The following is a 60948-nucleotide window of genomic DNA, read 5'->3' on the forward strand; positions in this document are numbered from 1 at the left end:
TTCCATTTCAATCATGATACAATGAGAGCTTTACTGCAAAATTGTCAGTGCATTTATTTCATAGTATTCATATTATAAAAGATATACATGTTGAAAACATGATAAGTATATCTCTGAAACTCTGTATTACACTAATATTCCATAGAAAAGGTAGTTTATCTCATATACTAGTGACGGTGTTAATTTTAGTGAGAGGGTAGTTAGAGTCACAAATCAAGGGACAGCTGTCCTGGAGAGGCCTCAATCCAGATACCAAAAGTCTATGAGGACAGAAAGTCAAACTGTGAACTCAATGAAGAAGCCTTATATTTGTTATTCTTCCTTTACTTAGGATATCATTTGTTCCTCTGGATACAAGCCACATGAGCATAGTGAAGTGAAGAAATATAACATACCTCTCTCTTAGAACAAATAGAAGATATATAGCAGTCCCCATGTTGAGTATACTTGTTGAATTTGATGTACAGGTATACAAGTCATTGTTTTCCTAGTCTCATTGTTAATATATCAACAAGCTCACATTTCAGAAAAGCGCCATGAGTACTAGTACTATGTAAAAACTTCTGTTTGTCCTAGTAGACTTAGCAAATGTAATTTCACTCACATTATAGGAAACATTATGAATGCAATAAGAGTAGTAAAGCTCTGAGTTTTTTCAGTTCTCTTCAAATACATGAAAATTCTCATACAGAAAAAAAGATTCTGGAAATGTAAATCATGTAATAAAGGCTGTTATCAGTTATCCTCAAAGATGAAAAAGCAAGCCTTAATGAAGGGGAAAAACAAGGTTGTATATATGGTGATAAAACTTTAACATATAATTCTTCTTTAAAATTGACTAAATTGTAAAATTAATATATACAGATATAAATATTCAACAATGTATTAAATGTAGTAATGCTTTCACATGTACCATTATCATTGTAGGGATGAAAAAAGTCAAAATTTCTGCATATACTCAATGTCTTAAAACCTTTGCATGTCGTCTTCACAGGCATGAAAAAACACACACTAGATTGAAACCTTATGAAGAAAATGAGTATGGTAAAGCCTTTTCATATCACACTCATCTTCAAATGCATAAAAGATCATACACCGGAGAGAAACCCTATGAATGTAACAAGTGTTGCAAAACCTTTACACGTCACCATACTCTTCAAATGCATAAAAGAACACATACTGGAGAGAAGCCCTATGAATGTAATCAGTGCGGTAAAGCCTTCGCACGGCAAGACCATCTTCAAACTCATGAAAGAAGCCATACTGGAGAGAAACCTTATGAATGTAATCAGTGGGGTAAAGCCTTTGCAGATCACAGTAATCTCCAAAAGCATAAAATAACCCATACTGGAGAGAAACCCTATAAATGTAATCAGTGTGACAAAGCCTTTGTACATCTGAATACTCTCCGAAAGCATAAAAGAACCCATACTGGAGAAAAACTGTATGAATGTAATCAGTGTGGTAAAGCCTTCACAAGGCAAGACCATCTTCAAACTCATGAAAGAACCCATACTGGAGAGAAACCCTATGAGTGTAATCACTGTGGTAAAGCCTTTGCTGATCAAAGTAGTCTCCAAAGACATAAAAGAAGCCATACTGGAGAGAAACCCTATGAATGTAATCAGTGTGGTAAAGCTTTCGCATATTCCAATAGTCTCCAATATCATGAAAGAAGCCATACTGGAACGAAACCCTATGAATGTAATCAGTGTGGTAAAGCCTTCGCACAGCACAGTTATCTTCAAACTCATGAAAGAAGCCATACTGGAGAGAAACCCTATGAATGTAATCAGTGTGGTAAAGCCTTTGCAGATCACAGTACTCTCCGAAAGCATAAAAGAAGCCATACTGGAGAGAAACCTTATGAATGTAATCAGTGTGGTAAAGCTTTCGCAAGATCCCGTAGTCTCCAGGATCATGAAAGAAGCCATACTGGAGAGAAACCCTATGAATGTAATCAGTGTGGGAAAGCTTTCGCATATTCCAGTAGTCTCCATGATCATGAAAAAACCCATACTGGACAGAAACCCTATGAATGTAATCAGTGTGGCAAAGCCTTTGCATATCCCAGTATTCTCCGAAAGCATAAAAGAACCCATACTGGAGAAAAACTGTATGAACGTAATCAGTGTGGCAAAGCCTTTGTATATCCCAGTAGTTTCCAAAAACATAAACGAACCCATAATGTAAAGAAACCCTATGAATGTAATCAGTGTGTTGAAGCCTTTGCACAGCACATTCATCTACAAAGTCATGAAAGTAGCCATGTTGGTGAGAAAACCCTATAAAAGTAATCAGTGTGGTAAAGCCTTTGTTTGTCACAGTAGTCTCCAAGCACATGAAAGAACACATACTGGAGAGAAACCCTATGAATATAATCAATGTTGTAAAGCCTTTGCATGTATAGTGATCTCTGAAAACAAAAGAACCCATACAGGGTAGAAACATTACATATGTAATTATTGTGCTAAAGGCTTTGCTTATCATAGTCATCTTCAAAGACATGAACTAACACATGCTGGAGAGAAATCCTATGAATGTAATGAGTGTGGTAAAGCCTTTGCACTTCACAGGACTCTTCAAATGCATAAAAGATCACACACTGGAGATTAAGTCTGTGAATATCATCAGTATGGTAAAGCATTTGAATATATGAATAATCTAAGTCACGAGAAAAATCATACTGCATAGAAAGCCTTTGAATATATTCAGTATGATAAAGTTTTGTACTTTATATAGGAATACAACTTTTTGTGTGCAATAATCTGTTAAAATCTCTGTATATTACAATAGACAATGACTACGTGAAAAAGATACTGAGGACTTCTTATTATAAAGTATTTGGTAAGATCTTCAGTCAAAACACTTATAATCACCTACACAGTGATTTGAGTTTCCCTTCTGTATGCTGTGAATATATTTTGTTACCATTGTTAATAAAGAAGCTGCTTTGGTCCCTTCGCAGGGCAGAATAGAGCAAGGCAGGAATTCCACGCAGAGATAGAGGAGAAAAGAAAGTGGAGTCAGACTCCATGTATCTGCTGAAGGAGACAGATGCCCTGAACCTTACTGGTAAATCACAAGTCTTGTGATAAAATACAAAATACTAGGAATGGGGTAATTTAAGATGTCAGTATTAGTTAATAAGATAGGCCAAGCACTGTTAATTAGTATAGTTTCTGTGTGATTATTTTGAGTCTGTACAGCCAGGAATGAACAAGAATCTTCTCCTACAACACAAGACTATTTCTTCTGTAGAAATAAATTTGACAGTGTTAACAATCTTTTCTAGCATTATGATGTCCTTTTTATACTGTTTGTACTTAAAACCTCATGGGAAAATGAATTTATGAATTTATCAAGCCCTATGTGTAGGGTAAATGGGCCAGCCAAAGAAAGACATCCTGACCCTGACACCAGAGCCAGTGAAATATATAATTTTGACTCTGAAACTGGAGCCAAAGTAATACATCCTGACACTAAGACCAAGACATAGAAACACACTTTGTTCCTGAATCCAGAGCCAATAAAAGAAACATCTGACTCTGAAACCAGTCTCAAAAGGTTATAAGGGGCCCGTGAAAGAACACACTTTGGCCCTGAAACAAGATCCAAATATAATTCTACCCTTGACCACCTGAGCACAAAACCATCTAATTCCTAAGCTTCAGATCTACCAACACCCGAGCATGAAATCCAGCAATCTCTGCTTTGTTCAAGGTCAGGGATTGACATCTAAACAATTCCCGCCCTGAGAATCTTCTCCCTCAGAAAACTCGGCCACTTATGCCCTGAAATAACAACACACAAACTGTATTCTTTTAATCACTGCTTGGCCCATTTCTATCTAGCCGCTTCTAGGCTAACTCTCGCACCTGGACTAGCCCATTTCTAATAATCTGCTGTAGCCCACGAGGTGACTTACCAGGGAGATTCTAGCCTATGTCCATCCTGGGTCGGAGCTTCATCTCGTGTGTCTCAGAGAGCAGAGCTATAGCATCCGCCCAGGAGAGGGGAGCATGGCGTCTCTGCTCCAGAGAATAGAGCTGTCAAGTCTGAGCTCACTTCCTCTTCCTCCCAGCATTCTGTTCTGTTTAATCCTCCCACCTATGTTTTAACCTATGAGAGCCAAGCAGTTTCTTTATTATAATTAACCAATGACCTTCCTCCATCATTTCCCCTTTTCTGTTTAAACAAAAAAAAAAAGAAAGGCTTTAACTTTAACATAGCAAAATTACATATGACAAAACAGTTATTAAGCAAGAATGACAGTTACAATATTTATATCTACCTTATCTTTTATCATAACAATGGTAAACTATAACTATAACTAACCATTCTTCAAGTTTATCAAAGACTTCAGAAGAATATAATATTACCTAAGTAAACAAGGAATCCGAAACTCTAGAAATGACAGAGACATCTTGCTGCCTGTACAGTCACCCAAATTTCCTCTGTACTGTTGGGGCATCCATCTTCGGCCTACAGTCCCATGGTATCCAGAAACATTTCCATGAAGTAGGACATTTCAAAGTCAGTTCATTCACTATCTGTCGTGTCCTGCAGAATGTCTCACAGACTCTTTCATGAATCAGGAACCCCGAAAGATCATCTCACCTTTCAGCAAGTTCAGTAGTCCTCTCTCTGTGGGTTCTCTGTGTCCAGTTTATGCAGTAGTCCAGGGAAGAGCAGTTTCTTGCCCAAATGGCTATCAAACTCCATAAGGATCCTCTTCAATGCCCATCTTCCTCTTGAAGTAGATTGGTGCTGCCAGGAGCAGAGTGTCTCATTGTCATGAAAAGTCCTAAGTTATTAAAGCATTAAATGCCATATTCTGCAGTCTTTGAAAGATATGAAGAATGTCTATCTAACTGAAATGTATCTCTATATATCTAGAAAATCTAACTAACATGACTACAAGCTTGACTATAGGTGATGATTATCCATTAACCTATATTTCTTAATTATACATTACATTTTTTAATGAACTACACAATCACAATATCTTAATCAATAGCAGAAGTATGCATATACATATAACAAAATTGACCTTAAATCTCTATCAATAAAGCAAAATCTATACTAATACAAATTATTTGTATCTATATCATATCCCCCTTTAAATGTTTTAAAGAACATTTATAAACCATTTTTGGGAACATGGGCACAGTTTTTTCTCTCCAAACTGCTTCCTGCTGAATGGGGGCATTGTTAATTAGGTCTTTCATGGTATTACCTGTGTGCTAGTTTCATCTCAGTTGGAGTTGAGTGAAGCAATTTTATGAAGATGTTCACAGCAACCCTTCAGGAGGGCGAGGTCCATCATACCATATCGGAATAGAAGAAATGAACGGGGTCTCATCCTCTGTGAAAACAAAATAGGAAACTCCTTTCCAAAGCATCATGTCCTTAGATCCAAATTTCAAAGTCAAGACATTTTCAAAATATCTATGTTGGATTAGTTCAGCTGCATTTATAAATAAATATCTTTTAGCAGCTGTTGTTCTTTCCTCAGCATTCAAATAATTCAAAGAGAGCATAATAGCATACAGTATCAAAATTCTCTGTGTATTTTCCATCTTTGTTTTAACCTCTATTTCATTTATTTTTACTTTTAACTTTTAACTTTTTGAGACAGGTTCTCTGTATCTTTGACCTGGAATAACTCTGTAGACCAGGCTGTCCTTGAACTCTCAGAGATCCACCCATCTCTGCCTCGTAGGCATTGGGATTAAAGGTGTACGCTACTACCTGTGTACTCACAGAGATCTGTTTGTCTCTGCCTTCTAGGCACTGGGATTAAAGGCCTGTGCTACCACACCTTGAAGTCACAGAGGTCAATCTCCCTCTGCCTCCCAAGTGTTGGGATTAACGGTGTGTACTACCACACACAACAACTCTTTTCTTTTTTTTATTGTTTTTTACTTTAAGAACTTCAACTTTTAGCCTGCATATATTTTTAACACGCTGTAAATCATTTAAACATTTTCTTTGTCTTTGACGCTCTCTTTACTGTATCTCTCTCTGTTTTTCTGACCACATGAGTCTTTAATTTACCACGCAGTCTCAGTAGGACTAAAGCCGTGGCTTTGCCAGCTAGATCCAGTCCATTCCTTAGCTTTCCAGCCTCATGGCTGAGGTACTGGCTGTAGCCATGTTTACTGCCACAACTCTATGGCATTTCAAGGTTCCTGCCAGCAAGTAAGTTGCAGCATTATGTCCAAGCCCTCTCTCTGTAGTTGGCCCTCCTGCCTCAAACAGTCAGAGTTTGCCCTGGCAGGACGGTCCAGAAAGCCGGCATTTTAAAACAACACAGGTTTTTTTTCCTGCTGCTGAGTCAGGAAAATTTCAAAATGGAGGACATACCATTTTGTGGTAGCTCTGGGGCCGCCAGGTAGGAGCGGCACTCAGCACTTTAATTCTGAGACTGAGCGCGCAGCACAGAAATTCTTTTCATCCAAGTTACATCCAAATCTGACACGCAGAGCACTGTGCAGTCTAAAAACACGTCTCTGTATGGTGGCAGGAATCGCCATGCTCTCCCGCCTGCCTAAGCCTGATTCTGCCATCTGCTCAGGTGCAGGCGGGGAGCACTGAGCCATCAGCATAGTCTCAGAGCACTCTCCTTCTGATCCCAAGTGGGAACACAAACATCCAATCCCATAAAAGCCATTGAAATGCTTTAAAGCCAGAGTTTGCACTGGCAGCACAGTCCTAGGAAGCTGCACTTTAAAATGATGCAGCTTTTTTTTCTGCTGCTGTTGTTGAATTAGGAAATCTCTCTACAGCAGGCCACCAACAAACAGCAAAAATCTGTGTGAAATTCTCTCTCCCTTATTTTTTAAGCCTTTTCAGGCTTTTAAGTGGATTTAGCCACACATTGGGCACCACTCTGTTGTAATAGGAGCAGTGGGGCTGCGTCCCCAGCACCCCGGCTGCCTGACTAGCTTATGCCCCGAAATAACAACACACAAACTGTATTCTTTTAATCACTGCTTGGCCCATTTCTATCTAGCCTCTTCTAGGCTAACTCTCGCACCTGGACTAGCCCATTTCTAATAATCTGCTGTAGCCCATGAGGTGGCTTACCAGGGAGATTCTAGCCTATGTCCATCCTGGGTCGGAGCTTCATCACGTGTGTCCCAGAGAGCAGAGCTATCGCATCCACCTAGGATAGGGGAGCATGGCGTCTCTGCTCCAGAGAACAGAGTTGTCAAGTCTGAGCTCACTTCCTCTTCCTCCCAGCATTCTGTTCTGTTTAATTCTCCCACCTATGTTTTAACCTATGAGAGCCAAGCAGTTTCTTTATTATAATTAACCAATGACCTTCCTCCATCAGAGATCCACCTCTGTTTTCCAAGTGCTGGGATTAAAGGCATGTGCCACCACTGCCAAACTTACCTGCATTACTTTACAAGCCTAGGGAGGGATCTGGTATGGTGTGGGAACTTTTGGAAGATCCTGGTCATAGAAATAATGCAAAGGTCATGTAGACTGTTAACTACCTCTGGTCCTGCTTGAGAAAACTTTGTATGGTCTGGATCTATAGATAATGCAGATCACCAGACCATTAGTCACTTCCATGCCCAGCCTGGGTGTAAACTCAGGTTCTATATTTATTCTCTTAAAAAGAGTCCTCTGTGTTTATCATTCCTGGTTTTTGTGAATGTGCTCCCAACATGTCTATCCTGTGTGTGTACTGTAAAAGTTGTCAAAAACTCAAAATGAAGGGTTGGAGAGATGGCTCAGTGGTTAAGAGCATTGCCTGCTCTTCCAAAGGTCCTGAGTTCAATTCCCGGCAACCACATGGTGGCTCACAACCATCTGTAATGAGGTATGGTGCCATCTTCTGGCCTGCAGGCATACACACAGACAGAATATTGTATAACATAACGTAATAAATAAATAAATAAATATTTAAAAAAAACTCAAAATGAAGTTGTTTAGATCAATCCAAGCAAAATAATTAAGTTGAGAGCTTATGAAGGAAGAGTCCTGATGCATATTTACCTTGTAGATACTGTCACAAAACACTACCAGGTCCAAAAGCTTGCAGAATGGCTGCTGTATAGTTGTATAAACAGTCCATCTGTCCAGCAACTGTCTGGTCAACTCTGGCTGACATTGTGGTCAAGAATCAGTCTTTCAAAAGATTTGATGTAATTCTTATTTTGTATTTATAAATATCCTCTGCTGGAAATATAGCTCAATGTAAAACCATTGTCTGGCTGTGTGGGGTTGCAAGCTGACTTCCAGCACTATTATTAAGAATGTCCCCTGCCTCCTCCTCACTGAATGCTCCCGCAGTTTCTATAGTACATGTGTTCCCATTGCAATGATCTGCTCTTACCACTACAATACTGTTCCTCCCAGAAGTTGATTTAGTTTTTCAGTTTTAATCCTTTTATTTCAGTCAACACCAGGTACTCACTGGCATTTGCCATTTTATAGTATAGGTAATGTTCAGTATTTGGTTGTCAGCTGACATCTGAGTGTTAAAAGATAGAGTCCTCGGTATCTTGGGGAAATTTAGGAATGATGGGTAGAATCAAAGTTGAGCACCACAGAGAACAGAGCATCATTCTGATAGCACATGGCTCATTTAACTCAATCATACAGTTGAAACTCTATCAGAAGGTTATTATGTGGACTGACTGTAATGCATGGAATACTTAAACAGTGCCTGGCCCTTAGCAGGGATCTTTAACTGAGCAGTAAACAATGTTAGCTTTGCCCTCAAGACCTGGAAGTGCAGTCAATGGTGAGGGGGCTAGTGGGTAGGGTCACTTTCTGCTAATCCTGATGATCTGAGTTTCGTACCCAGAGTCTAAATGGTAGCAGGAAAGAAGCAACATGGCACATATTCCCTCACCCTCAAGAAAGTAAAAATAACAAAAAAGAGGTAAACATTTAATGATCGTTCAGCTGGTGCTTATAGTAGTTGATAATTTATGAAATAAAAACATTCATCAACATTTTGATTATTATATATCTATGTAATAGAATATTATGCAGACATTAAAATTATATACACAACAAGTCTAATAATGGAAAGGTTGATACTGACTTGTATAGTGGGGAAAAAAGCATGATAGGTTGTTGTTATGACATAAATTAACATATTTATAAATAAATGCACAATAAATAGGTGTCCATTGCCCCAAACTTAAGAAAATATGTGAAGGATTAATATCAGTTAACCTACATATTGTTTGTTTGTTTCTTTGTTTTTAAAACTATACTTGGGCTGGCAAGATGGCTCAGAGATTAAGATTGCTTGTGGATCTTATAGAAGACTCAGGTTCCATTCCCAGTACCTACATGGTAGTTCACAACCACCTGTAATTACAGTTCTGGCACATAAATACAGGCACTTTCTCCCCACCACCCAACACAATACCTTAAAACTGTTTAATTTGTTACTAGGGATGATGGTGCAAACCTTTAATACTCAGGAAGCTGAGGCTGGTGGATTTCTTTGGTTAGTATGGTCTACACAGTGAATTCCAGGACAGCTGGGACTACATGGTGAGACCCTGTTTCAACAAAACGCACTGTCTCACTCTTTCCAAATTCTCCTCAAAGACTCTGTTAGGTTTCATAATCAAGAAAACTGTGTTTGGTAATAAAATTTTCTCTCCCAAAGTTCCTCTCTAGTCATAAGCTCCAAAAATCTTAAGGTCACAGAACATCTAGAAAGTGATATCAGAACTGTGCACTTTCATTTATCATGATATAAATGTATTCAGTTTTTTATTAATGAAATATGTATGGACAAGGGTGAAAACTAAAGCAATGTTAAATGAAATTATAGAGCAAAGGGCCAGTGAGGTAGTCTAGTGGGTAAAGGAGCTTGCTTGAGAATTCACTGCCTGGACACACATCATGGACATACCCAATTACCGCAATTCCACATTGAATACTATGGCACTCTCCCTCCTTAAATAAGACAGATAAAAGTTAAAGAAATTATAAAACTCATCATAATGCAGAAAGATGTCATGATCAGAATGGAAAACTCAGTATTGTTAACATAACATGTATTCCACAAATTAACTTTTAGATTCAGAGGCATTTTGTATTTAAATGAACAAGCTAATCTAAAATTTGTGTGGAAATGCAAAAGCCTGAGAATAACCAAAGCGTATTTCTAAAAATAAATGGAAAATCTTACACTAAAGAATTTTAGAGCTTACACTAATAAGCAGTTCGGTGTGGCCCCACATGCCACATTCCAAGCACTCAAGTGGTACAGGCTGGAAGATTGAGTCCAGGTCAGTCTAGAGGATGTAGTGCAGCCCTGTCTCAAAAGAACCAAACAAGTATACTAATAAGAAATATCATTGACATGAATAAAAGATCAGTAAAACATAGTCTTGAATTCATATACATTGTTGTATGTAGGGGGAGACTGCTCATGTATTTCCTGGGCACCCAGATCTGAATAATGACACAGAAACTATATTATTTACAGCACTGTTTGGCCAATAGCTTAGGCATACTCCTAGCTAACTCTTACATCTTAAATTAACCCATTTCTGTTAATCTGTGTACCACCATGTGGCTACTTGTAAGGTTCTGGCTGGTGACTGGTGTCTTTCTCCTTTGGCAGCTACAAGGTGACTCTCTGATTCCACCTTTCTTTCTCCTCTATCTCTGCTTGGAACTCCCACCTTGCTCTATTCTCCCCTGCTATAGGCCCAAGCAGCTTCTTTATTCATTAACCAATAAAAGCACACCAGCTGCATTTTGAACGAAGTTCCTGAATCAATGTGGGGAAAATGTTTTTAGTGGATATCGCTGTAACAACTGAGTATTTGAGGATGGTTAGGATTGGGGTTTTAGCTTGGTGGCAGGTTTGCACCTCTCCCTCAGGGACTGATGGAGTGACAGGGAGAGTCTTCACTGACGACAAAGCCTCAGCAGCTAGAGAGGAGATGGGCCAGTGCCTGCCATCTTTCATGGGATGTGGGAAAGGCCTTGGCTCCACTTATTTCCCCAGAGGCTGACCAGCTAGGGTCCCTGTGGCCAGACAGGGACAGGAGTCAACTTTCCTCCATTTCCCATCCTGGGATGGGGAATGCTCTGGGCTGAACCAAGGTCACTTGTGTTTTACCTCAGGTGTACCTGGAGGTAAAGCCGCTGAGAGGTCCTTCACTCACCCCCAGGGAGCTCTTGTTTCTCAGGGGTTCAGCAGTACATTTTTTTGTAAGTTTGTAGCATTAAGTTGTTATAAAAGATGAAGTTGGCTCTGCCAGGTAACTTCTAACTATCTGACTGGCATTCGAAGTTGGTAAATTGGACTCATATGTACTGATGCACATTTGGGGTGATTTGTCTTATCCTAAGCTCAAGTTCCTGCCCCGACAACTGACACTGCCTTTTCACCCCTCCTCCTGCCTCCTCTCCTTTCCCTGCCTCTTCTTCTATACCCTTCCTCCGTTTCTCCACTTTTTTCCTAGCCCTTCCTCCCTCTGGCTCCTTGCCATCTGCCTGCCTCCTTCTCCTCTCCTGTGCCCTTTCCTTCCCAGTCCTCTGCTCAGGTGCATTTGGTCACGGAGCATGGAGCACAGAGCTGCATGTGTGCTGTCTTCCTCAGACACGTGCATGCTAGTGGAACAACAGCAACTGCACAACTTGTAAAGTCAGTCACAACTTCCAAGAGGGGCTCACCCTTCTGCCTGTGCATTCGGTTTCTGTTTGTGTTTGGTTTCATTATTTCATTTTATTTTTGTTTATAAAACACTTTCTGAGGTAGTGAGGGAGGAAAACATCTAACTTGTGAGTGTGTAAGTGGAAGACCAAGCCAGCAGCAGGTGGATGCTGGACAAGCACAATGCCCTGAACCCTTCATCCTTAGAGACCTTTTTGAAGAGGCCTTAAAGGGGAGAAGCAATGCCAAGTAGGTGAGGCAAGCCACATGGAATTTGGACGTTGAGAATCATAAGCCAAAGGGAAAGAGGTACAAGTGGTAGGAAGTAGAAGGGGTTTAAGACAGTGCTTTAGGCATAGGGGTTATGGTTCAGAGATAGGGTTTAAATGGTTAAGGATAGAGCAAGGGACCAATACAGCAGTAGTGGGGAACTGATTTATGAGGGGAGGGAGAGGCCCTAGGTTCCACCTTCTCAGTACTGCACAACTGGTTGTGCTGCCCCATTCCTGTAACTGCAGCACTCAGCAGCTGGAAAGGGGGATCAGCCCCACTCCCACTCTGTGGATTGGAATTTTTCTTGATTTTTTTCAGCAGCATTGGGGCTAATAAAATGTTCTTGCAAACTGTGGTTAAATATGTTTCTCTGTTTATTAGATGTGTCCTCAGTGTCTTTCATGATCTTTAAACTCAGTTTAGGAATGCATACTCCTGTACTCAGACATACATACATACAGACAGACAGACACACACACACACAGAAAGAGAGAGAGAGAGAGAGAGAGAGAGAGAGAGAGACAGACAGACAGAGAGAGAGAGAGAGAGAGAGAGAGAGAAAGAGAGAGAGAGGCAGACGGAAAGGAGTAACAGTTCCTCTTTTAGAAATTGATTGCTTTATTCAGCCTCCAATAATCGTGATTTTTCAAGCAGCATACTCTGGCAAATTGTGGGTCAATTGAACTCTCTGCTCATTACACAAGGAGCCTGCAGGGCCCTGTCTCTGACTTCATATTCACTGAACTCTCTTAGGACTTGGTGGGTTGCAGAAAATGCCCAATTTTGTGTGGAAATTACAGGTCACTGCCTTCTGATTTGTTTGATTCTTTAATGTTAAAAAAGATTTATGTAGGCTGAGTGTGGCGATGCATTCCTTTAATCCCAGCACTCAGTAGGCAGAGGCAGGTGGATCTCTGTGAGTTGGAGGCCTGCTCCGTCTACAAAATGAGTTCCAAGAATGCCAGAGCTGCTACACAGGGAAACCATGTATTGAAAACAACAACAACAACAAAAGAGATTTAAGCTTTTATTTTATGTACGAGTGCTCTATCTGCATGTATACCGCTTTACCAGAAGAGGGCACCAGATACTACCATGTGCTTTCTGGAAACTAAAGAGCAATGAGTCCATCTCTCCAGGCCAGATTCTTTGTTTTTCTTGCATGCCTGCATTAGTGGAAGAGTGGGCACCTGTATATTTGTGTACAATACTGCAGGCATGTGGTGGGGGCAGGTGGCATCCAAACCCTGTGTGAGTGTGGGTCCAGCAACAGAAGCTCTGTACCATTCAGGCTCCCCACTTTAAAAAAAATTTAAATTATTTTTTTACGATTTATTTTTTAATTACATTTAATGTAGTGGCATTTCAATCATATTTTAATAAATGAAACTTGCCTGAAGATATGAAAATACAGTGGCATTTGATGATATTTTAATAAAATTTTACTCATTAAAAAAGAGAAGAAGATTTGCTTTGAGCATTCAGGCTTCTTCTCCTGCCACCCCAAGTCCCAGTGACCACCAGAACTTGCTTTGTTCTGTGTAATGTAGTGTACCCAGTGTCCATATGCACTGCTGAGATCAGAGCCCTAAACTAGCTCAGCTTTCCAATCCAACATCTGAAGCTTCATCCCATCCCCAGCCCAGGTTCCCTCTGTTTTTTTATTCATTTCTTTTTTTCTTTATTAATACCAAGTAAATTATCTTAATTTTAATTATTTTTAGTTGTGTAGGGAGGCCAGAGGCTTTGGATTCTCTGGAGTTGGCAGACAATATAGGAAAGGAAAAAAAGAAAGAACGAAAGAAAGAAAAGAAAGAAAGTAAAATTAACAGGCAGTGGTGATGTACACTTTAATCTTTAATCCCAGCATTGGGGAGGCTGCTGGGCACCAACCTCAGCAGAGAATGTGTCTCGAATCTGGGATCTGGAAGGTGAAGTGAGGATACAAACACAGGGTTCTGATGCAAGACGACAGGCTATCAGCTGCAGGGCAGGTTCTTTTTCTACCCCAAGCTTCAAATCTCAATCTTTTATTGTAAATTTTACACAAGGAAGTTGATTCTATTTTCTTGTCACAGGCTAGTCATTACATGGGCAAAGCAGTTCACAAGAAATACAAAGATTCTTTGAAATCAGAAAATCATCATCCATCATCACACTTTTCAGGTTCCCAAGCCCATACCAGCCACTATATTCTTGGCTGAGTTAGTCACAAAATAACTTGTGAGGCTTTCACCTCAGAGGCTAACTACTTGTGGTTTACAGAAGCGTATTTCAGTGGGTTGTCCTCCACTGTTGTACCTTTCCCATTGTTCTTCCTCACAATTCCAATACATATCATTTTGACTTATAAGGCCGCTAGGCAGTTAGCCCCCAAACCCTAGGTTCTTCAGAAATGCTATTCATCATAGCCAAGTTCCTTTCTGTTTCAGTACAATTCTTTTGCCAAATTTCATAATCAGGCAAAGAACAATTTCTGCATTTCCCCCAAATTTCCTCAAAGTCAGCTTTTCCCCCACGACCTGCTTTACAGTTTTCAGTGCCTTCCTGATCTATCAGATCAGGAAGATTCATATTATTGTACAGCACATCCATATTTTCAGATGTCACTGGTGTGGCAGGAAAAAGAACACCAGTAGAATTGCTATAACCAGAATCATCTATAACATTGCCAAATGTGTACACAGACACTGTAGAAGCAGTCCTCAGGGCACATAGGTGTTTTCTCCTTGGTCCTGAAGCAACATGCTTAGTGAGCTGCCACTGGGTTGCCTAGAGGGAATTGCTTCCTGCATCTCAGGCAGTGTGAGTGGAAGGGGGTATGCTTTGTTGTCTCTGGCAGGAGGCAGAGGCAGAGGCCGAGGCAGGCTGATCTCTGTGAATTGAAGATCTAAAGAGCTAGTACAAGGACAGCCAGGATGACACAGAGAGACCCTGTCTTGAAAAACTAATACCCAAACAAACATCTAAGCAATTAACTAACTAGTAAAACAAAGGAAATCAGGGCTGGGGTTGTTATGAGGCTTCCAGACTCGCTTCTATTCTCAGCAGTGCAAAAACATATATCCAATGCAAGGGTCATTTTCCAACTCACAAGGGTGGGGACTTTTCCTCCACTTTCCAGATCCTGAGTGTTGGAATGACAGGCACAGACCAGCGTTCCCAATTTATGCAGTACTGGGGACAGAGCCCAGGGTTCCAGGCACCTTAGGCCATTATCCAGATCCACAGCACTGCTTTCCCTTGTTTTTTTTTTTTTGTTGTTGTTTTATTTCAAATTCCAAGTCAATTATATTTGTTTTTTATTTTTTACATTTATTTATTTTTATGTCCATGGCTGTTTTGCCTGCATATATAATCTATCTGTGTGAGAGTGTCAGGTCCCCTGGAACTGGTGTTATACATAGGTGTGAGATCCCATGTGGGTACTGGGAATTTAATATGGGTCCTCTGGAGAGCAGTCAGTGCTCTTAACCTCTGAGTCATCTCTCCAGCCTCTATACTCGTGTCTATATTTATTTGTTTGTTTATCTATTTATTTGTATCACTTTTATGATTTGTTTTATTCATTTAGTTATTTGTTCAGGATCTCTCTGTATAGTACTGGAAATAACTGCCTAGACCAGTATGGCCTCCAATTTACATAAATCTGTCTGTCTCTGCTACTATTAAAAGAGTGCACCAGGACAACTGGCTTCCATTTGTTTGTTTGAGTATTCATCTACTTGTTTATAATTTATTTATTTACATGCTAAGTTTTTTGAGATTGCTGTAGACAGTGAGTGGTCTTGCCTGGAACCACAGATATCTGAAACTAGGACTCTTGAATGTTTCTGATAACATTCCCATAGTTAAAGAAATGAAAGAAAGCTAGGCATGTTTACTGAGTAATTAGGAAGTGCAATCAAACAACTTCCAAAACATGCAACAAATCACAGAGACAACTGGCTACGTAGGCAATCATCCAAAGTTTTGTTTGCAGTGTTGAAGCAACCAACTTTGACTAAGGCCTAGAATAACTGACAGATTATTTTTCAAAACCATCTTACCCTGTCTTGGCAAGATTTGACAGTTCTGCTTATTCATTTCCGGATACTATGTATTTTGTCAGAAGTTGAGGTATTGGCAGTTCCTTGCCCAGAGGCCGGTTTTGCCAAGAACACAAGCTCCAGGTTGTGTGTCTTCGGTGCTCAACAATCTCTTGGGAATAGATCAGTATTGCCAGAAGCGATTGTGTCTCACTACTACAGAACTCTAAGTTAGAGTAAATGCCATTTTATACAGCTCTTTGAAGAGATTGAAGATTATATATACAGAATATTATCTCTATGTATCTAAAGAACCTAATTAGTCTAACTATAAACATGACAAACATATATGACTATTGATTTACAATTCTTAATACCTATCTAACTTAAAGACTAAGAGAATAAACAGCTGTGCAATAAATGAGGACAGTGACCTCCAAATGTAAACAATGTACAGGTATACATTGCAATATGGTAACTATATATATATATATCAATACATAAACAATATAAAAATATCTTTATCAGAGGTAGAAATGTACACTGCAATATGGTAAGTATATATATATATATATCAATACAATATATATCGATACATAAAAATGTTTTATTTATTTATATTTTTTTTGGTTTTTCGAGACAGGGTTTCTCTGTGGTTTTGGAGCCTGTCCTGGAACTAGCTCTTGTAGACCAGGCTGGTCTTGAACTCTGTCTCTGCCTCCCAAGTGCTGGGATTAAAGGTGTGCACCACCATTGCCCAGCTTCAGCCATGTTTTTTATTTGAGGACAAAGATTATATAAAGGCTCCAGATAGGGAAATTGAACTCTGGGAGGAAGAAGGCAGTGAGGCAGATGCAATGAAGCTCTGGCCCAAGATGGACATAGGTTAGAATCTTCCTGGTAAGCCACCACCTCGTGGTGCTACACAGATTATTAGAAATGGGTTAATCAAGATGTGAGAGTTAGCCAGTAAGAGGATAGAGCTAATGGGCCAGGCAGGGTTCAAATGAATACAATTTGTGTGTTGTTATTTCAGGTGTAAAGGTAGCCGTGCGGGAACCGGGCGCTCACCTCATCATTTGACATTTTGATTTTTTCTTCAAACCTCTGAAAATCATCTCTTCTATACAAGCATTATCATGGTCAAGAGATTCAATATTGATTGTATCTCAGATCTACTCCTCCAAAGGTGCTGATCTTGCCTTTTTATCCCTTTTCATTGAGAATTAGCATTTTCAAAAGCTAGAGATTTAATTATTATTTTTCTAGCTGCTGAATTTTGTATCATTTTATTTATTGCTGATGTCAATCTTTGTAATAAATCAGTGAAGGGTTGGGCCTGTATGACTTTAGTAAATGACTCAATCTTCTTTCCTACTTCTTCGGTTCTATCTCAAGCAATGAAGGCTGCTGCACATCATAAAGTCAGGGTTTGGCCATCTTATAAGAATTTGCCTTTTCTATTAGCATGATCTCCTTCTTCAAGAAGTTGATCTTGGGATATTTCCATGCCTCTAGCTCTACTACATTGTACAATTGTCTTAGCCTCTTCTTTTCACCCAGGTCCTCCATTGTGGACCAGTCTCCAAGACTTCTGGAACCAAGTCTTTCCAGTCTTGAGCAATAATTCTATTTTATTACAAGTTGACCACAAGTTTAACACTTACGTTACAAGTAGTGAAGGCATGCCACACGAGACTATCTCTTCCTTGAATCTCCTTAAATTTAACATTGCTGCAGGAGTCTATCTGCTCTTCTAGAGCCTTGGGAATATCTATCACTTGGCAATTCCTGTAAGTTTAGCAGATATATTAAGGTGGGTTGTTTGAAAACCTTAGGCTATTTTTCACTAGCCTTATAATGCAATGCTGAAATTGGTTCTCCTTTAAATTCCTCTGTCTGGATTTGAATATCCCTATGATCTGTTTTATTAACTTTTTCTAAGGCCTGTATCTTGGCACACATACCAAACAACTTTTTAAGAGGTAAACCAAGAATTATCAAACTGATAACAAGGATTATTGCAATGATAATTATAGCACATCAATTCTAGTTATGTTGATTATCCCTTTATTTAATTGTTCCATTTTCAAATCATACCTTGCATAATCATACAGAGACCTATTGTAATTGTGTTTTACATTTTTAATGTGGGAAAAACTATCTCGTTTAAGTAACTCCTCCCTTTAAGAATTTCAATTTTCTCACCAAATCTGCTGACAATGATGATGAAGATGTGAAGCTGACTGCTAATGTGTAGAACAGTAAAAGTTTTTTTTTCAAGTCAGCTACCTATTCTGGCAGGTAGTCCAAGAAGGGGGTCCTGGGAAAGCCCACCGGGAGAAAGGAAAGGACAACCTAGCTGGTAGTTTGGTGACTCTGGCCACGTGTGTCTCTGGCCTATGATGGTGGCTGCAAACTGCTAGCAAATGGCTTTTGGGAGAAATCAGACCCCAAAAGTTGGGTGCCAAATGTAGCATAAATTTTAAGTGATCTTGATAATAAAAACTCAGAGTCAGCTATCAGGGTGAAAGCTGAAGGATCAGAGAAGATGAGCAATCAGTCACTGGATAGACTGGATGTTGCTGAACATGACTGTCAAATGATACTCTGACCTTGTGTAAGCTGTAACATTTTCTTTCAACAAAAAGCTTTTAATCTAGTTCAACTTGTTCTGAGATGAAAATGAACTAATTGTGTTTAGTTAGCAAGGCAGGCTTTTAGGAGTCTGTAGTCCTTGTGAGACAATAGATCTAGTTATGAAGGGTGTTCAAGCATATATTCTTTTTAAAAATTATTTTTATTGAGTTATATATATTTCTCCACTTCCCTCCCTTCTTCTCCCCTCCCCTTCAACCTTCTCCCATTGTCCCCATGCTACCAATTTACTCAGAAGATCTTGTTTTTTTCTACCTCCCCCATAGATTAGATCTATGTATGTCTATCTTAGGGTCCTCTTTGTTGTCTAGGTTCTCTGGGATTGTAAATTGTAGCCCACCATACATTCTATAAATCAAAACTATATACCTAAATAAAAAGTCATCTATGGATATGTGTGACCATCTATTGAAATGCAATCATAAGATTACATGTATACATTGTATGAAAATGCATGCTAATAGGGAGATATCAAAGCGCTTATTACACAAGTGAAATTACTGATGAAAGCAAGTTTTCAGAGTAAACTATAATTGTGCATGGCCTGCATTAACTTGTGATAAATGCTCTTGACAGATGGCAGTGACATATACATGTATATGGCTTAGTTTAAGGTTTAGCTTTTCAAATAACACTGTTCTTAAAGACATGGAATTGATAGGATATTATAATAGAAAGTATGTTGTAAAATAGCAATGGAGTTTAAGGCTACAGTTGTTTTTTAAAACAAAATAAATGTAGACATTTTAGCCTGCCTTTTGTTTATTTGTTTTAATAATAGTACAGGATCAGCCACTCTGGTTCCCTGCCCAGGGTTTTCTGAGACAGGGTTTCTTCATGTAGCCTTGGCTATTCTAGAACTAGTTCTGTGTACCAGGATGGACTGGAAGTCAGAGATCTGCTTGCTGGGGTTAAAAGGTGTGTGCACCACCATCGCCTGGCTATACTTTTCTATTAATGTTTCAATTGCTTTTGTTCTTGTCATCCTAGTTGCTCAGGTTTCTGAGTTTGTCATGAATGTTCTCTTGGTATGATAAAGTTTGATCTCACATTCTGCATGCAGAAGGGAAACAAAATATAATATCTGCAATATCATGTTCATTTTGGTTGCCAAGTACTGAAAATCATATTTTGGAACAGGTTTCTTTCATGTGTTTTTATTCTGGTGCTATTTATGTGGACCAGGATGTCCTTCTCCCTGATAGCTGCCTTCCTCTGTCCTCCTCCTCAAGTTCTCCAATTAAAAGTAGGCACCACCATGGCAGGCAGTTTCCTCTTGGTGTCCTACAATCATAAATGATGACAATCCTATTAGTTCAGGATTTTGACTGTGAGATTCAGGATTATGACTAAATTTCTAACATGACATCTGACATGGCTTGTCAGAACTTTTAGCTGACTGTTTGGAGAGCAGTTTCCCATTGGACTAGACAGAAGACACTAGCCTGAGCTATCCAATGATATTCAGTGACCTGGGTTCCCTAGCATATTCATTGGTCTGAAGCCCCCTTTGATCTTTTGCCATGTAGAGGGGTGAGCATGAATCTCACTAGAGAACAAGTGTTCCTTTCCATTCTGACTAGGATTGGGTTTCTTTTTTTTTTAAATTATTTATTATGTATACAATATTCTGTCTGTGTGTATGCCCGAAGGCCAGAAGAGGGTACCAGACCCCATTACAGATGGTTGTGAGCCACCATGTGGTTGCTAGGAATTGAAATCAGGACCTTTGGAAGAGCAGGCAATGCTCTTAACCTCTGAGCCATCTCTCCAGCCCCAGATTGGGTTTCTTTTTGAGAGAAGAAACATGCTTGTAGATCAAGGCAACTATGGGAGAAGACACTGCTCAGATGCACTAAAGTCACCCCACACCTGGTGTGCACACTCTTATTTTTGCAGGACAAGCACATGAGGGCATGGGTGCAGCAACACCACTTCTCTGTTTCCTTGTATGTATTTCGATCATATTCTCCCACTCCCCCAACCAATAGTCTAGGAACCTTTGGAAAACAAAATAATACTGGTCTAAAAGAAAAAAGAAACATATTGATTAAATGACTCCTAATGATATTCTGATATACTCAATGACCAATTCCTTGATCAACCATCATCAGAGAAGCTTCCTCCTTCAGCAAATGGGAACAAATACAGAGACCCACATCCAGACACTGCACAGAGAGTGAAAGCCCTTGGAACACTCAGCCCCCAAAATGGGGTATCTCCATGAAATCCAAGCCCTCAGAGCTCAGGGAATCCCGTGAAAGAGAAGTTGGAAAATAGTTTATGAGCCTGAGGAAATGTTGGATGCTAAGAAAACAAAGCCCGATAAATAAGCATGAACAAAGCTTTTATGGATTCACAGAGACTAAAGCAGAATGGACAGGCCTACAGGCGGCTACTAGGTCCTCAAAGTATATATTATGGGTTCCAGTTTAGTATTCTTATGGGATTCCAAAATGTGTGGATGAGTGTGCCTCTGATTCGTGTGCCTTCTCTTGGAATCTTTGGCTAATATTAATTTGGTTTTTTTCCAACTTTGATGTGATAGTTTTTGCTTTATCTTCTCATATTTTATCTTGTTATATTTTAAAATTTAATGAATGAATGATTTAACAAAATGAAAATCTAGACACTACTATAAAGACTAAAAACTAAACTGTCACTTATACCTGCTGTGAGAGGGATAATCACTCTTCTCCAATCAATTTCTCTTGGATACTGAATATACAGGATAGGCCTCATTTTTAGGTGTAAATAATCAACATATAATGGACTCTACATTTTAGGTGTGTGTGTTTTTATTTGGTTACAATATTGTGGTTTTATTTGGGGGCATTGGTTTTTATTTATTTCCTTGGTTTTGGAGGGTTTCATTATTTTATTGTATTTTTGTTTGATTTTTGATAAAGAACTTGAAGTTGGGTGGGTATGGAGAGGGGAATGATTTGGAAATACTTCCTGAAAGGGAAGAATATGCTATATTATATTTAAATCATACAAATGTAATAAAAGAGAGAAATAAAAATGTGGGTAAGTTGTTAAATTAGATATCATTCTTAAAAGGCAGAAAGAGGCATTCAAAATGTGATATGGCTTTTTTTCCAATTTCCTTAATGTTAGCTATTAAGATGTTTGATAAAGGTGTATTATTTTAGGCTTCATATATATTGAGTATATACACACACACATGCACATGTGCACATACACCCCAGAAGTATTTTCAAATTTAAATCTCATTGCCATTACATTCATTACATTATTTAGCATCTCTGCTTAATTACTTCAGAATGCAATACTTCAGGATGAAGTGCAAAGTGGATGACTAATGGGGAAATGAAGACACACTTAACATCAAATAATTTAAACATATCCATAGAACTTCCAGCAATGTGTTTGGAGACTACTGTCACGTGCAAAGGCCTTACCACATTGATTACATTCATAGGGTTTCTCTCCAGTATGTGTTCTTTTATGCATTAGAAGAGCACTGCTATATCCATAGGCTTTACCACACTGGTCACATCCACAGGGTTTCTCGCCCATGTGTGTTCTTTTACGTGTTTTGAGATAACTGTGAAATGAAAAGGCTTCACCACATTGATTTCATTCATAGGGTTTCTCAACAGTATGTTTTCGTCTATGCATTAGAAGATGATTGTGTTGTGCAAAGGCTTTACCACACTGAGCACATCCATAGGGTTTCTCACCAGTATGTGTTCTTTTATGTATTCAGAGATAACTGTGAAATGCAAAGGCTTTGCCACATTGGTTACATTTAAAGTGTTTTTCTCCAGTATGTGTTCTTCTATGCATTAGAAGATGACTGTGCTGTGCAAAGGCTTTACCACATTGATTTCATTCATAAGGTTTCACACCCATATGTATTCTTTTATGTGTTGTGAGATAACTGTGAAATGAAAAGGCTTTGCCACATTGATTACATTCATAGGGTTTCTCTCCAGTATGTATTCTTTTATGTACTTGGAGAATACTGTCACATAAAAGGGCCTTACCACATTTATTACATTCAGATGGTTTCTCTTCAGTATGTATTATTTTATGCATTTGGAGACTATTATCATGTGAAAAGGCCTTACCACATTGATTACATTTATAGGGTTTTCTCCAGTATGTGTTATTTTATGCCTTAGAAGATTTCTGTTGCATACATAAATTTTACCACACTGATTAAATTCATAGCGTTTCTCTCTAGTGTGGATTCTTTCATGCCTTTGAAGCTGATTATCATAAGCATAAGGTTCAACAATTTGAGCATATTCAGAAGGCTTCTCTCCAGTATGACTTCTTTCATTCCTGCAACAGTAATTGGCACATGTAAAAGCTTTACCATATTCATTACACTACTGAATATATTGCATGAATTATTTTATAATTTGGTCTAATTGTAAATAAGATCCAGATCTTAAGGTTTTATCACTGTGATTACATTAATATTGTTCTCTTACATTAAGGAATGTTTTGCATCTTTGAAGATACCTATGATGGTAAGAGCCTTTATCACATGGTTCACATTTATAACATCTTTTTTCTATTTAAGATTTTACACATATTTGAAGAGAACCGGAAAAACTCAGAGCTTTACCATATATATTGCATTCATAAATTTTTCTATAATGTGAGTAATACTACATTTGCAAAGTAAACAAGGACAAACAAGTATTTACACATTCCTACTACTCACAGGGCTTTTCTGCAGTGTGAGTTTGTTGCTGAATTTTCAAAAAAGAAGGAAAAACATTTACTTGTAAACTTGAAACCTACTGAAGAAGTTCTGATTCTAATTGTTCTGAGAAGATGGGTATGTTGCTTCTTTTGATATCCCTGTGTTTATATGACTTGTATCCAGAGTGACATAGGATATACCTATTAAAGGAAGAATGACCAATAAAAGGTGTTCATGTTCAATTCACAAAGGTTGACTTTCTGTTCCTCATAGACATATGATATACGGATTAAGGTAATGCACAACAACTGCCCCTTGGCTCTTGACTCTATCTACCCCTCCTCACACCAAACATAGCAAAGTCACAACAAGTTTAGGAGGAACATGAGCTTTATTCATTTACTCATTTACTGTTTGCTCATTAGAAGGTTTTGACATATTCATATCACCTATTCAATGTGCATATCTTCTGTACTCTGACTGGCATGAAACTAAATGGATTGGCAGTTCCACAGGACAGCTCTCATGAGGCTATAATTGAAATGGTGATATCTGTGAAGGCACTGTTTCCTTATCTTCTTTCTTAACATAATGATTTGCAAACAAAATTCACCTATTTGACATCAAGGTATGTGGTTTTGTGAGAATTTAATAATCATCAGTGTACTTTAAGTTGTCCTTATTTACACTGTTGTTTCTTTTAAAATTTCCAGAAATCTTACAATTTCTTGAGGCCTATTTATATTAGCTTACACATGAAAATTACCTTTGATGTCTTCAAGAACTTTGACAATGTTCTTCAAAATTATGATCTTCCCATTTGCATCCTAAAATATAGTATTGGAAAGTGAATAATGTATTATTGGCAAATGTACAAAATTTAAGTTATTATCCTCAGTGAAACTTAGAACCATGGCACACTTATTCACATCATCCTTCCTTAGTCTCAATTACAATTACAATTACAAAAGATCATCTATAAACAAGAAACAGTCATCCCTTATTTTAAAATGTGAGGGAAAATTCACAGTCTTACCTATAGCAGTGAGGTTCCTGTAGGTCTCCAGCATCACATCTCTGTAGAGACTCTTCTGGGAAGGATCCAGTAAAGACCACTCTTCCCAAGTGAAGTCAACATGCACATCATCATAGGTCACTGCATCCTAAAATACACATGTGTACAAAACAAAGTGACAACCCTGCAAATGTATACTTCTTTGAAAATATAGTCATATAATTCTGGTGTTTCTCAACATATTTCATGACACAGAAGTTCTAATGTAATCACCAAGTCATTTTAGAAGGAAACTGAACAGGAGGGACAATTCTGTTATTTCTGCACCTTTGAATGGGATTTTGCCTTGTTAGAGAAATGCCTATTAACAGACTCAGAGAGACAAGCAAAGAGATCAATAGTACTGACTACACATCAGAGAAATTGTATGAACAACTACCAACTACAAAAAGATGATGGGCAAGCTGGACCCATGTCTGTAATCCTAGCACTCAGAATGAGGAGGCAGGTGTGTTTGCCTCTGAGTTGAATACTGGCCCCATTTATGCAATCAGTTCCAACACAGACAGAAGTACATTGTAAGATCCTGTCTCCCATGCAAAATCAAATGAACAGAAAAGATAGAAAGAACTCAGAGGTTTCTTACTGAAGTTCCTACAAAGAGTATGTATGCATTCTAGTTCTGCATTCATATTCGAGAAACACGAAGTGCCTGTCTAAACTGTAATATAAATAAGATCTTACTAAAAGGAACTGCATGTTTAAACAGGTACAAATGGACAGATAAAAACAAGCAATGTAAATGTTGATCATAAATAATCAACATAGGGCAAGAGAGATGGCTCGGTAGAAAAGAACATTTGCTGATCTTTCATATAGGTGAGATCAATTGCTAGTACTTACAGGGGGAAATCATAATTATCTATTGTCTCAAGTTCAGAGGTTCTAAGACAATCTTTTACTACTGTGAGGACCAGGCACCCATGGGGTGTATGTCCAGGGAAACAGACAAAGACTCATATTAACTTTAAAAAATTCAAAGCAAATACAACAGGCAGGAAGAATGTCACAAATTTGCAATTCAATGATTCAGAATGCTCAGAGAGCATTAGTGTCATGAGCTTTTATTTATTGCAAGCTTGAGCTTAAACTCTCCATCTGTTCTGAAACAGAGGTTGGTTCAGGGAGAGCCCCAAGTTCAGCTGTGGCAGAGTTTTCAATGATTAAAGTATAGGAGACAGAGGTAGGGTAACTCCTCATTGGGGAGGGGAGAGGCAACAGGAGTCTTGTCAAACAGGGATTGGTGCTAGCACTGCTGCAAGGAAATTGAAACCTATATGCAAGTTATGAAAGCTATTTTTAACTTTCTGGAATGTCTGGTACTTGTTTGTCTCAATTCTGACTGGTGGCTGAACTCAGGACCAATGTAAGGGTGAGGCCTAGTACCAGTATTCCTAGCCTGTAGTCTTTCATGACTGCACTAATGTTAAGTTAGTCCTTCTTAGTATGACATCAATGATTCCACCAAATTTGGCTTCTAAGTTGGGATGGAAACTGCCATACTTCAAACAGAGTTGCTTAAGATTTTTATAGGAAATTCCTTCCTGGGAATAGGAATCAGTTTTCCTAATCCTTCCATTAACTGAGGGCATAGAAAGATGGATTCTTAACCTTGCTCCAATGTAGAACAAGGGCCATGACTTTAATTGTGATAATCTCCCTGAAAATTCCTGCCTCTGTTTCAGCATCTGGCTGACATGTGAAACTACCTAGGGCTGTTTTTCCCTACAACCCACAGATTTTCATTTATTTGTGCCCAATTTGTTGTTTTTGTCCCCCACTGGAATCCTAAATGAGCCATCATTAATAGCCATCTAGGAGATTCGATATTTCATCTAAGAAATCAGCCCACCATTTTTCAATTTTCTGCCTTATTCAATTTCTCAGGGCACATCCTCAATTGATGCTCCATTAGATGACTGTATGTAAACAGAGACTGTTCTATTTCTTGGCTGCCCAGACCTGAATAATCACACAGAGACTGTATTAATTACAACACTGCTTGGTCAATACCTTAGGTGTATTCCTATCTAGCTCTTACATCTTAAATTAAGCCATTTCTATGATTTAATATTTTACCATGAGGCTCATGGTTTTTAGGTAAGGTCCCAGTGTCTTCCTCTTTGGCAGCTACATGACATCTCTCTGACTCTGCCTACTCTGTATATATATCTCTGCTTGGATTTCTTGCCTGACTTTAATCTGCTAAGCCATTGGCCAAAACAACTTTATTAATTAACCAATAGAAGCAACAATACAGAAGGACATCCCACATAATCTCCCCTTTTTTGTTTAAGTAAGAAGGAAGGTTTTAACTTTAATGTAGTAAAATTACATATAACAAAACTGGTATCAAGAATGAATTACAGTTATAATATTTCTTTTTGAGTCTAAAGTTTAATATCTAATTTATCTTTTATCATAACTAAGAAAAGCTATAACTGTCTACAACTCTTCAAAGACCCCAGAAGGGTATAATACCTAAGTAAACAGGAAGTACATTGCAAACAACTTCCAAAACTCTAGAATTGACATCTCACTGCCAGTACAGTCAAACAAAGTTCTTCTGTAATGTAGGGGCATCCATCTTCAGCCTATAGGCCCATAATATCTGAAAGACTTTTCAGTGAAGCAAGAAATTTGTTTTGTTATGGACTGGCAAAGTTTCTCAGTTGCTTTCTTCTGCATCCTGTAGAATGTTTGACAGTTTCTTCTGTGAAGATGGAACCCTGAAGGACCATTCTATCCTTTGGAAAATTCAGCAGTTATTTTTCTAAGGGTCCTGCATGTCCAGTTCATATAGCATAACATCATGTAGTCCAGGCAAGAGCATTTTCTTGCCCAAATGGCTAACAAACTTCATAAAGAGCCTCCTTGATTCCCATCTTGCTCTTGAAGTAGATTGTTGTTACCAGGAGATGTGTCTCATTGTAATGGAAAGTCCTAAGTTAGCAAAACATTTTAAATACCATATTCTGCAGGTCTTTGAAAGGTTTGAATATTTCCTAAATATCTGAAATATATCTATATACATCTACAAAACCTAACATGACTACATTATAGATGACTATCTGTATTTCTTAACTATACATTACACATTTAAATGATCTGCATAAACATTAATACCTTAAGCAAGAGTAGAAATATACACATAACAAAATTTATCTTAAATTAGTAACAAAATTCTATACCAATATAATCATTTTTATATCATATCTACCTTGTTTTTCTTTTTTTTCAAAAGTCAAGAGAATGTTTGAAACTCTTAAAGAGGAAAGGAGAAATTCCCTTAAAGAAATGGAGGAAAAGACAAAAAAAATTAGAAGACATCAGGAAATCCTTTAAAGAAAACCAAGAAAAAAAAAGAAATCAAACATATGAAAAGAAATTATTCAAGGCTTGAAAACTGAAATACAGACAATAAAGAAAACACAAGCCAAGGGAATTACAGAAACAGAAATCATGAGAAAATGATCAGAAATCAAAAATGCAAGCATGAACGGCAGAATACAAGAGATGGAAGAGAGAATCTCAAGTGCTGAAGATACAATAGAGGAAATAGACTCATCAGTTAAAGAAAACATTAAATCTAACAAAAGCTTAACCAAAAATACCCAGAAAATATGGGACACCATGAAAAGGCCAAACCTAAGAATAATAGGTATAGAAACAGAAGAAGTTCAACTCAAAAGCACAGAAAATATATTTAGCAAAATCTTAGAAGAAAACTTCCCAACATAAAGAAAGATATGCCTATGAAGATACAAGAAGCTTACCGAACACCAAATAGACTGGATCCCAAAAAAAGTCCTCTTCCCAGATAATAATCAAAGCACTAACCATACAGAGTAAAGAAAGAATATTAAGAGCTGCAAAGGAAAAAGGCCTAGTAACATATAAAGGTAGACCTATGAGAATTACACCTGACTTCTCAGTGGAGACAATGAAAGCCAGAAGGTCATGGTCAAGCATTATACAGACATTAAGAGACCATAGATGCCAGCCCAGACTACTATACCCAGAAAAATTTTCAATCACCATAGAAGAACAAAACAAGATATTCCATGACTAAACTAAATTTCACCAATACCTAGCCATAAACTCAGACATACACAAAATAGTAGAAGGAAAACTTCAACCCAAGGAAGTTGGCTACACCAACAAAAACACAGACAATTGATGGTCTCATAGGCAAGTGCCAAAGAAGAAAAAATGCACAAATTAACATAGCTAACAATGAAAACTAAGTTAACAGGAGATAATTAATATCTCATTAATATCTTATTAATATGGTCATTACTATCCCTTAATATAAATGGATTCAACTCACCTATAAAAAGACACAGGCTAGGGGCTGGAGAGATGGCTCAGTGGTTAAGAGCATTGCCTGCTCTTCCAAAGGTCCTGAGTTCAATTCCCAGCAACCACATGGTGGCTCACAACCATCTGTAATGAGGTCTGGTGCCTGCTTCTGGCCTGCAGGCATACATGTAGAAATTGTATACGTAATAAATAAATAAATAAAAAAAAGACACAGGCTAACAGATTGGATATGAAAACAGAATCCATCTTTCTTCTGCATACAAGAAACACTCCTCAATCTCAAATACAGACATCATCTCAGAGTAAAGGGTTGAGAAAAAAAATATTCCAATCAAATGGACTTAAGAAACAAGCTGGTGTAGCTATCCTAATATCTAACAAAATAGACTTCAAACTAAAATCAATCAAAAGAGACAAAGAAGGTCATTTCATATTAGTCACAGAAAAAAAAATCCATTAAGGGGAACCTTCTCAAAAACTGATCACATACTCAGTAACAAAACAAACCTCAACAGATACTAAAACAATTTGAATAACCCAATGTATCTTCTCAGATCACCATGGTTTGAAACTAGAAGTCAACAGCAATACTAATTCAAAAAACCCCACAAACACATGGACATTAAACAATGCTCACCTGAATCATCAATGGGTCAAGGAAGAAATAAAGGGAGAAATTAAAGACTTCCTAAAATTCAATGAAAGTGACCACACAACACACCCAAATTTATAGGACAAAATGAAAGCAGAGTTAAGAGGAAGGTTCATAGCAGTCAATGCCTATATAAAGAAACTGAAAAAATCCCACAATAGTGAATTAATGGAATATTTGAAAACTTTAGAACAAAAAGAAGCAAATTCACCTAAAAGAACTAGATGGCAGGAAATAATCAAATTGAGAGCTGAAATCAACAAAATAGAAACAAAGTAAACAATACAAAGAATCGATGACACAAATAGTTGGTTCTTCATGAAAATCAACAAAATAGACAAACCTTTCTCCAAACTAACCAAAAGGTAGAGAGAGAATATCCAAATTAACAAAATCAGAAATGAAGAGGGGGACATAACAACAGACATGGAGGAAATACAGAGGATCATCACGTCATATTTCGAAAACCTGTACTCCACAAAATTGGAAAACTTAAAGGAAATGGACAACTTTCTGAATAAATATCACTTACCAAAATTTAAATCAAGACCAGATAAGCAAATTAAAGAGACCTATAACTGCTGAAGAAATAGAAACAGTCATCAAAATTCTCCCAACCAAAAAAAGCCCAGGACCAGATGGTTTCAGCTCAGAATTTTAGAAGACTTTCAAAGAAGAACTAATACCAATACTCCTCAAATTATTCCACACAATAGAAACAGAAGGAACATTGCCAAACTCTTTTTAAGAGGCTACAATTACCCTGATACCCAAACCATAGAAAGACAATACTAAGAAAGAGAATTACAGACCACTCTCACTCATGAACATTGATGCAAAAATACTAAATAAAACACTGGCAAATCAAATCCAAGAACATATCGGAACCATCATCCACCATGATCAAGTCGGCTTCACCCCAGAGATGCAGAGATGGCTCGAACTACAAAAATCTGTCAATGTAGTCCACCGTATAAACAAGCTGAAAATAAAAACCACATGATCATCTCATTAGATGCCGAAAAAGCTTTTGACAAAATACAACATCCTTTCATGAGAAATGTCTTGGAGGTAGCAGGGATATAAAGAACATACCTAAACATAATAAAGGCAATATACAGAAAGCCAACAGCCAACATCAAACTAATTGGAGAGAAACTCCCAGCGACTCCACTGAAATCAGGAACAAGAAAAAATGTTGTCCACTCTTTCCATATCTATTCAATATAGTTCTTGAGGTCCTAGCTAGAGCAATAAGACACCAAAAGGAGATCAAGAAAATGCAAATCAGAAAAGAAGTCAAACTCTGTTTGCTGATGATATGATAGTTTACATAAGCGATCCAAAAATTCTACCAAGGGACTTCTTTGACTCATAAAAACTTTCAGTAATGTAGCAGGATACAAGATTAACTTAAAAAAATCAGTAGCTCTACTGTATACAGATGATATAAAGGTTGGGAAAGAAATCAGAGACACAACAAATATGTTTCACAATAGCCACAAATAGCATAAAATATCTCTGAGTAACTCTAACGAAACAAGTGGAAGACTTGTATGACAAAAACTTTAAATCTCTGAAGAAAGAAATTGAAGAAGACACCAGAAAATGGAAAGATCTCCCAGGCTCTTGGGTAGGCAGAATTAACATAGTAAAAATAGCAGCCTTTCCAAAAGCAATCTACAGATTCAATGCAACGCCTATCAAAATCCCAGCAAAATTCTTCACAGACCTTGAAAGAACAGGACACAACTTCATATGGAAAAGCAAAAAACCAAGGAAGCAGAAACAATCCTGTACTATAAAAGGACTTCTGGAGGCATCACAATCCCTGACTTCAAACTCTGCTCCAGAGCCTCAGTACTGAAAACAGCCTGGTATTGGCATGAGAACAGACAGGAGGACCAATGGAACTGAATAGAAGAACCAGATATTAATCCACACTCCTTTGAACACTTGATTTTTGACAAAGAAGCAAAAAAAATATCAAATGGATAAAAAAAGCATATTTAACAAATGTTGCTGGCATAACTGGATATCAACATATAGAAGAATGAAAATAGACCCATATCTATCACCATGCACAAAACTCAAGCCCAAATGGATCAAAGACCTCAACATAAAGCCAGCCACACTAAACATTATTGAATAGAAAGTGGGAAATACACTTGAACACATTGGCACAGGGAACCACTTCCCAAATATAACCCCAGCAACACAGACCCTGAGAGAAACAATTCATAAATGGGACCTCCTGAAACTGAAAAGCTTCTGTAAAGCAAAGGACACAGTCAACAAGACAAAATGACAGCCTACAGAATGGGAAAAAAAATCTTCACTAACACCACATGAGACAGAGGTCTGATCTCCAAAATATACAAAGAACTCAAGAAGTTAGACACCAAAAGAACACATAATACAATAAAAAATGGAGTACAGACCTAAAAAGAGAACTCTCAATGAAGAAATCTAAAATGGCTGAAAGACACTTAAGGAAATGTTCAACATCCATAGTCACCAGAGAAATGCAAATCAAAACAACTCTGAGATTCCATCTTACATCTGTAAGAATGGCCAAGATCAAAAACACTGATGACAACATGCTGGAGAGGTTGTGGGGAAAAGGGAACACTTCTGCATTGCTGGTGGGAATGCAAGGTGGTACAGCCTTTTTGGATGTAAGTGTGGCGATTTCTCAAAAAATTAGGAAACAACCTTTCTCAAGACCCAGTAATACCATTTTGGGTCTATATCCAAAGGATGCTCAATTGTGCCACAAGGACATGTGCTCAACTATGTTCACAGCAGCTTTGTTTGTCATAGCCAGAATCTAGAAACAACCTAAATGCCCCTCAATCGAAGAATGAATAAGGAAAATGTGGTACATTTACCCAATGGAGTACTACACAGAAGAACAAAATAGCGACTTCTTGATTTTTTTCAGGAAAATGGAAAACATTATTTTGAGTGAGGTAACCGACACAGAAAGACAATTATCACATGTGCTCACTCATAGGTGGCCTTTAAACATAAAGCAAAGAAAGCAAACCTACAAACCACAATCCCAGAGAACTTCGACAACAATGAGGACACTAAGAGAGACTTACATAGATCTAATCTACATGGGAAGTAGAAAGTAGAAAAAAGACAATATCTCCTGAGTAAATTGGGAGCATAGGTACCTTGGTGGAGGGTTGAGGTGGGGAGGGGAGAGTCAGGGAGGGGAGTAGAGAAAAATGTAAAACTCTATAAATATCAATAAAAAATAATAAGCCTGAAGCTAAGAGGCCAAACAGTTTATAGTTAATATAAACCTCTGTGTGTTTCTTTGGGACTGAATAGCTGCAGGAACATGCAGGATAGAAATTTCCTTCTATAAATGGCACTCATGTTTGGCAATAATTTCCACATAAAGCCTGAGAAAGGTATAGAAAAAGAATTCTAAACATATGAAAACAAAGTCAAGCCCAGCTTCTTGGTAATTGCCTTTTCTCCAGTATGCTCTGCTCCTTTGAGAAGCTTCTTGACTCAGCATTAATTACAAAAACCTCCACAGCTCTTTTAAGAGACTCTGCCACCGAACACTTAAATGGTGCTTATGAGCAGCCAGCATCAGGCTTCTTGGTGGAGATATGGAACTAAGAACTCCACAGAGTTGTGACATTAAATGTGGCTCCCACTTGTACCTGTGCCATGAAGCCAGATTCTCAGGAAGCTAAGAAATGTGGAGGAGCCAGTTGTCAAAGCCACAGCTTTAATCCCAGCCATTTTCACTTAGTAGATTGAAGACTCACGTGTTCAGAAATACAGAAATATACAGTAAAGACAGATTCAGAGGAAAAAGAATCCTCTAATGATTTACAGTGTGTTTAAAAATATATGTTGGCTTGGGAGAGAAAAGAAAAAAGATAAAGTACTTACACAGAAATAGAGTAGTCGGGTGTGGTGACACAGGCCTTTAATCCCAGAACTTGGGAGGCTGAGCCAGGTAGATCTCTGAATTCAAGGTCATCCTGATTTACAGAGTGTGTAACCAGCACAGCCAAAGATACACACAGAAATCTTGTCTCAAAAACCAAACATTTAAAAATAAAAATAAAAGAAATAAAGAAAAATTGCTACATAAACATGGAAAATACACAAAAAATCTGGATCCTGTATGTTACTGTGTTGTCTTTGAAATGTTGTCTTGGAGTTGACTGCTGAGGAAGGAGCAACAGCTGCTAAAACACATTTGATTATAAATGCTGCTGAGCAAAGAGGTCAAGACCATGATGGAGAGACCCACTGAAACAGCTTACCTGAGCTAATGGGAGCCCATGAACTGCAGTCCAGCATAGGACCAAAATAGGCCCACTCAATGTTGGTGACAGTTGCAAGACTAGGGCAGACTACGGGGACATTGGCCGTGCAACCAGAATTTATCTCTACTGCTTGTACTGGCCAAACAGTTTATAATTAATGTAACCTCTGTTTGTTTCTTTGGGACTGAATGGCTGTGGAACTGGTTGGGACAGAAACTTCTGTCTACACAGCTACTTATGATTCTATGTGTGTACAGAAATTAATAAAGATAGATTTCACAACTTCATCATAATATTTCAAAATGACACTTAAACTATTCATGTTTTGAAACTCCAGCTACTGATATTTCTTCCAGAGAGGCCCCATGCTCTGGAGCCCTCCCTGCAAATGGAGGTGCTCTCCTGTAGAGCCTACCATGGCTGTACACCTCCTCATGCCCCCTTGTGATTTCAGGCAAACCAAGCCCCAATGATGCCCAATCACAAAATGGTGAAGAATAATTTCATGTCTGCTTCCTGCCACATCGATGATATCACAAGCTGTGGCATCTGTGATATTCACCTGTCCAACACCATGCAAACCCAAGATACCTCTACGGATCAGCAACTCATCTTGTCCCTTGGAACTGAGCTTCACTGAATCACACCATGGTGGCTGGCAGTAGCAGAAAGTTGAGAACATTCTTATCATGTATTGCTGAAGGATGATGCCCATCACCTCCTTTCTACCGGTTTCTAAACTATCTGACACACGTGTTAAACAAGCCTGTAAGTTGAATGGAACATTGAGAAGTTCTACGACCCAGATCTTCGGTTTTCCAATCTGTCTTCTTACGGCACAACAAGAGCAATGCTTCCGTGTGGACACTGGACAGTGACATTACAAGCTCACAGTCTCCTGGGCCAGGATGGCAATCCACACTCAAGGAAGCTCAGAGGTCCCGAGCCACTGCTCATGTCATCACAGAGATTAACAGAACCTCAGCCTGGCTTATGGGGTATCTGAGTCCATGCAGCCCTGATTCTGATAGCTCAGGCAACCTATTTTTTCTGGTCTGAGGACAGTGGCCCCCACATTCACCATGGACTGGCCTATGGACTTCAGCCCCTGCCCCCAGGAGAACAAGAGGAGAATCATAAAAAGAAGCTGTAAGCAACCTCCCACTAGTGCTCCTAATGGCCAAGCCTCCCCAAATTTCCTCATTACTTAGGACCACCCAGCTGGGCTTCAGGACAATAGCAGCAATGCCACTGGGGGAGTAGAGACCAAATGAGTCAGACCACACAGTCCTTCCAATCCTTGCCCTTCCACACTGTAGTCAGAAAAGGCCCTAATCACTGATTTTGTTCCAGACATAATTTTCTGCCTTTCCAGCATCTTGCGAGGTCCAAGCTGTCAGCCAGCCAGTTCCTCAGAGCCCAGAAAATACAACAGCAATCAGCCACCCCAGGATATGGTCAAGCATCTAAACTCCTCAAAACCGACAAAGTCAGCATGAAGCAGTCATGAGAGACTGAAAGACCCTCTGGACACCCCCCCCCCTCAGAACCTGCAGCTAGCCAGCTCTCATGAGAACATCCCGTTTGCTTAGGGAAACAGGATGCCTATAGTCAGCACATGTGCCAAACTTAGAATATCAGCAGTTCACAAAAGAAACAATTCCCCCTATGAAAGATCCCAGCTTAGCTGCTGCAACGTCATTTCACAAGGCTTTTGACGAAAAAATGTAAGTGCAGAGTGAGGTCAGGGTCCCTGGCTGCAAAGGAGGATATCTATAAAATAGGACAATCTGTAAAGCAGGATATCTATAAGATAGGACATCTATACAACAGGATGTCTGTGGCCATACATCTGTGCTGGGAAAGGAAAATCCAAAAGTGGAACAGGATATCTATTCCCATACATCTGTGCTGGGAAAGGAAAAACCACTTATGCCTCTTGCCCCATTCCACCCGACCACTAACCATGCATCTGCTTCTGTAATCTGCTTCTGCTGCCCTCTTTCCTATAAAAAGACCTTCCCCCAGTCTGCAGTCGCGCAAGTCCTCTGAAAGACTTTGCCGCCCGCAGGTACCTGTGTTTACTCAATAAACCTCTTGCTAATTGCATCCTGTGGTTTGGTCTCAGAGTGTCCTGGTACTGGGGTCTTCATCAGAGAGGAAAGGTCCTCTCTGAGGGTCTTTCAAGACCTTATGGCACCACATTACCATCCATTAAGACTCCCCAAACTCCCCAAATTTTAGTAATAAACTTAAGGGTGGAATGTAATTATTCAGCCATGGGTAAGACTGTACTTCCATGTTCTAAAGGCAGGCATGTGAAGACAGGCCCTCAGGCACAAAGGGCCCCGTGTGACCCATATGTGCGCATGCGTGGTTACATCCACGTATGACTCAGCTAAACCCTTGCACACACGTGTGAGTCATCCACCATCTGCGTCATCAGTGTGATGTTGTCCCGCCAACCCCCTGTGCGCATGTGCAAGGCAGCTTTTAAAAACTGGATGCACCATGCTCTCTGTCTGCACCTCGATCTCCAGGCCTGTGCACACTGCCCTCTAATAAACCCCTAAGTGGATTTGTTGGCATTCTATGTCTCCTTCTCACTCGCACTAGGTAATTTTATCCTGTCTCCAAAAACAAAACAAAAAACAAACCACACCACACCGACAAGAAAAAGAATTAGGAAAAGTCAAGCAGTGGTGACATAATACTAGTAATCCTAGCACTTGGGATGCTGATGCAGGAGAATATCAGTGAGTTCAAGGCCTGTCTCATCTACTAAGCAAGTTCCAAGACTGTTACCCAGAGCAACCCTGCCTCAAAAAACAAAACAAAACAAGACACAAGAAACAAAAGAATTAGGAAAGTGCTCATGAAACACCAAGAAACAACTAGATGGCACTTAATAGCAATCAAAGATGAAATATAAAATGGAGAGAAATTCTCTGATGAAATACAACCTGTTTTCATGGTCAAAGCTGTACAGCTAATAGAACTACAGGGAACATGTGTCCCTCTATCAAATTAAAAAAAAAAACTAGACTCTCACATGATCATAAAAGATGAAAATCTTATGGCTGACACCATCCAGCCTCAAGTGAGAAAAACTGGACACAATGCAGCAGGAACTATTGCTATTCTCCAGTACACCATATAAGGGGAAATTTTGTCCCTGCAGATTTTGGAACAACTAAAACTGTCTTATCTTCTTTTCTTTTCTGTCATCCATTCATCCCCCTCAGAGGACATCTGGACATTTGAAAGGATTTGGTTTTCTTTCATTTAAGTAGAAGGTTCCTCAGACAATACTCTGAAAATACTAAAATTGTTTCTACTCCTTTCAGTTCAGTTTAGTTTTCTACCAAAAACTCCCGTCTGGCGTGTCTCTGTCTTAGGTGAGTTACTTTCTGACCATCCTCACAGCAGCCAAGAGAGAGCTGGCAGCCATCCATAACTCTAATTGCAGCAGAACCCCCCTCCATCTTCTGTCTTCTGAAGGTACCAGGCACTCTCACAGGGTTCACAGAGGCAGGCAGCCACATAGGCAGTGTATGTGTGTGATATCAAGCATGCGTGTACATGCCCTATCATCCTTTATGATAGGGCAATAGCACTATTAAGTTGGGGTAGGTCTCAGGAGCACACAAACCCAAATCTTTGTGGGGGAGTGAGCACAGGAAACCAGACTCCTAGCTGTAGCCTTGGAACCAGTTCTGGAGCTCCCAAGTGCTGATATTAAAGGACTGTGCCACCACCACACCACCCAGCAGGATCTCTCCTCTTCTCTGCAGGTGGGAATCAGCTTGACTGACTGACAGGGCACAACCCAAGACAGGAACAAATGTGCAAATACCACTGTGGGCTTCCCAGCTCCTCTGTGCCCACCACATAGGTGCCCTCCCTCCACCTCTCTGCTTTACAACAAGGTGCTAGGCCTCCATTGAGAATCCCAGGATGTGTCCCATTTTCTACCTCACTGTGTCTGATGGCTCTCTGAACCTTGGTAAGACCAAAGAAGTTTTCCTGTGCAGCCTGTGAAGGACAAGACTTTCCATTTTAATCCCATGAACCCCTCCTGTATAAGTCATGTACACCTCCCCCCACCAGCCAGCACTGTCCTTCCACGTTTCTCAGTTTGTATATTGACACGAGGCATCTCTTTACATAGCCCTGCCGGGAAAACATGACTTCTAGAGTTCACAGAGCTCACTCTGCCTCCTGAGTGATGAGATGATGATAGTAAAGGTGTTTGCTTCCTTTTATTGTATATTTAGTTTAATTTTAAATTTTATTCAAGTGTTTCTGTGTGTGTGTGTATGAGAGAGGGAGACAGACAGACAGATAGAACAAACAGACAGAGAAAGAAGAGAGAGGTAGTTGAGTATAAAGTTATTCTCCACACACTTTCTAGGTCACATGTCAAAAGTTTTCATTATGAAAACAAAAGCCAATTAACAACTCTGTACTTTTTCTTTATTTGCTTGTTTGTTGGTTTGTTCGTCCATTCGATCATACTTCTGAACACATATTTGCTTACTTTATTTATTTACAGTGGAAGAGTTCAGTTAGAATTAAGAATCAGTACAGAACGAGAATGGTAGGTACGAAGGTATCCTGGGAAAAGAGTAAGACCTTATGACCTTCCCTTTTGGAAGAAAACATTCTTCTGGGAACAGGTCCAGAATAAGACAAGACACCTTAGTTTCAAGCCTGCTTCCCACAAGTCCTTTCCCCAAAGTCAGGCATTTAGACGTGCAAGGGTCTCCCTTCCTTCCCTTTTGAGGAACTTCAGGCCAGGACATTAACATTTGACTGGGGCCTATTTGCAAGGTCAATGCTAGCTACACTCCTCCTCCACCTGAAGCCACACCCAAGTTCACTGCTGCTGGCAGCCATTGGAATTCTTTCTCAGATCCTGCAGCCTCTTCAGGACACAGACCATTGCTTGAAAAACAAGAAAACAAAATACCACCACCACCACCACCAAAAAAAAAATTTAGAAAAAGCCAAGCAGTGGTGGCATAATACTTGTAATCCTAGCACTTGGGATGCTGAGGCAGGAGGATATCAGTGAGCTCAAGGCCTGCCTCATTTATCAAGCAAGTTCCAGGGATGTTACATAGAGAAACCCTGCCTCAAAAAAACAAAATAAAACAAGACCCCAAAAACAAAAGAGTTAGAAAAGTGCTCATGAAACACCATGAACCAACTAGATGGCACTTAATAGCAATCAAAGGTGAAATAAAAAGGCAGAAAATTTCTTTGATAAAATCCAACCTGCTTCCATTGTCAAAGCTGTACAGCCAGTAGAACTAGAAGGAACATGTGCCCATTTATCAAATTAAAAAAAAAAGCTAGACTCTCACATGATCATAAAAGATGAAAATCTTACGAGAAGAACTTGACAAAATGTAGCAGGAACTCTTGCTATTCTCCATGACTTTCAGAGTTCACAGAGTTCACTCTGCCTTCTAAGTGACGGTGAAAGACCCCAGTGGTGGGCAGTCTTTCAGGCTGAGGAGACCCTCCCAAGGAACAGAGAGTCACTCTTCGGATGCAAATAGCAAGAGGCTTTATTCAGTACACAGGTACCTGGGGCGACTTAGTCTCTCGGGAGACAAGTGCGCCTGCAGACTGGGGGAAGGTCTTTTTATAGGAAAGAGGGCAGCAGAAGCAGATTACAGAAGCAAATGCATCGTTAGTGGTCAGTTGGAATGGGGCAAGGGGCACAGGTGGTTTTTCCTCTCCCAGCACAGATGTATGGGAACAGATATCCTGTTAATTGATGTCCTGCCCGAATCTATGGATATAAATATCCTGTTTTGCAGCCAGGGACCCTGACCTTACTCTGCACTTACAGTCGTTCATCAAAAGCTTTGTGAAATGACGTTACAGCAGCCAAGCTGGGATCTTTCATAGGGGGAGTTGTCTCTTCTGTGAATTACTGATATTCTAAGTTGGGCACATGTGCTGACTATAGGCATCCTGTTTCCTTAAGCAAACGGGAGGTTCTCATTAGAGCAGGCCAGCTGCGGGTTCCTTATCGCTTGAGGCCAGATGGCTGACCGGCTGACCGCAGATATCTTGCCTGGCTTCTCCGCCCTTGTTCTCAAGTCGAACTTCCCTGCTCTAATGTTACTTGCGTTGCTCCAAAGTTTAAGCCTGGGATTGCTGCTGCTTAGCTGTTTGTCTATACTGTGGGGGTCTTTCAACGGGATGATGACAGTAAAGGTGTTTGCTTCCTTTTATTGTATATTTAGTTTAATTTTAAATTTATTCAAGTGTTTCTGTGTGTGAGAGAGAGACACAGAGAGAGAGAGACAGACAGACACACACACACACACACACACACACAGAGAGAGAGAGAGAGAGAGAGAAGGAGAGAGAGTTCAGTATAAAGTTAGGCTCCAGACACTTTCTAGGTCACATATCAAAAGTTTTCATTATGAAAACAAAAGTCAATAAACAACTCTGAACTTTTTCTTTATTTGCTTGTTTGTTGATTTGTTTGTCCGTTCGTTCATTCTTCTGTTCACATATTTGCTTACTTTATTTATTTACAGTGGAAGAGTTCTGTTAGGGTTAGGAATCAGTACAGAATGATCCATCAGACAGGCTCCAAAACCACAGAGAAACCCTGTCTCGAAAAACCAAAAAAAAAAAAAAAAAAAAAAAAAAAAAAGATCCATCAGAATGGTAGGAAAGAGTAAGATGTCCGCCATGACCTTCCCTTTTGAAAGGGAGCATTCTGAGGGAAACAGGTCCCGAAGGCAAGACTAAGAGGAGAAACCTGAGTTTCAAGTGCTGCCTGCCTCCCACAAGTCCTTTCCCCAAAGTCAGGCATTTAGATAAACAAGGATCTCCTTTCAGTCCCTTTTGAGGAACTTCAGGCCCTGACCTGAACACTTGAGGCCTATGGCAAGGTCAATGCTAGCTACCCTCCTCCTCCCCCAAAGACCTGAAGCCACGCCCCAGTTCACTGCTGCTGGAATTCATTCTCAGATCCTGCAGCCAGGGCACAGACCATTTCTTTTAGAAATCCCTTCCCCACCACCCACATATGTCAGATAAATAAATACTCCCCAGCAGAAGTTCAAAAGCAGATTCTCAAAAATTTGCTTGATTTTTTTTTTCTCGAGACAGGGTTTCTCTGTGTAGCATTGCTAGCTGTCTGGCCTTCAACACACAGAGACCTGCCTCCCTTCTTGTGGAGTTTTGGGGTTACAGCCTTGTGCCTCCACCAACCAGTTCATTTATTATTTTTAATGCCAGGTTCTTTAGTTTAATTTTAGTTAATTTTCTGAAATTGTATGCTTCCTTTTAAAAACCGAACCCACTGATTTACATTAGCAAGAGACTTGTTGTTGAATTTGGCGTAAATTTCCAGCCAATCTGGAACAGGTCTGTCTTTAGATTAGAAGCCAGTCCTGGACCACGGTGCTGAGTCCCTTCTGCTAACCTGGTCCCGTCACTCAGAACTCACCAGCCAATCAGAGCCTCCAGTTGACTCTCAAGTCAGATGGGAGGGTTCATCCGGGAGCCAGACTTCCGTTCCGGTTCAGCCCCCTCAAGCACTGCGTCTGGGGCTCTCCGGTGGGCAGAGAGTTTTTCAGCTTGGCGGCTGCACCATGGTGAGTGAGGGGTTGCCCTACACAGACGGGAGGAGTAGCCGGGCTTGGCGAGGGAGGGGTCGCTGTCCGGAAGCTAGGCAGAGCGGCCGCTGAGGCTCCAGGCTGGTGTGGTAGCAGGGTGGGAGTCTGCAGACAGACACAGAGTTTAGCGTCTTCTTCCATCAGTAGTCCTAACCTTGCAGCTCTCTGCTGGCAGCCTCTAAATCCCTTCACTGCCCGGGTTTGTGTCTGCACAGAGCAGAGCATCGGGAGCCGCAGATGGTGGTGTCTGTCGTGTTTATATCGTTACATGTGGAGTGAGATCACCACATTCGCCAAACGCGGAGACTCCTGGTCTCTCCTGGGTCTTCAGAAGTTCTGCACTTTTAACATTTAGGTTTGGGATCCGTCTGTAGTCAATTTCCTGTGGCTTGTAAACGGATTCTCCTGTGTAGAGCAGCGCTCCACTACTAAACTGTGTTGTAGACGAGTATAGCTGATGATAGAATTACTGGTATAAGGATTTACTGGTTCTTAGGAGACATAAAGTCACACAAAGTAAATTTAAGTGACGGTGGGCTGCATCCCAAATATCCAAAGATGAGTAGCATGCACACCATGCCTGTTAGAGATTAGTATCATGAGGTGCAAATGTTCAGGAGGATTAATCAGCCATTAAGCTACATTCCTATAACAAATGAGACAACCATGATTTACAACCAGCCAGAAGACCCACTTCTCCATCAAAGGCCTCTGACCTGCTGCTCTGGGGCCATTACGGGGTCACAACCTTGTGTGCCAGGAGAGTATAACAATTCTAGAACAGCTGCATTTTTCAGCTCTTAGGAAAGCAGTTTTGACCCAGTGTCTCCTTTGCTGATTGAGGTGGACTTGAATATTGTCTGCAGCCCCACAGGGCATTGCCCTTGCTATCCTCCTGGCTAACCATCGTACATCCTTGATTACAAGTATGCTGCACCACCAAGCTCTAAAATTACCAGTTTGAGTCATACACTGGGCCTGTCCATTGCAGTAACAATAAAAGGATTTGCATGTGGAGCATGCCTTCCCGCTTCAGACCAGAAAAGGAGGAATGGTGTACTGTGTACACTGGAGGGGGTAAACACACTGGACAATAGCTAGATCTTAGACTTAAATTTAAAGCCATGGGCTGCAGGGGTGTCCATTACAAAGAAGGACACAGTGATAGGGCACAGTTAGTGACTTTCTGTGTAAGTCCCATCATACATTAATTCATTCCTTGTGAATGAAGACAAACACTTGTGGGTGTATAGTTTAGGGAGGAGAGCTTGAACTCCTAAGTATTTAGTTTCCAATTAGTGAACTCTCCCATGCAGATATGTCCAATCCTGGTTGACATAGTGAAGTCAGCTCCGATGTTTGTGACACAGGCAATTGGCTCTAACTCCATGTGTCAGCTTACAGCACTCAGCAGCTAACATTTTACATGGGACAAAGTCATGCATCCTCTTATTAATGGCATTCTCCCTACCAGGGAAGTGCCTACTCTATTTCAAAGTCAGTGTAACTGAGTGTTCAATTATTTTTTATCATTTTCAGAAATCTATTACTGGGGCTGGAGAGGTGGCTCAGGGGTTAAGAGCATTGCCTACTCTTCCAAAGGTCCTGAGTTCAATTCCCAGCAATCTCATGATGGCTCACAATCATCTGTAATGAGATCTGATGTCCTCTTCTGGCCCACAGGCAGACACACAGACAGAGTATTGTATACATAATAAAATAAATAAATATTAAAAATAAGTCATTTTTTGGTTATCATTTTTTAGATTTCATTTTCTCCAAGGCATGACTGCTATAATCTGTTTCTATTTTCCAATGTTTCCCAGTTTTTGAATTTCATTCCATTTTTTAGTGCTGTTTATTTATTCATCTATTTCTTTATAGCAGTGATTCTCAACCTGGTGGGCCATGACTCCTTTTGGGTGATCAAATGAACCTATCACAGGACTGGCCTAAGACCATTAGAAAGTATGAATATTTATATTATAATTCATAACGGTAGCGAAAATATAGTATTTTGTAGCATGAAAATAATTTTATAGGTGGGGAGATCACTACATCATGAGTAACTATTAAAGAGTCTCAGCACTAGGAAGAATGAGAACAGCTGCTTTAGATTAATGTCTCCTGTAGCTCAGGCTTGCATCCTGCTATGTAACTGAGAACTGCTGTGAACACCCAATCCTGTCTCTGCTACCTAGTGCTGGAAAGACAGTCCTGCAACTCCTACCAGGCTGGACCTTGACTGGTCGGTGTGAAGGAGAAATAGATCAGTGAATGAGTATCCTCCAATTTCTGTAGATTTTATTGTGAATTTAGGAGTGAAGTGGGAGCCGTGTAAGAATTGAGTTCACTGACCAAGTGTAAATCCAGTGTAGTCACAACAGACAAAGGATGGGCAAGAAGGAGGGTAAAAGCTTTCCTGTTGTGACTGTAGTTGTCATTAGCTGTGAGTAGTGAGTTGATCAATTTTAGATGTTCCATAAATGTCCTGTATGGACATTTCATGGGTCCACAGATCACACACAGGACCTGATGCCTTGGAAGAGGAACAGGAAGTGTTTTGGGAGAATGGAAGATTTTATTAAACTACAAATTTCCCAGATTAGGTTCTTGTCTGCCTATAGTGTGTAAGGACAAACCTGGAGGATGTTTGCTTTCTGAGACATTCCATCTCTGCTCGCCCAGTGGGGTAACTGCTAATGTCTTGAAGCCCAGCTGGGTGGTCCTAGAGGGATTCTGGTTGGCAATTAGGAGCACCAGAGGTAGTTTACAGGTTCTTTCCAGGATTCTCTTGTTCTGCTGTATGGAGCTATAAGGAGGGCCAGAAGCCATGTCATGGTGAATGTAGAAGCAACTGTCCTCAGACCAGGAAGAGCAGTTTGGCTGAGTTGTCAGAGCTGCTTGGACAGGGATGAACCTTGAGCCAGACAGTTTCTGTTGTTCTTTGTGGTGACCTGGGTTGGTGCCCTTGACCTCTGACCTTTTTTGAGAGTGGGGGAGACTATGAGCTTGTAATATTGTTGCCTCACACTATGTAATTGAAAATTGCTTTGAAAACCTATTCCTGTCTCTATTGCCCAGTGCTGGGTAGATAGTCCTTCAACTTCTTCAGGACTGGATCTTGACTGGTCAGTGGGAAGGAAAAATAAAGCAGCTAATGAGAGACCTCCAGTCTCTCTGACTTTCAGTGTATTATTGTAGATGAAGAGGGTGAGTACATAGGTCAGGCTTGAAGCTGGTAGATTCACAGTGCAGAAAGGGAGAGACAGGACAGTGGCTGAGAACTTTAGTACATCAACAGTAGTTGAGATTAGCAATGCAGAACCAGGAAATCAATTTTAGGTGCTTCACCAATGTCCTGATGCTCATTTCTTGATGTCCACAGGCCAGGCAATCAAGAATCTGGATAAAGAACCAAACTTATCATGAAACCAAATTGCTATAGTTACAATAGTTCAACGAAAATAGATCTGAGTAAAATGTGGCCCTGCCTAACAGGAATGTTATTTTACTGGTTTTAGATATATATCCTGAGACAAAAGGGTTTGAGAAATCTTTGATATGCTCTAATATAAATCCCTTGTTTCTGAAGAACATGGCCATAAATCCTGTTTCAACTTTTCAAAATAATTTTTTGAGATTATAACTATATCATATCCACATTCTCTTTCCTGTCCGCAAGCCTTACCATGGCCCCTTAATATCTTCTAATTCATGGTCCATTTGTCTTTAACAACAGTTGTGAATGTGACCTGTGTTTGGCCGTGGGAATTCCCAGGTATGATGCGATGGGTTGGCTGCACTGCACATTGAGTGTGTAATGGAATGTGCAAACAAAGGACCCTGTGCTTTGGATGAGGAAAACTGTATGCTTTAGAAAAGTGGATGAATGTGTACTGAAATACAGACTTTCTGGACTTAGGCCCTGTCTTCTGGGCTCAGAGGACAGAGCAGGAATTACTGTGTTTTCTGAGTCATTTGATCTCTGATCACCCATTAGGGGAGATGATAATATTCTGAGGCCCAGCAGGGTGGCCTTAGCCAATGAGGGACTCTGGAAAGTCTTAGCAATCAGGAATAATAGTGGCAGGTAGCTTGCAGGTTCTTTCCAGGATTCTTCTCTACTTTTATTGTAATGAGTTGTAAGGAAGACCATAAGCTATGCCAGTGTGAGTGTAGGGTATTCAGAGAAGGTCTATTGAGCTGTCGTTTCTGCTGGGATTTGGATGGACCATGAGCCATGCTCTGGTTCTGTTGCTCTATGATTTGGGCAGTGTTCCTTGTCCTCTGAGCCTCGCTCTGTATGGATTTCCTGGGGAGAGGGAGACTCTGTAGCCCTGGCATGGTAGCACATTATGCTTGTAATCTGACTGTCCACTGTACACACAGAGTCATGCTTTTGGTCTACAATCGAAAGACAGATTTGAAAACTGATAATCTGCTTTCTAGAAGTTCTGAATATTGCTGTCTACTTTCAAGTTTGTCTTATGTTTCAAGTAGTTTTAAAGCTGGTAGAACTACAGTGATGTTGATTTAGCAATGCATGATTTAAATGTTTCTAACTTTCTGCTACCACCAGCTGCAATGGTGTGATTCATTGATGATTAGTTCCAGGGGACAAAGAGAGTTTCTGAGCTGTAGAGGTTTCTTAGGCATGTATGGTGTTGCACAGGTAGAAAGAGCAGAATCTATATCTTTGCTATAATCCATGTGACAGGAAGTAGAAATTATTCTATATTGCTTTGGGATTGGGCATCAGTATGGCTGGGTTTACCTGAAAACACAAGGAGGTCTAAGGGGCTGCAGAACCATAGCTGATGGAGGAGGGTCATCTGTCATGTGTTACTTTCATTGCTTAATAAAGAAACTGCCTTGGCCCTTTGATAGGACAGAAAATTAGGTAGGCAGAGCAAACAGAACTAAATGCTGGCAGGAAGAAGGCAGTGAGGCAGATGCCATAGCCCTCCTCTCCAAGATGGATGCATGTTAGGATCTTCCCGGTAAACCACCACCTTGTGATGCTACACACATTAATAGAAATGGGTTAATCAAGATATGAGAGCTAGCCAATAAGAGGCTGAAACTAATGGACCAGGCAATGTTTAAAAGAATACAATTTGTGTGTTGTTATTTCGGGTATTAATCTAGCTGTGCGGGAGCCAGGTGGGAATGCAGCCTACAGCTCCATCTACACATAGCAGTAAATCATCTCTTTTTGCAGAGACGGATCTAGAGCATGGGCTCTCTCCAGAAGAAATACTAGTTCTGGAGGGTCAGAAACAACAGTTTAAGGGTCACTTTGAGGTAATTTTGTGAAAATTGTGAAGTCTTTAATTTCTATACACATAGAATCATAGGTAGCTGGATAACATTGGTCAAGATCACACGTTTCCTGAATAAGTTTCCTTTGGTCTTTTGATTAATAGCTGACTATATTTTCTGCCTTAGTTCTTGGCTTTTTCTCTCCATTCTCTTTATTCTTTCCCAAATATCATACACTTCTTGATTGATCAGCTTTGTGGTAATTTTTTCCCCCGAGATAGGGTTTCTTTGTAGCTTTGGAGCATGTCCTGCTACTCGCTCTGTAGACCAGGCTGGCTTCAGACTCACAGAGATCCTCCTGTCTCTGCCTCCTGAATGCTAGGATTAAAGGCGTGTGCCACCACCACCCAGAAAGAAGTCATATTATGTCAATCTGTGTACTATTTTTTCATAACCCCATTGATTACTCTGTGTGCTTTCAATACGAATGTAGCTTTGTAATCAGCTTTTCTGTTATAAATTGCTGGGAATTGTCATTGTTCTGTATTTATTTATGGTGCAAATTTATATACACATCATCTTAACATTGATGCATCATGTTTCCAAGGATCATTTATTTACTTCTTTATTTATTTAGGTTTTATTGCTCTTGTTGTTAATCTATGAGAGACTTTTGGTTTATTGGATAAAAGGTATTATGGATGTTGACAGGTGGCTCAGCACATATTCATTTTGGAGGTGATCTGAGTTCAGATACCTACACTCAAGTTGTGAGGCTCATAACTCTACCATTTCAGATCCAGGGCCTCTGAATCCCTCTTTTTTTCTGTTACTTAAATACATATGGAAGACATTCTCACTCTTGCACAAACATATGCAAAAAATAGCAATAAACTGGTTTTCAAAAGTGCTTGTGACTTATAAGGCAATTAGAGTGAAACAGGTTGTTTGGCCTATTAGCTCAGGCTTCTTATTAACTAGCTCTTTCATCTTAACCCATGCCTATTAATCTCTGTATAACCATGAGGCTGTAGCCTACTGATAACGTTCTGGGGTGTCTTTCTGATTTGACAGTTACATGGCATCTCTTAGACTCTGCCTACTCTTTCTCTATTTCTCTTCCAGCCTGGCTATATTATGCCTTGCCATAGGCCAAAGCAGCTTTATTCAGTAACCAGTAAAAGCAACACTTGTACAGAAGGACATCACACATCACTTTTCCTATAATCTATCCCAACTGCAGTTTCCCCTCCCTCCATTCCTTTCAGTCCTCTCTACTATGCCCTTCTCCACCAGATCCACTCAATCTTCATTTCCCTTCAGAATAGAGCAGATATCCCAGAGATATCAATAAAGCCATACATAGCAAATTGATGTGATAGGCACATATCAAAGACTGGATGAATCAACCTAGTAGGAGGAAAAGGCTTCCAAGAGCAGGCAAAAGATTCAGAGATATCGCCACTCCCACTGTTAGGAGTTGCACAAAAACACCAAGCTACACAGTGATAACATATATGCAGAGGACCTAATGCAAACTCCTGCAGGCTCCGTGATTACTATTTCAGTCTCTGTGAGCTCCTATGAACCCTACTTAGTTGATTCTGTGGCCTGCATTCTCCTGTGTCATTTTAGTTAGGAAAGATTTTGTCTATGATTTTTTTTGAAATTTCTATGCCTTTGGGGTGAGTTTCTTCTCCATTTCCTGTTATTCTTAGGATTGGTCTTTTCCTAGTATTTCAAATTTTCTGGATGTTATATTTCAGGAAATTTTAGGTTTACCATTTTCTTTGATCAATATATCTATTTCTTTTATCATGCTTTTAAAGTCTGAAATTCTATGTTTCATATTTTGTATTCTTTTGGTGAAGCAAGCCTCTGTAGGTCTCATTTGATTATTTAGATTTTCATTTTTATAATTTCTTCAGTTCACATTTTTTAATGGCTCCTATTTCTATTTTAAGATAGTGAACAGATTCATTCATTTCTGTCAACTGTTTCTTTGTTTATGTTTTGGCTTTCGTTAAGGGATTAATTTTCTCCAATACTTCATTTATCCTTTTTCTGCTTAAGGGATTCTGTTATCTCTATAAAGTTTGTTTTAACTTAATTGTGCTTCAACTGTGTTAGAATGTTCAGGGCTTGCAATAATAGTAGGATACCTGGAATCTGGTAGTGACTTATTGCTCTTGCTGTTGTTGATTGTATTTTTATGCTGGTGTCCAGGTATCTTGGTTTGACATATTTGTGGGTCTAGGTACCAATTTCTCAGTTTGTCTTTGTTGCATGGCTGTTTTGTTCCTTGGTTTCTCTTTGCTGTCTAGTTTTCTGCTTTATGTGGCTTGAACAGAGGCTCTCATCCCAAGTTAGGGCTGGAAATCTTACAGATGGTGTGGCCTTTGCTCCCGGAGGGAGTGTCTGCCCATGTTTGGGAGAGGGTAGGGAACTTGGGGATAGTGTTGAGGGGGACTGAGAGAATGAGGAAGGTCAGTTGGAAGGTGGCCTAAATAGACTTCTTGCAGATAGTGTGTGGGTCTCCACCCAAGTTTTAGGCTACAACACAGAGAAAAGGAGTGAAGTGGGATTGGGGATAGTGTTGTGGGACTATCAAAAGAATGGAGGAGGTACACAGACAAGAAACCTATGTGAATTTCTGGTGACTGGCATAGGTTCTGGTCCAGCAGAGAGTCTTCGCCTCAGTTTTCCTACCTGTTTTTTTTGGCTGATGTGGCCTGCACTTGAGCAGAGGCTATGCATCTGATATAGGGGTGGGTACATGGTTTTGGGGCATAGCAGCTGTAGGGTTGCATAGCAGCTGTAGGGTTGCTGGAGGATTGTGTCTGTGGGAATGTAGGGAGTGTGGAAATTTTATGGGCTTGTGGTCTATCTGTTCTTCTGAGTGGTGTGACGTACACATGAGTCTGCCTAAGTTGGGAGCTGTAACACAGTCATATTCCTAATTTTTATGAATGGGAATATGTGCTGTGCCATTATATGTTGTAAATATTTTTTTTTACAACATGTGACAGTCAGGAGATTGTCTTAAGTGTCAGAAGAGACTTTGGACATTTGCGATGTTTGGGCTGCTACAGAGTATAAGGATCATTGGACTTAGACTAAATATATTTTTATTTTTATTTGTATCTATTCTTATCTCATACTATATATCCTGATTGGATTCCTCCTTTACTCATTCCAGTCCCTCCCCCACCTAATTCCCATTGTCCCAGCTTTACTGCTTCCTTTCCCTTCAAAAAAGAGCAGACCTCCCAGGTATATCACCAAATAAGTCATACCAAGGTGCAATAGGGCTAGGCACAAACTCTTCAAGGCTAGACCATGTAATGCAATAGAAGGAAAAGGATCCAAGAACAGACAAAAAAGTCAGACACACCATGACTCCTACAGTTAGGAGATTTCACAAACATCCCAAACTAAACAACCATAGCATGTATGCAGCCATGAAGACTCTGTGATTGCTACATCAGTTTCTTTGAGCCACTATATGCCCTACTTAGTTGCTTGTGTGGGCCATATTCTCCTGATTTCTTCAACCACTGAATGCTACAATACTCACACCCTCCTTCTACAAGATTCCTAGAGCTCAAGCTGTTTGGGTAGGGATCTCTGCATGGGATTCCATCAGCCCCACTCATTGTCTAAGCTGCTTTTGGTTAGAGGATTTAATCAGAAAAACAGAAATATAAGTTAGAACAAAAAATGGAAAACCAAAAGTAACATTGATGCTAGGCAGAACCTGGAATGATGTCTCTTGAAAGAGTATAGAAGATATCTAGACTTTAGGTGGCAAAATACATAGAAAGTAGTACACAGAACTAAATTGGCTGTTCTTGTAGGACCAGGAAGATGGAAATGTTAGGAGGAATGCCAGAAAGTAGAGATTGAGATCATAGGATTTCAGTTGGAAATGATAGACTCCATAACAGATTAAGTTAGAGGTCATTTGTGTGATATTTTTTGCTCCAGAATCTTTCTTTTTCTGCCTGTGACCTGGAAATTTAGTAAAGCACAATTAAAAAATGATGGGCTAATTCCTTAAATGAAATATTAGATCAGTTGGAAGGTTATTCTTGATGACTCATTTAGGTCTGCAGTAAAAAGAAAACATTTGGGGCTGAAATAAATGAAAATGAAAAGATAGTTTCAGGTGGCACCCAATTACTGAAACAAGTAGGGATTTTCAAGGAGTTTCTTACTATTATGGAAAAGGCCCTTGCCATGGAATGGAAGTCTAGCAAGGTGCTCCAGGAGTAAGACTATCCACATAAACCTTCTATTTATGTAATGAGTAAGCAAAGTGATTCCTAGTCCTAGCAAGCAACTTCTTACAAAATCTGCTACACATGTGGTCCAAGTGTGTTAGTGTCTGTCAACTAAGAAGTTAAACTTTTCAGGATCACTCATCATGTACTGGTCCTGGAAGCAAGAAAGAATCACCATTTAACGTAAGGGGTTCTTAGTTTGTGATTACAACTCAGCATTGTTACTGGCATCCATGTTTGGCAGAGTCAGAAACCCAGTGACGAGATTGTGAGAGTCCATTTCATGAAGCTGTGAGGATGAAACCTGTTGTTGTTGTTGTTGTTTTTAGTCTTTGGGGGCCTTTACCCAGCTCTCAAAAAATGACATACACTGGGCTTTTTATTTCTTATAAATTCCTGGTTTGAGGTTGTCTTATTTCTAGTCAACTTTTCTTAACTAATTGTCATATCTACCTTTTGTCTGTGGGCTTTTATCTTTCTCTGTATACATTTTTTTACTTCTTACTCTATGGCTTGCTGAATGGCTGGCCCATGCCTTCCTCTCCTTTTCTTGGTCATCCTTCCTTTTTCCCTCCAAGATTTCCCCTCCCATTTATTCTCTCTGCCTGCCAGCCCGTCTCATTCTTTCCTACCAAGCTATTGACTGTTCATTAGGCCAAACAGGTACTTTAGACCAGCCCAGTATCAGAGCTTCACAGAATTAAAGAATGCAACATATATTTGCATCATTGAAACAATTGTTTCACAACATAAATAAATATAACACATCTTACAATATTATTCCACAACAGCAAGGGTTGTATTTTGATATAGCCTAGGTTGCATTTTTGATACCACAAAATATTGAGATTTCTAAACTAAAAGACATCTTTTATGGAGAACTAACTGAATATAGGGAGTGGAAGTAACCAAAGAGATCAATGTATGAGAAAATGCAGGGATAGGGCCATCTAAATCCTTTGACACTGAAGCCCTGTGCATCTGAGACAGAGCTACAGGATTTGATGTTTGTCCTGCTATGCTTCAGTCCTGCCTTGGTTCAGTCTTCCCTCACTATGTCTCCATTTCTCTACTTTATAGTGTGAATGGTATTCTGTCCCATTGTATGTTGGAAAGATGTAACTTGTTTTCTGATTTTTACAAGATGTTACTTGCTGTGGGACAATGGTCTTGTACCTTGTAAAGATTTGTCACTTCTATTGGTTTAATAAAATGCTGATTGACCAGTAACCAGGCAGGAAGGATAGGTGGGGTGACCAGACCAGGAGAATTCTGGGAAGAGGAAAGGCTCAGTCTGCAGTTGTCACCCAGACACAGAGGAAACAAAGAGGAGAATGCTTCACTGATAAAAGGTACCAAGCCATGTGGCTAACACAGACAAGAATTATGTACTAATCTAAGATGTAAGAATTAGTTAATAAGAAGCCTGAGCTAATAGGGCAACCAGTTTATAATTAATGTAGACATCTGTGTGTTTCTTTGGGACCGAATGACTATGGGACAAGGCAGGACAGAAACCTCTGTCAACAAATCCCTGTCAAGTGATTGTCTTGAACATCAGAAGAGACTTTGAACATTTGAACAGTGTAGGGCCTATTGCAGACTGCGAGTATCATTGAAGTGACTAAATTAATTTTCTTCATGGTTGACCATGAGCATATAGTGACCCAGGTCAGAATATAATTGATTGAATGAAAAACTTCCCAGATAAGAAGATATATTTTAACATGTGCCTCTTCTTGGTAACTTTCATTTGATTGCTTGTGAAACCATTAGTAGGAGGAGTTTTTCTGAATGAAATTTCTCATTGGGATGTGATATCATATAGTAAGGAGGGGTGCTTGTTTGTTCCTAGCTTCTCAGTCCCAAAATAATCACACAGAAACTGTATTAATTAAATCATGGTTTGTCCCATTAGCTCTAGCTTCTTATTGGCTAACTCTTACATTTTAATTTAACCCATTTCTATTAATCTGTGTATCACTACATGGCTGTGGCTTACCAGATAAAGTTTCCAGCATCTGTCTCTGGGTGGGCTACCTAACTTCTCTCTGACTCAGCCTTCTTCCTCCCAGCATTCAGTTTAGTTTTCCCCCACCTACCTAAGTTCTGCCCTATAGCTCTGCTATAGGCCCAAAGCAGTGTGTTTATTAAACAATGATAATCACAGCATACAGAAGGGAATCACACATCACCTTCCCTTTTCTGTTTAAATGGAAAGGAAGGTTTCAATTTTAACATAGTAAAATTACAAATAACAAAACAGGTATCGTGCAAGAATTACAGTTACAGTATTTATATCTACTTTATCTTTTATCATAACTAAAGAAAACTATAACTATAAATTCTTCAACTCCATCAAAGACTCCAGAAGGATATACTATTACCTAAGTAATCAGGAAGTATATTGTAAGTAACTTCCAAAACTCTAGAAATGACAGAGACATCTCATTGCCCAGACAGTAACCCAAAGTTCTTGTGTGTTGTTGGGGCATCCAGTCCTCAGCCCACAGGCCCATAGTATCTGGCAGACTTTTCCATGAAGCAGGAAATTTGAAGACCTGTTCTGCCTTGCAATGGAAAAGTCCATCAGTTGCTGTCTTCTGTGCCCTGCAGAATGTCTGGCAGACTCTTTCATGAATCAGGAACCCCCAAGAATCATCTCACCTTTAGGCAAGTTCAGCAGTCATTTCTCTGTGGATCCTGCATGTCCAGTTCATCAAACAGTCCAGGCAAGATCAGTTTCTTGCCCAAATGGCTAACAAACTCCATAAGGAGCCTCTTCGATATCCATCATCCTCTCAAAGTAGATTGGTGTCACCAGGAGCAGATGTGTTTCATTGTCCTGAAAAGCCTTAAGCTCTTAAAACATTTTAAATGCCATATTCTGAAAGATTTGGAGAATCGCTATTTATCTGAAATACAACTCTGTACATCTAGAAAATCTAACTAACATGAGTACAAACTTGACTATTACTATTATAGATGACTATTTACATATAATTTAATTATGCATACATTTTTAAATGAGTTGCACAAATGCAATACCTTAATCAAGAGGAGAAATACCTAAAATACAATTGACCTTAAATTTGTATCAACAAACCAAGATCCATACCAATGCAAATCTCTATAGCATATCCCCCTTTAAATGTAAACAAACATTCATGAACAGTATTTGGGAATATGGGTATAGTTCTCTCCAAACTGCTTCCTGCTTTTTATTTGGTGAAGTAATTTTTGGGGACATTCACAGTGACCTTTAGGGTGGCCTTGAGTCATCAAGCCACATTAGTCTGGAAGGATTCCACAGGTTCTCATCCTCTGTGGAAACCAAAGAAGAACCTCTTTTCTAAAGCAACAAATCCTTAGACCCAAATTCTGAAGATATGATACCTTTAAAGCATATATGTTGGTTTCTTAGCTCCTTTACAGTCAAAAAATGCAAAGAAAACACAATAATAGACATAATCCAGACACTCTGTATATAGTACATCTTTATGTGGCTCATTTGTTTTTATTCTATTACTTTTCGATATTTATTTTATTATCTTTACTCCTTTAAGACTGTCTGTACTGTCTCTTTAAAGACTTTATTTCATTTTTTTTTTTTTGGTTTTTTTCAAGACAGGGTTTCTCTGTGGCTTTGGAGCCTGTCCTGGAACTAGCTCTAGTAGGCCAGGCTGGTCTCGAACTCACAGAGATCCACCTGCCTCTGCCTCCCGAGTGCTGGGATTAAAGGCGTGCGCCACCATTGCCCGGCTTTATTTCATTTTTTTATAAACCATTTACTTCTTTTTATAACTCTCTATATTATTTTTCTTTTCTCTCCCAGTTCTATGTACATTTTTTAAACATACTGTGTCTCATTTAGAGGTCTTTTATGTGTGAATATGTCTTATTGTATATCTGTAATCCTTTACTGTTCAGGAGTGCTTCTTAAAATGCTAAGCACTTCTTATGAACTTAAGCTGGGTCATTGGTAGAGCAAATATGTCCTGCCTTCTTGATTCACAAAGTCCAACATGGCAGAGGCACATTGCTTCCTCCGAGAGCCATGTACATTACCCCATTTACAGGCACACAGGGGGTCTAAGTTGCCATTAGCAATCTTCTCACAGACCCCATAACTGGTCCTCCAGAAAGAGAGTTCACACTGGCAGCACAGCCCAGAAAGCCGGCATTTCAAAATGGTGCAGCCTTTTTTCTGCTACCTCTAAATCAGGAAAACCTCTCTTAAAGGTGCCAAAGCATGTCACCAGTAAGCAAAGCCTATTTGGGGAAAGAAATGTGGCTAAACTTCAGTTTTTTAGTGTCTAAAATTCCTTTCCAAGCTCTCTAAGATTTTAAGTGGATTTTAGTTGGCCATGTGGGCACCAGTTTGTTGTGGGAATCTGCTTGTTAGTTCCCAGCTGCTCAGCCTGAAAATAACCACACAGAAACTGTATTAATTAAATCACTGCTTAGCCCATTAGCTCTAGCTTCTTATTGGCTAACTCTTACATAATAATTTAATTAATTTCTATTAATCTGTGTATTGCCATGTGGCTGTGGCCTATGAGGTAAAGTTCTCAGCATCTGTCTCCTGCAGGGCTACAAGACTTCTCTGACTCTGCCTTCTTCCTCCCAGAATTCAGTTTAGTTTTCCCAATCCACCTAAGAGTTGTCCTATAGCTCTGCTGTAGGCCCAAAAGCAGTTTCTTTATTAACCGGTGATAATCACAGCATCCAGAAGGGAATCTCACAATATGAGTTTCTATAGCCTCAAACCATTTCCTGTTCTTTGTGGCTACTGTGTTGTGGTTGAAACTAATCAGCCAGCTTTTCTTTTGATGTCATAACTTCCCCACCATCATAAACTCTATCACTAAATCATATAAGATATAGTAGAATTATCTGCTATTTGTTGCTAAGGTGGTTTGGTAGTCTACTGTTTATATTTTTGTTTGTTTGTTTGTTTTTGAAGACAAGATTTGTCTCTGTAGCCCTAGCTGTCCTTAAAGTAGTTCTATAAACCAGGCTGACTTCAAACTCAGAGAACCTCTGACTCTGACTCTCAAGTGCTGGGATTAAAGGTTGGCCAGCATTCCTGGCTTTTTTGTTTTTATATTGTATCATGGGTTTGTTCATATCAAGCATATGCTGTTGTACTGAGCTTCACCCACATCTTGAATTTTAAAATTTGTCAGAGGGTATCATTATGTTTCCCAGGATGGCATGTATTCATGACATTAATACTACCTGTGCCTTCTGAGTCATTGGATTGCAGGTGCATAACCTTTCTGCCTGTTTTGTTTGTTTTGAATTTTTATCTTAAAAAGAGTATTTTACCTGTATGCATGGATATGCATCATGTGAGTACCTGGTCCTTCCATTGATCAAAAGATGGTACTAGAAACCTTGAACTTGGAATAATGCAGTTATGACTGCCCCCCATGTAAGTCATTGGTACACAAGACCAGGAGGACTCTTTCCTGCTCTGTGTTGATTATTTGTAATCAGCATATTAATTGCTATTGTTTTCATTTGTCCATTTGTAACTTTTTAAGCACACAGTGCTTTTAGTAAAATCTTGTTTATGTTGCAGTTTAAATTGGGGCGCTTCAGGTTCTGGTAGATGAATAAAGAGTTGAAATGAATGTGCGTAACTGTTTGTGGAAACTTCAGCAAAAACCTATGAGTTATTTCTAGCTATCATGTTTGATTGATTTTTTTCATGTGAAACAGGTAATTAACATATATTTCTGGCTACTGTAGAAGTGATTGCATGGACTAGGCTGGTAGTCAACTCAGAGGCAGATAGGTATACATGCCTCTGCCTACTGAGTACAAGGATTAGAGGCATGATTCAATGCATTCAGCTTTTTTATCTTATTTTTCTTTTCTGTAGCTAGAAATCAATCATTCATACAATTTCTCTTATCTATACTCTGTACTGTTGATCTCTTTATGTATATTTCATTGTTGGGTAGTAGGCATTTCTCTTGCAAAGTGATATCAGATTCAAAGGGTTCAGAAATGACAGAGGTGAACCTCCTATTCAGTTTGCTTCGAAAGTGACTTGTTGATTAAATTATGATGTCTATGTCATGGAATAAGTATGGGGAGCACCAGAATTATATGACTATACTGTAAAAGAAGTACACATTTATAGTGTTGTTAATTCATGCTTTCTGTTGTACACATGTATGGCATATTTTAGAATGCAGTGACCTATGATGACGTGCATGTTGACTTCACTTGGGAAGAATGGACTTTGCTGAATCCTTCCCAGAAGAGTCTCTACAAAGATGTGATGGTAGAGACCTACAGAAACCTCACTACTATAGGTAAGACTGAATTATCTTTCATGTTTCAAATAAGGGGACAATTGTTCATTGGTTAATGATGCTCTTTTGTAATATGATTGAGAAAGAAGAATGGGTAAAGAAATCAGGCATGGCTTTAAGGTTTGCTTCAAATGGTAACTAAATTTTTTATAATTTTAAATATATAACATTTTTCTGGCACTATATTTTAGGATACATTTGGGAAGACCATAATATTGAAGAACATTGTCAAAATTCTAGACGACATGAAAGGTAATTTCCATGTATAAGCTGATACAAATGTACCTCTGAAGAATTTGTAATGTATCCTACATGTTTTAAACCAAAGCAACAATGTAAATAAAAACTGCATTTATGGTTATTAAATTATCACAAAATCATATGCCTTAATTTCAGATAGGTGAACTGCATTTGAAAGTCATTCTTTTAAGAAAGAAGTCAAGGAAATGATGCCTTAACCTATATTTCCATTTGAGTCATAATACAATGAGAGCTATTCTGTAAAATTGTCAATGCATTTATTTCATATTATAAAAGATATACATGTTGAAAAGGTGATAATCTCTGTAAATCTCTTTATTACACTAATAGTACGTAGAAAAGGTAGTTTAACACATATACTTGTGATTGTGTTAAGTTTAGTGAGGGGGCAGTTAGAGTCACAAATCAAGGGGCAGCTGTCATGGAGAGGCCTCAATCCAGATACCAAAAGTCTATGAGGACAGAAAGTCAAACTGTGAACTCAATGAAGAAGCCTTATATTTGTTATTCTTCCTTTACTTAGTATATCATATGTTCCTCTGGATACAAGCCACATGAGCATAGTGAAGTGAAGAAATATAACATACCTCTCTCTTAGAACAAATAGAAGATATATAGCAGTCCCCATGTTGAGTATACTTGTTGAATTTGATGTACAGGTATACAAGTCATTTTTTTCCTAGTCTCATTGTTAATATATCAACAAGCTCACATTTCAGAAAAGCACCATGAGTACTAGGACTGTGTAAAAATCTTCTGTTTGTCCTAGTACACTTAGCAAATGTAATTTCACTCACAATATAGGAAACATTATGAATGCAATAAGAGTGGTAAAGCTCTGAGTTTTTTCAGTTCTCTTCAAATACATGAAAATTCTCATACAGAAAAAAAGATTCTGGAAATGCAAACCATGTAATTAACGCTGTTATCAGTTATCCTCAGAGATGAAAAGCAAGCCTTAATGAAAGGGAAAAACAAGATTGTAAACATGGTGATTAAACCTTAACATATAATTCTTCTTTAAAATAGGACTAAATTGTAAAATTAATTTATACAGATAATAATAATATTCAACAATTTATTAAATGTAGTGATGCTTTCACATATACCATTATCATTGTAGGCATGAAAAAAGCCAAACTAGAAAGAAAACATCTGTATGTACTCAACATGTTAAACCCTTTGCATGTCATCTTCACAGGCATGAAAAAACATATACTATATTGAAACCCTATGAAGAAAATGAGTGTGGTAAAGCCTTTTCACATCACAGTCATCTTCAAATGCATAAAAGATCATACAGTGGAGAGAAACCCTATGAATGTAATCAATGTTGTAAAACCTATGCACGTCACCGTACTCTTCAACTGCATAAAAGAACACATACTGGAAAGAAGCCCTATGAATGTAATCAGTGTGGTAAAGCCTTTGCACTTCCCAGTACTTTTCATATGCATAAAAGAACACATACTGGAAAGAAGCCCTATGAATGTAATCAGTGTGGTAAAGCCTTTGCATTTCCCAGTATTCTTCAAAAACATAAAAGATTACATACTGGAGATAAGCCCTATGAATGTAATCAGTGTGGTAAAGCCTTTGTGTGTCAGAGTAATCTCCAAATGCATGAAAGAACCCATACTGGAGAGAAACCTTATGAATGTAATCAGTGTGGTAAAGCTTTCGCACGGCCCATTTATCTTCAAAATCATGAACGAACCCATACTGGAGAGAAACCCTATGAATGTAATCAGTGTGGTAAAGCCTTCGCATGGCAAGGCCATCTTCAAACTCATGAAAGAACCCATACTGGAGAGAAACCCTATGAATGTAATCAGTGTGGTAAAGCCTTTGCATGTCTCAGTACTCTCCAAAAGCATAAAAGAACCCATACTGGAGAGAAACCCTATGTGTGTAATCAGTGTGGTAAAGCCTTTGCACAGCACATTCATCTACAAAGTCATAAAAGAACCCATACTGGAGAGAAACCCTATGAATGTCATCAGTGTGGTAAAGCCTTTGTGTGTAACAGTTATCTCCGAATGCATGAAAGAACGCATACTGGAGAGAAGCCCTATGAATGTAATCAGTGTGGCAAAGCCTTTGTATGTCACAGTAGTCTCCAAACACATGAAAAAACCCATACTGGAGAGAAACCCTATGAATGTAATCAGTGTGGCAAAGCCTTCGCACGGCAAGACCATCTTCAAACTCATGAAAGAACCCACACTGGAGAGAAACCCTATGAATGTAATCAGTGTGGTAAAGCCTTTGCATATCCAAGTAGTCTCCAAAAACATAAACGAACCCATACTGGGGAGAAACCCTATGAATGTAATCAGTGTGGTAAAGCCTTTGCACAGATCTATCATCTACAAAGTCATAAAAGAAGCCATATTGGAGAGAGACCATATGAATGTAATCAGTGTGGTAAAGCCTTTGCTGATCAAAGTGGTCTCCAAAGACATAAAAGAAGCCATACTGGAGAGAAACCCTATGAATGTAATCAGTGTGGTAAAGCTTTTTCATATCACAATAGTCTCCGAAAGCACAAAACAACCCATACTGGAGAGAAAACCTGTGAATATAATCAGCACATTCATCTACAAAATCATGAAAGCAGCCGTACTGGAGTTAAAACCCTATAATTTAATAGGTGTGGTAAAGCCTTTGTATGTCACAATAGTCTCCAAACATGGAAGAACACATACTGGAGAGAAACCCTATGAATATAATCAATGTGGAAAAGCCTTTGTATGTATAGTGATCTCTGAAAACATAAGACAACCCATACTGAAGAGAAACATTACGTATGTAATTAGTGTGATAAAGGCTTTGTTTATCATAGTCATCTTCAAAGACATGAAGTAACACATGCTGGAGAGAAATCCTATGAATGTAATGAGTGTGGTAAAGCCTTTGCACTTCACAGGACTCTTCAAATGCATAAAAGATCACACACTGGAGATAAACTCTGTGAATGTCATCAGTGTGGTAAAGCATTTGCATGAATGAATAATCTAAGTCATGAGAAAAAGATACTGCAGAGAAACCCTATGAATGTATTCAGTGTGGTAAAATTTTGTACTTTATATAGGAGTAAAACTTTGTGTGCAACAATATGTAAAAATCTTTGTATATTACAATACACATGTATTTTATGTTGCATGTTGTGAATGTATTTTGTTACCATTGTTTAATAAAGAAGCTGCTTTGGGCCTGTGGGCAGGGCAGAACAGAGCAAGGCCAGAATTCCAAGCAGAGATAGAGGAGAAAAGAAAGTGGAGTCAGACTCCATGTATCTGCTGAAGGAGACAGATGCCCTGGAACCTTACTGGTAAATCAAAAGTCTTGTGATAAAATACAAAATAATAGGAATGGGCTAATAACAAGAATCCTGAGCTAATAGGTCAAGCAGTGTTAATTAATATAATTTCTGTGTGATTTTTTTTTCTGGTCTGGGCAGCCAGCAATGAACAAGAATCTTCTGCCTACAACACAGGAC

General features: G+C 39.2%; 2 protein-coding genes across 3 annotated transcripts in view; both read left to right on the forward strand.

Moving 5' to 3' along the window:
* Positions 1 to 3012, forward strand: part of LOC121445935 (zinc finger protein 431-like) — a 5784-nt gene extending 2772 nt beyond the window's left edge. The window contains exon 4 of the mRNA XM_041648111.1: positions 995 to 3012. Within this exon, the coding sequence (XP_041504045.1) occupies positions 995 to 2291 (1297 nt within the window). The 3' untranslated portion in view covers positions 2292 to 3012. The remainder of the gene's footprint in view (positions 1 to 994) is intronic.
* A 38197-nt stretch (positions 3013 to 41209) lies between these two features.
* On the forward strand, positions 41210 to 60715 carry LOC121446290 (zinc finger protein 431-like). 2 transcript variants are annotated; one of them, XM_041648819.1, is made up of 4 exons: positions 41216 to 41287; positions 57059 to 57185; positions 57377 to 57437; positions 58648 to 60715. In XM_041648819.1, the coding sequence occupies exons 1-4, from the start codon at positions 41285 to 41287 to the stop codon at positions 60089 to 60091; spliced, it is 1635 nt and encodes a 544-aa protein (XP_041504753.1). In that variant the 5' UTR covers positions 41216 to 41284; the 3' UTR covers positions 60092 to 60715. The 2 variants fall into 2 exon arrangements, with proteins under 2 accessions (XP_041504754.1, XP_041504753.1); XM_041648820.1 differs by lacking the exon at positions 57377 to 57437 and having other exon boundaries at positions 41210 to 41287.
* Positions 60716 to 60948: the final 233 nt, after the last annotated feature.

Source organism: Microtus oregoni, unplaced genomic scaffold, assembly GCF_018167655.1.
Source record: "Microtus oregoni isolate MIOR12 unplaced genomic scaffold, Mior012 000003F_ref0000135, whole genome shotgun sequence".
NCBI lineage: Eukaryota > Metazoa > Chordata > Mammalia > Rodentia > Cricetidae > Microtus > Microtus oregoni.

Coding starts and splice junctions, on each gene's coding strand:
- LOC121446290 (XM_041648819.1), top strand. Junction 57,186..57,376: donor CAGAAACCTCACTACTATAG/GTAAGACTGAAT, acceptor ACTATATTTTAG/GATACATTTGGGAAGACCAT. Junction 57,438..58,647: donor AATTCTAGACGACATGAAAG/GTAATTTCCATG, acceptor TCATCTTCACAG/GCATGAAAAAACATATACTA.